The sequence below is a fragment of the Pinus tabuliformis genome, chromosome 1_2, assembly GCF_031772625.1.
Source record: "Pinus tabuliformis cultivar Carrire ecotype Pingquan chromosome 1_2, CPIR1, whole genome shotgun sequence".
Classification (NCBI taxonomy): domain Eukaryota; kingdom Viridiplantae; phylum Streptophyta; class Pinopsida; order Pinales; family Pinaceae; genus Pinus; species Pinus tabuliformis.
Window position 1 is genome coordinate 221,772,154 of NC_142298.1, and position 72,089 is coordinate 221,844,242.

Consider the following 72,089-nt stretch of genomic DNA (forward strand, 5'->3'; position numbering starts at 1 on the left):
AGCAGTTTGAACAAATTCTAAACATGGAGCAAGAATCTAGGTGACCAAAACAACCTGCTTCTAAAAAGAAGGAAACTGATTCATTACATTAATTTCTTGCTAATATGTGAATGAATCATCTAGAAGAAGGTAAATAAGTGCCATGTTACCTTACACACATCAAATTACATCATGTTGGGTCAAAAATCACATCAAGAAGTGAAACTCGTGAAAACTGGCTGAATTCCTAAGCTAGAGGATGAAAACTGGACCAAAAACCTCTATGCGTAGCGCCCTGATTCCAATGCATAGCGCACCTTTCAGCCTGTTTTTAGGGCACTTCCTGACATCAAAATCAAGCTCCCAATAGCTGGTTGGAAAGATCTGGATGTCTACTATCCAGCCCAAGTGGAATTTCCCAATTTGGAGCTCATTTGCCCCCTCAAAATTGCATTCTCGCAGAAGTACTTCCTGTTGTTTCAAAAGGTGGCAGCAAGGTGGTTTTCATGGTGTTTTTAGGCCTTTTGATCATCCAGAACTTGATGAAATGCTTCCGCAATAACTGAGCATGCATAACTTACCATGACAAACCCAAAAATACAAAGTTTTCCTCCAGCAAGTGTCCCAATCAAAAGCGAGCGCGCCGACGCGCTACTCATAAAGCGGAAAAAACTGTTTTTGGGACCAAAAATTTCAAAATGACAAAAATTTCTCCGTATTTGCTCAAATTCGGAGCTCCATCATGTTTCATGCTCAGCCAGCGAAGCCTCGGCCAAAACTCGAAGTGGATCTAGCCTCTTTCGCCGTTTTAGTGCTTTGCTCAACCTCCTTTTCAAAATCTTCATTTTTGCTTTGCCGACATGCATGCGAGCCCAATAATGATTTTTCATGTGACGAAGCATGTCTTTGTCTCTATTTGCCTTTGCCAATAACTCCTCCAAATGTCGATTGACTTTCTCAAGCCAAAATTTCCGCTCAACAGGTGTCAAATCACCAGGTATTTTATGGGCCAACCTTCGGTCTTCACGGATTTGTCGCAGCTCAATAAGTGTATGCTCATCCTCTAGCTGTTTATTGCGCTGCTCCAAGTATTTGATCAGACATTCTGCCTTCAGTAGCTTCTCATTCAAGCTGTCAATCTCGACCTTCTGTTCTTGGATGATCTCTTTCAGCTTCGAGCTAGGAGAGCTCCTATCCTCATCACTCAATGCAACATCAACATCATGACCACCTGAATGGCCCTCCTCATAAATTGACCTCTTGCCTCTGTCCTGAACCTATACCTGTGCTGAAGAAGAAGGCGAGACCCCTTCCACACCATGTGGAGATAGTACTCATCGTCTAGCTGCAAATAAGGCCCTGTGGCCTCGCTGATATGTCACATATGCTGGAGCATTGACATGCTCGATCTCAGGAATGTCAAACTGATGTGAAGGCTCTCCCTCATCATGAACTATCTCTGGAGGTGGCTGTGGCGCTATGAAAAAGTCACGAGAAATAAAATCCTCCCAAGTAATGCCCTGTTGTGCCAACTGATGAACCACTACGATCTTGATCAACGCGTAATGATAAATACTTCTATGCTGTTGTGCTGGGGTCTTCTTTTGTACTAAGACAACCATCCTCTCTATGTTGCGAAACATGAAGTATGGAATGTTCATCAAACGTACCCTTGTGAAATGCATCAACAAACGGCCATGGTACGCATAAAGACGCGACAATCTGCCCTCACAACTGAAATATCGAATGATGAGTTTCATCAAAGGTGAAAAGTGATCACTCAGGTATTGGAAAGGAAATACGTTGCTCAAATCCCTCATATACCCAGGTTTGATGTATGGCTCATAGTAGGATTTCTCTAACTGCTGACGCTTATTACACTGCTCTCCAATATTTTGTATCCCAGTGGCCTCTGCAATAGTCTCTGGTGACAAAATGAAATCAACTCCGGCAAGATTCACATGGCCATCATGTAAATGTAGAACAAACAAGCGAGCTAGTTCACGATGATGTTGGATTTGTGAAATTAGCCCACAATAGTGATAGCATGACTAATAGCGAAAACAATCCATTGCAAGCGGGCAAGCCTGCAATTGAACCAAAGAAGTGGGCTCTTCCCTGAGATGCTTACCACCTTTGCCACATCTGCGAGGCCTCCGTGGCACATTACCCTCTGTCGTGGAATCACTGTCATTCTCCTGCTCATAAACTGAATCTGTGTCTGACATGGCTCTGAAAACACAATTTCTGCAATATGTACGTTGATATAGGGGTGGTGAAATCAGAATTTCAATGCATACCCAAAACCCACATATGTTTACCACAGCATCATAAGAACCAAGCCATAATGGCAATAACTCTGTTTTCAGTGTATTGGCATAAAACAGTCACTGTTTTGATCACAAGGACAGTTTTGACAAATGAACAAAAATGTGAAGTGCACCCTTTATGATGTTGGCTGAAACTTGACAAATGAGTTATTTCACCAATGGAGAATGGGAAAATCTTCACAAAGCCACTCACATGTCTTTTTTAAAAACCTTAAGGAATGATTTTGGTATGAGCATAGGGTTTCATTTTTCTACACCCAATACATCAAATTTCCCACCTCAAACATACTACGAAAAATTTAAAATTGACTGAGCAGCCATGAAACACCTACTTTCAAGTTTTGGAGTCGATTTGGCTGGACGCATTAACAAAAAAAATTTGGTGCTGTGACTGAGTGCGTAGCGCCCAAAACCAACGCGTAGCGCACACCTGTGTGCGTAGCGCCTGTGTATTTTTACACTGGCCAGTGAGGCCCAGTGCGTAGCGCACAGATCCAACGCGTAGCACACACCTCCAAATGATGTCCACAAGTATGCAAACACGATTTCGGCCTTCACAAATTCAAACACGATTTTTCCTTGGGAATTTTTGAACAAATGGACTTGTTTCCCCTTTTATATGTGAACAAAATATCTTACCAAATCAGATTTGATTTAAATTGATTCAATAACCCACTTTATAATGTTTGGCACTTTGACATCTTTGGTCTTTTAATACAATGCTGCTTTTTGACATTCTCTTGCTTTTTCTAAGGTTTGGACTGATAATATTTTGTTTATTTTTGCAAGGATCCGGCATTTTGGCTTTGGAGAAGATCAGAGGCTTGCTCTGAAGCTTTTTGAAATGAAACAAGTACAATTATTTACAATAACAATTTTTAGTTCCAAAACAGAGTTTGGACTAAAAATGTTTTAAATGCTTTCTGAGAAAAATATTAAATGAGTTGAAACCAACCTCATGGCCTGCGGGCTTTTATTATGTGTATGCAAAGGACTGACAACCCTAGACTCTAGGACTAAAGACTTTTTAACGAAACTAATCTTTTATGACAATGAATGCAATGATCATGTACTTCAGTGATTTTTGAGAAATTTTTTACTAACCCTATAGGGACAAGCATGAGGAAACACAAGAAAACCAGACCCCCTCGTCAGTCAATGGCATGCCCCTAGCGAAATGCAACGAAGTGGAACGAGCGAGACACCTAAAAATGATATGCAAAAGTGAAAAGATCTCTGACGGAGGGCTGTAAGGACCGACTCTAACATTGGCTCCAATGGGGATGGTGGCTCCTTGGAGATGCCAAGAACGACAGATCTCTGGGAGAGCCAGACAGTGCCTTCATCCATTGGGCTATGGAGTCATGATTTCGACAAACAATCCAATATGTTGACCCAATTTATTTGACTGAAAATTAACTTGAAAATGACTCAAGAATATGACTAACTAACCGACTCGACAAACTGAACTCAAACTAAAATCTTTCCCCAGAATTATAGCCTTCACTTCGGGCCCCAGACTGAAGAAATGATCACAGCACACACTTGCATTGAAACTGAAATGAAATGGTATTTACAATGCTAATAGGACAGCATAAAAACTCAGAAAATGTACCGCTTGAGTAGCCGACCATTGACCGACCCTCCTTGACAATCATCCCCGTTCATTTCCTTAAGAAGAAAAGTGTTCTGACCTCGAAATGTTGCAATCTTAAAAGGACCTTTCCATAGATTTTCAAATTTGCCGTGTTTGCCCTTTTCTTCATTTCTTGCATCCCACCTTAACACCACATCATCCAACTGAAATGTATCCTCCTTTGCTTTTCTGTCAAAAATCCTTTTAATACGCTCCTGCAACTTACAGGTGTTCTGAAAAACATCTTCCCGTGTCTGTTGCAAGTGGATCATTTGATTTAGCCTTCGTTACATTGGATCCTCTTCACTACCAGCCTCTTGAAGAAGTTTCACTACCGGAGCTGCAAGAGAAGTAGGGAACACTATATCGATTCCATAAACTAATTCAAAGGGGGACATGCCAATGGATTTCTTTTGACTCACCCGATCCGCCTAGAGTGCAAGGACCAACTTCTTATGCCAACTTTTCTTGTTCATTTCCAGCATTTTCTTAATGATGTTAACCAAAGATTTATTTGAAGATTCAGCTAATCCATTTCCTTACGGATGATAGGCAGTTGAGTGTCCCAAAGTAATATGATATTTATTACAAAACTCGACCATCTTTTTTGACTTAAAAGCTGCTGCATTATCAGTGATTAACTTACTCGGGCAACCAAAAAGAGACAAAATATTATTCTCAAGAAATGAAATTATTACCGCATCCGTAGCTTTCCTGGTGGGAATTGCTTTGATCCATTTTGTGAAGTAATCCGTACCTGTGAGGATCCATCTATGTTGACCTGAAGAAGAAGGATGAATTTCACCAATAAAATCTAGCCCCCACTGCTGAAAAGGAGCACTCACCTCAATGGGCTTAAGCGGAAACGGTTGTAGTCTTTGTTTCCCCTCAAAAATCTGGAAATTATGGCAGCTCTTGATAGCCCTAAACACATCAGCAAATAATGTCGGCCAATAGTATCCAGCCCTCAAAATTTTATTTGCCGTTGTTTTCCAAAAAAGGTGACCGCCACAATCGCCTTTATGGAAATCTTCTATGACTTGTTTTGCTTCTTCTTCCACCAAACAATTTAACAAAACGTCACCAGGATCCTTCCAATAAAGTGCAGAATCTAAAACACAAAACTTAGCAGCCTTAAACTTAAGAGTTCTTGCTTTGTTTCTAGCCATCCCAGGCGGTGCAGACAAATTTTGAAGAACATATATGATATCTGAATACCATGGAGAAAGAACAAACATTTCTGATACCTGAAGTGAAGAGCTTTCATCATTTTCATCGGACAAGGCAGCGATCAAATTGATGTCTAAGAGACGCAGATTTGATTCAGCCATCAATTTTTCCAATCTCTGACCTTTAATCAGCTTAGTAGGCCTTATCTCCACATCATACTCCAACAAGGCTTCTATCCATTTTCCACGTCTTCCTTCCGGGTCGGTCTGAACCAAAACATCTTTGACAGCAGCATTAGGAACATAAGCTAAAATATGAGAATGCAGAATATACACACGGAAATCTTTGAGTGCTTTAACAAGGGCAAGGGCTTGTTTCTCGATAATGTTGTATTTCAAAGCAGCATCTCTTATGGTTCGGCTGAAGAAAGCAATGGGTCTTTCATGCTCTTCTTTTTTCTGCATTAACACAGCTGCCATAGTATGCTCCGAAGCAAAAGAAAACAATATAAAATCCTGAGTATAATCTGGGCTGATTAGAACTAGTGTTGAAGAAAGAATCAATTTAACTAAATTGAATGATTTCACCGCCTCTTCCATCCATGACACTTGGCTGTCCTTCTTGAGCATGTTTGTAATTTCTCTAAGGTGCTCTGCAAGATTAGGAACAAAATGACGCAAAAAATTCATCTTACCATTGAACGATTGGATCTCCTTTTTATTCCTGAGCAAGTCAATTTGCTGAATTGCTTCCACACGTGCTGGATCAATACGAATTCCACCCTTTGAGATGATGTGCCCAAGGAGTTTACCTTCATCCATTGCAAATAAACTCTTCTTGGGATTCAGCGACACACCATATTTTCTGCACTTTTCAAAGACAATTTTCAAATGATGCAAGTGTTCATCATCTGATTTGTAAAACACGGTCATATCATCAAGGTACACCACTAAGAATACATCTTTCTCATTAGCGAAACCCAAGTCCATTGCCCGCTGAAAAGTAGCACCTGCATTCTTCAAACCCAAAGGCATTTTCCCATAATGAAAGGTTCCCCACGGAGTGGTGAAGGTTGTTTTGTCTTTGTCATCTTCATGAACTAAAATTTGGTTATATCTGGAATAACCATTGAGTAGGGACATGCGGGATGCGCCAACTACTCGTTGTAGTATATGATCCATTTTGGGCAGCGGATAATTATCCTTTAAGGAAACTTTGTTGAGGTTTCGGAAGTCAACGCACAAATGAATCTCACCGGTTTTCTTACGCACCGGCACCAAATTTGATATCCAATCAGAAAAGCGGATGGGAACAATAATTCCTTATTTGTACAACCTATTTATCTCTTTTTCAATTGATGGTAGCAATTTTGGATTAAGCCTTCTTAACTTCTGTCTGAAAGTTTTTTGATTAGGCTTAATAGGAATGGTATGCTGAATTATATTTGTATCATACGTCTTCAAATCAGAATATTCCCAAGCAAACACATTGACAAAAGATGACAACAAGTTGATATATTTGGCTTTTACCTCTAGTGGCAATGTTTTAGAGATCTTTACCATCTTTGGATGCTCAGCTGTTCCAAGATTCACATCTTCAACTCCCTTTTCTATTGGCTGCAATGTTGGTTTGTGGGCTACATCATCATGATCAAAGAGCTCCTCTAAAGGTATCAAGCCTTTAGGAATTACATTATCCTTGAGCTGCAACACTTCCATTTGATTTATTCGTACATCAGTGCTACCATCATCATATTCTACATCCACTGAAGTATCCTTGAACTTACCTTTGCTTTGTAGAAAATCATTGATCTCCTCGTCATCTTGGAAAACTTGCCAATGTCTTTGATTGTCTGGAACAGTCGGACGATGCTTAACATGAATTTCAAATTTATTGCTGGAATTCATAGGGATCTTCAAATTGCTAGCTGCCTTAGCAAGTGCATCTGCAATGCTATTTTGAATACGAGGCACACATGTCAATGTATAATCTGAAAACACTTTCAAGATATCCAAAACAGCATTCCGGTAGGCCCGCATCCGTGGGTGTTTCGTTTGATATTCTCCCTTAACTTGCTTGATCACTAATTCAGAATCACCATATACTGCAATCCTCTTAGCATTTAGCTTTCTTAAAATTTTCAGACCGGCAATCAAAGCTTCATATTCAGCTTCATTATTCGAACAATCAAAAGCAAGCTTGTAAGAACATACCCGCACATTACTAGGCACTTTGTCTGAAGCAAAAAAAGGACTACGTACCCAAATACCAATCCCAACACCATCATTGCCCACTGCTCCATCAAAATCCATGGTCCACAAACCATCTTCCTCTTCTACCAAGTGCTGAAAAGTTTTTTGCTGTGAATTTTCTGCTTGTTATCCATTACCTCCAGCTGATTGCTCAATGACGTTTTGTTGTTCTTGTCGTTCTTTCTTCAAAACTTCTCTAAAATTCTCTTCTATCTCTAGAATATCATCTACTACAACTAATTGACTATCAATATCATTGAAACTATTTGAATACAAAACAAAAGACTCTAGATCTGTATGTACATAACTGATGGGATGATTAATTGGTTTCTCCTTGCTAGTGATCATGTATTTCATTTTCTGTTCCCGGTACAACTTTCTCATTTGGCCAAACACAGGAATCGTTGCATAGGAGAAATCAAGCTGTATTGTTCCTTGTAATTTTGCGCCCCAAGATCTGGAAAGGAGCATGCCAAAGCGGGGAGGAATGTCAGCCACGACAACATCCATCAAGACATTCTTTGCAGGGATCTAATCCAAACTTACAACCAAGTCTTTAATTACCCCAATACATCTCACCCTGCTAGAATCAAAAGAGTAAAGATCATGATATTTCCTGGTGATGTCCAAACCCAACTTCTCCATGATAGCCTTCGGCATAAGATTGTGGGAGGCGCCAGTATCAAACATAGCATTGTGCAACACAAACTCATGCACTCTCAAATTGATATAAAAAGGAGGTACTTCAGACTCACCACTCAGCGCTGGTCCAAATATTAATTCCGATTGATCATCTTCTACACTCACCATATCAGACATTGGGTCAAAATTCAGAATTTTGGAGACTTGACCTCTATAGTTGTTGTTCTTCATGATCTCAGTCAAAGGAATAGATACTTTCAATTTAGAAATTTCATTTTCTAAACTAAAAGTAGAAGCCTTGTCCACTTCTTTGGCCGAAACATCTTTCTTTTCAGATTTATCCTTTGATACAGTGAGTTGATTTACCTTTTCATTTGCTGGTGAAGGCTTGCAAGTCATAGGGTCAACACTCTCCTTTCCTTTCTTTGATGCAGCCGATGTTTCATCTTTATATGCTGGAACTTCTTTTCTTTTCTGAACTGGATTGATGGGAAAATTTCTGCCTCTAAGTGAATACTGACGCTGTTGGGCGGACAAAGCATGCATGTAACCTCTTTGATACTCATCCGACTCTTCCTCCAAAACTATATCATTTGCCAAGATAAAATCTGCATCATATTGTACTGTTGAACTTGTTGCCTTTTCATCATCTTCAGTGGTAAATGTGGGCATATCATCGGGAGTAAAGAAGTGGTTTTCTTCTCCAACTACATTATCTTCATCATCTGACTCGGGACCAACAAAATTCTGCTGAAGTGGTGTCTTTACCTGCTGCTGTTGTGATGCCGTGTCTTGTGCTCGCTGCTCACGCTGTTTGATCCTAAATTGTGGTTGTTGTTGACCATGGAAATTGGGATTTCGAATCTGCGGTTCAGGCTTATCAAGTGCTAGCCTTTCAATCATCTTTTCTACCTTGCGGAGAACTTGATCTAATGTAGAGGCTTCTTCTTTTATTGAGACTTTCTTCTCGGCTTTCATTCTTGCTTGCTTATCATTCAAGTTTGCCTCAACACTAACAGCAATTTTCTGCAAGTCTTCTAAGGTAGCCGGATCTCTCTCCCTTAGTTAATAAGCCATGTCCGGATCAAAACCATCCGGGAACTTGAGCAACGCTGATTTTCTAGTTGGTCTTAAATCATCTGGAATTGCATTATATACTGCATTGAATCTAATGCAATAGCCTTGAACGGACTCTCCAGCATTTCGTTTGATCTTAATATATTCAGATTTGATTTGCAGCGGATCTTTCTTTACTTCCCAACGTTCTAAAAACTGCCTCTTCAGATCTTCTAATGTAGGAACACTTCTGGCCAACAAAGCTCTAAACCATTTCCTTAACTCTCCACCAAAAGTTTGCACGAATAGCCTCATGGTCACATTTTCTTCATCAATCTCATGGAGATCAAAGAAATCCGCCATTTTGTCGACATGCTATTGAGCTGTGATATTCTGAGATGTACCATCGAACAAAGGAATTTTACTTTGATAATCTACAGGCATGTCCTTTAAAACTTGAGGAAGAGCGAGAGGTGCGAACCGAGCAGCCATTGCTCTTGGAGGATTTGGTCTGGGAGTTGTTGGAGGAGTGGATGCAGCTGAAGTATGAGGAGTGTGAGGAGGTGTATGCGGAGGAGAAGCCACGTGAGATGAAGAAGGATAATTTGCTGTAGACTTTGGATAAGTGATTATAGGTTGTTGGGGAGTAGTGTGAATGAAAGGGGGTTCGGTAGGAACTTTTGAGGTGGAAGCCGTGATAGAAGATCCAATGTTTGCAGATGCAGCTTCGAGGAAATCAGCAAGGCTTGAAAACTGAATGTCTCTCTGAAGGCGCCGCAAGATAAAATTTTCAATCAACTTATTGTTTCTTTCAACTTCAAGGGCCGCAGCAAAATCAGAATTTGGAACTAGGGAATCAAGTGAACTTTCAGATTTGGTTTTAAACAGCGACAATTCAAACCTTTCGTCAAAATCAAGTTCTTCAAGATATTTAAAAATTGTAGGACATGAGTGGGATTTAAACACGGGAGTCACACAACTCTCTTGACGTAGAAGTCTTGGAATCAAATTGGGATTCTCGTAAACAGGAGGAGGATTAGGATCCGGATTAGCTCTGGTATATCTCTTTGAAGCCAGCGTGTTATTTTCACGAAATCAAAGGAACATAAACAACTTTTTCAGCCTATCAAACCCTAAACTTATCATCCAGGAGCTTAGAGTTTGCAGATGTACTGGGGTGTTTCAAGTGTCATAATTACAAGCTAGACCGGAGATTGACTGAAGTAGCGTTTATCTACTTGCGCTAATGCAAAGCAAAAGCGTTTCGAAGGCTACCTGGCTAATCTTCAGGCTCCGTCTGTAGCTTATAAAACAAATGACATTAATAAACAAACCATTTGTTCCCCAGTATGGTTGCCACTATGTTAGAGCCTAGATTTGTCTCAGGCTGAAAAGACAAGGTTCTAGGTCCACATCACACCACGCTCAGCCTCGTAGCTAGCCCTACGAGGACAAGAGAGGGCTCTCTCCGGGTCAATCTCGGCAAAAGGTGATCAATGAGGCTCGATATGACTAAATTGGCAATTCATCTTAGGCTAGGTATGAAGTACAAGGAGTTTGAAGTTGATTTTTGAGGTTTTTGTTGAATCAAAGGAAAAGGCAATTTTGGGTGCGGGGATGAGACACAGTTTTTGCAGAGGTCTACTTGGGGCGAGGTAGGCGATTGTCTTGATGCTTTAAAGATAATGAATGGCTAGATCTGACTGGTGAGAAGCTAAGGAGAGCAAAAAACTTTCAAGGATTCTCCTTAAACAGATGAAAACATGGAAAATCAAACAAACTTAAAGGCAGAGCATAACAATCTATGGATTCTACCTTAACACTTCATTTGTTCAATTGCAGAAGATGAAAGAAGGAAAATGATACACATTAAAAACTTACAAATACAGAAAGAAGCACACCATCAAAACACAAAGCCACAAGGATCCCAAACAGTGTTGCAAAACCCTGGTCTTTCCTTTGCCAAAAATGCAGAAGTGAATGTACAATAGAGTGTTAAGCTTTTCCCAAGAGTCCAACCTGTGCTACTGACTGAAAAATTACATATATAGATCAAGTCAACTCATTCCCTAACCTCTAGGGGTCGAGCTCCTCCTTCTAGGAGCAGTTTGAACAAATTCTAAACATGGAGCAAGAATCTAGGTGACCAAAACAACCTGCTTCTAAAAAGAAGGAAACTGATTCATTACATTAATTTCTTGCTAATATGTGAATGAATCATCTAGAAGAAGGTAAATAAGTGCCATGTTACCTTACACACATCAAATTATATCATGTTGGGTCAAAAATCACATCAAGAAGTGAAACTGGTGAAAACTGGCCGAATTCCTGAGCTGGAGGATGAAAACTGGACCAAAAACCTCTATGCGTAGCGCACCTTTCAGCCTGTTTTTGGGGCACTTCCTGACACCAAAATCAAGCTCACAATAGCGGGTTGGAAAGCTCTGGATGCCTACTATCCATCCCAAGTGGAATTTCCCAATTTGGAGCTCATTTTCCCCCTCAAAATTGCATTCTCCCAGAAGTACTTCCTGCTGTTGCAAAAGGTGGCAGCAAGGTGGTTTTCATGGTGTTTTTAGGCCTTTTGATCATCTAGAACTTGATGAAATGCTTCAGCAATAACTGAGCATGCATAACTTACCATGAAAAACCCAAAAATACAAAGTTTTCCTCCAGCAAGTGTCCCAATCAAAAGCGAGCGTGCCGACGCGCTACTCATAGAGCGGAAAAAACTGTTTTTGGGACCAAAAATTTCAAAATGACAAAAATTTCTCCGAATTTTCTCAAATTCGGAGCGAAGACCCTCCATCATGTGTCATGCTCAGCCAGCTAATCCTCGCCCAAAACTCGAAGTGGATCTAGCCTCTTTCGCCGTTTTAGTGCTTTGCTCAACCTCCTTTTCAAAATCTTCATTTTTGCTTTGCCGACATGCATGCGAGCCCAATAATAATTTTTCATGTGACAAAGCATGTCTTTGTCTCTATTGGCCTTTGCCAACAACTCCTCCAGATGTCGATTGACTTTCTCAAGCCAAAATTTCCGCTCAACAGGTGTCAAATCACCAGGTATTTTACGGGCCAACCTTCGGTCTTCACGGATTTGTCGCAGCTCAATAAGTGTATGCTCATCCTCTAGCTGTTTATTGCGCTGCTCCAAGTATTTGATCAAACATTCTACCTTCAATAGCTTCTCATTCAAGCTGTCAATCGCGACCTTCTGTTCTTAGATGATCTCTTTCAGCTTCGAGCTAGGAGAGCTCCTATCCTCATCACTCAATGCAACATCAACATCATGACCACCTGAATGGCCCTCCTCATAAATTGACCTCTTGCCTCTGTCCTGAACCTGTACATGTACTAAAGAAGAAGGCGAGACCCCTTACACACCATGTGGAGATAGTACTCGTCGTCTAGCTGCAAATAAGGCCTCGTGGCCTCGCTGATATGTCACATATGCTGGAGCATTGACATGCTTGGTCTCAGGAATGTCAAACTGATGTGAAGGCTCTCCCTCATCATGAACTATCTCTGGAGGTGGCTGTGGTGCTGTGAAAAAGTCACGAAGAAATAAAATCCTCCCAAGTAATGCCCTACTGTGCCAACTGATGAACCACTACGATCTTGATCAGCGCTTAATGATAAATACTTCTATGCTGCTGTGCTGGGGTCTTCTTTTGTACTAAGACAACCATCCTCTCTATGTTGCGAAACATGAAGTATGGAATGTTCGTCAAACGTACCCTTGTGAAATGCATCAACAAATGGACATGGTACGCATAAAGACGCGAGAATCTGCCCGCACAACTGAAATACCGAATGATGAGTTTCATCAAAGGTGCAAAGTGATCACTCAGGTATTGGAAAGGAAATACCCTGCTCAAATGCCTCATATACCCGGGTTTGATGTATGGCTCATAGTAGGATTTCTCTAACTGCTGACGCTTATTCCACTGCTCTCGAATAGTTGGTATCCCAGTGACCTCTGCAATAGTCTCTGGTGACAAAATGAAATCAACTCCAGCAAGATTTACATGGCCATCATGTAAATGTAGAACAAACAAGCGAGCTAGTTCACGATGATGCTGGATTTGTGAAATTATCTCACAATAGTGATAACATGACTGATAGCGAAAACAATCCATTGCAAGCGGGCAAGCCTGCAATTGAACCAAAGAAGTGGGCTCTTCCCTGAGATGCTTACCACCTTTTCCACCTCCGCGAGGCCTCCGTGGCACATTACCCTCTGTTGTGGAATCACTCTCATTCTCCTGCTCATAAACTGAATCTGTGTCTGACATGGCTCTGAAAACACAATGTCTGCAATATGTATGTTGATATAGGGGTGGTGAAATCAGAATTTCAATGCATACCCAAAACCCACATATGTTTACCACATCATCATAAGAACCAAGCCATAACGGTAATAACTTTGTTTTCAGTGTATTGGCATAAAACAGTCACTATTTTGATCACAAGGACAGTTTTGACAAATGAACAAAAATGTGAATTGCACCCTTTGTGATGTTGGCTAAAACTTGACAAATGAGCTATTTCACCAATGGAGAATTGGAAAATCTTCACAAAGCCACTCACATGTATTTTTTAAAAACCCTAAGGAATGATTTTGGTATGAGCATGGGGTTTCATTTTTCTACACCCAATACATCAAATTTCCCACCTCAAACATACTACGGACAATTTAAAATTGACTGAGCAGCCATGAAACACCTACTTGCAAGTTTTGGAGTCGATTTGGCAAGATCTGGACGCATTAACAAAAAAAAATTGGTGCTGTGACTGAGTGCGTAGCGCCCAAACCCAACGCGTAGCGCACACCTGTGTGTGTAGCGCCTGTGTATTTTTACACTGGCCAGTGAGGCCCAGTGCGTAGCACACGCCTGTGTGCGTAGCGCACAGATCCAACGCATAGCGCACACCTCCAAACGCTGTCCACAAGTATGCAAACACGGTTTCGGCCTTCACAAATTCAAACACGATTTTGCCTTGGGAATTTTTGAACAAATGGACTTGTTTCCCCTTTTATATGTGAACAAAATATCTTACCAAATCAGATTTGATTTAAATTGATTCAATAACCCACTTTATAATGTTTGGCACTTTGACATCTTTGGTATTTTAATACAATGCTGCTTTTTGACTTTCTCTTGCTTTTTCTGAGGTTTGGACTGATAATATTTTGTTGATTTTTGCAGGGATCCGGCATTTTGGCTTTGGAGAAGATCAGAGGCTTTCTTTGAAGCTTTTTGAAATGAAACAAGTACAATTATTTACAATAACAATTTTTAGTTCCAAAACAGAGTTTGGACTAAAAATGTTTTAAATGCTTTCTGAGAAAAATATTAAATGAGTTGAAACCAACCTCATGGCCTGCGGGCTTTTATTATGTGTATGCAAAGGACTGACAACCCTAGACTCTAGGACTAAAGACTTTTTAACGAAACTAATCTTTTATGACAATGAATGCAATGATCATGTACTTAGGTGATTTTTGAGAAATTTTTGACTAACCCTGTAGGGACAAGCATGAGGAAACACAAGACAACTAGACCCCCTCGTCAGTCAATGGCATGCCCCTAGCGAAATGCAACGAAATGGAATGAGCGAGACACCTAAAAATGATATGCAAAAGCGAAAATATCTCTGACGAAGGGCTATAAGGACCGACTCTAACAATAACCACATGCAGGAAGGATTGTGGGTGTGGTTGGAACCTTCCAACGCATGCACAGTGTGTCAATAGTGTGGTTGAGAGGTAAGACTTGTAAAAATAATTTCTAGTTCAGGGATTTATCACCAAGGGTGTTTTTCAGACTCCTGAGTAATCCAGTGTCATTGATGGGTGGCAATAAGAGTTCCAGTTAGTAGGCCCCACTTCCATAAGTGTAACTTGGAGGTCGGGTCATGTCATAGTAACTCTCATCTCATGTTTACCTTGGAGAGCTTAAAAGAAGCTAAATGTAGGAGGAACTATTACAATCTTATATCACTGAAAATATCTTGACGAGTTGATCACAATGGTAGTATCATAATTAATTTATGCATACTTTCAAAATCAATTTTTTTCTAACCCCATATTCATAACAAACCTTGGATATTGGATAAAAGTAAACAAATAACACCCCCCACATCCAAGGATAGCTCAACGGGGTGTGGGGAGGAATGTTACACTAAGCCCTCCTCCGCTTCAATTCTTTGTCTTTTCTGCGACCTCTACTCTCCATCTTCTATTCCTTAGATTTAACATGACTATTGAGTTTCTCAAATCCTCTCTTAAGCTCCTTCTTCTTTGGTTGTGATGTGTCGAGAATGATTGGTTGTGAAGTCTGGCCTGTTTGTTGGTTGATCTATGCAGGTCTAAACTAGATCCTTCTCCTAAACATCTATGTTTGCAAACTGATCAATTTTGGTTTGGGAATGTGTTTATACTAGGGATGATCCCTACTTTATCCTCCTCTCAAATATGATCTTATGAGGATCATATTTCCATAATTATTCTTGCGGAAATTTCATTTTTTAAAACATCTTATAATGCTTCGCTTATATTAAGTAAGAATGATATAACCTCTTTCTTAAGTTTAAACATGGTTGGAAACCTTTTAGACATAAATTGAATTTGATCTAAATTGAGGCCCTGTATGACATTCTAATGCAAATATGCTCATAGGCAAGAAAATGGGAATCCTATAAGGAGGTATTCACAACCATAAATTCTTATATGCATAAATCATTTACACAAATACCTTTCCCCTACTCTAGTATCTCAATTGACTTGTAGAATCTTTTTGATTTTGGGATATATTCTAGGAGGAAAGCTCATCATATAACAAATTTTATGCAATTCACAAGAATTGATTGACAATGTCTGAAAATCCAAAATCCTAGAAATGCTTTCTCACCACTAGTGTCCAATGAATTAAAGATATGACATTGTCACTATAATCTTGAGTATGCAAATAAATACATGAAAAATTTTTCACCTGAAAATACATAAAAATATATACAAGGAATAAATGGTACCTAAAAGACTTAGTGAGATTATAATGGGACAATTGAAAATTGATAACATCACCCCAGTACTAGTTGAAGTGAAACCTAATAAGAGGTATTTTGGTTGATGAAAGGGAAGTTAAGAACCCTAAAATAGTATTACCTACAATTTGGTCATCATCATATCTTAATAGAAAACAAACAATTGATATAATTTCCCTTAACATTTCAGGGAATATACTTAAGGGATAACAAGAAGCATTTTCTGGTAACTAAGAATGCATAGGCAACAAAGACTCTAGAACTATGGCTTTATCTTTAGGGGTTAACTCAATATAAGACTAAATTAAGAAATCTTCATTCAGAGGCTAGGTTTGATTTGGCATCACTATCTTAAGCATTTATTGAATGTCTATAGGATTTGTTAGATCCAGTCTTGTTTTCCTATCACCGGTGATCAAATATGCTTTTACCAAGTCTGTCAGGAGTCTCAAGGTCAAATTTTACCATATCACTAGGTTTATAGAGTAAAATTTGGTCACTTGTTAGTTGGTCTAGGAATGATTTATCCTTTTGGGAAAATCACACATGCTAGTCACCTACCACATTCAGATGAAGGTGTCATAATAAAAAGAAGGTTTTCATTATATCAATCATCATCATCATTCTATTCAATTTCAGGTCTTCAGTAAGTCATTAGGGTTTCCAGGTCCATCATCAACGAGTGTAAATCCAACATTAATAAATCATGACAAGCAGGTCTTTGACATTAACTTGATGAATTTCCATAGGTTCTTCATGATTTTAGTTTCAAATGTTCGAGGAGAAGAAGTTTTAGTGTTCAAAAAGTAAAAATGCAGCTCAGGTTTCAGCTCTCCAAGGTAACTCGGCCTTAAAGGTGAAAAATCAAGTTTTTAAAAGGTTTGTGGAGCCCATTTCTTTTTAAAAGGGAAACTAACTTGCCTATATAAACCCAAAAAACCCCAAAGTCACTTCATTTGCCTTTTATTCCCCTTTGTGCATCAAGCTCTCTCTTCCATTGGAAAGAAAAACTCGGGTTTTTAGGCAAATTTAGCAAAAAATTGAAGGTGTTGCGCTTCCTGAGACTCTGTTGTGCTTCTGAGGCCGGCACTGTGCTTCTAGACACTGTGTTGTGCTTCCAGACACTGCACTGCGCTTGTGCTAGAGCAGCCCAAAACCATCCAAAAATCACCCAAATTGAAAATTGAAGCTTGCAATTTGTTTTTATGCTAAACTAGACTTCTCTACAAGTAAGTATATCACTTCACTTACCTTTTTCTTTAGCAAGATGGATTCAAGTTTAAGATTTCTTCATCTAGGGTTTTTAGTGAAATTATCATGAAATGAGCTATGGTTGATGATGGCTAGTATAGTTTTCATATGATAAACATGTAAATATTTCATCCTACACCTCCACACATGTTTAAAATACATTTTGATCCACTGAACCAACTACAAATCATCATATTAATTCACCAAAAACTAAAACCTAGCTCATTCCTAAGAAGTTTGGACAGTTTTCCTAGAAACTCCGTTTTCCATTTTTCACAAACACTCCTTTCCTTCAATTAAGGAATTTAGACTTCTGTGATCCATAACATTGTCTGGATATCTTTGGCAAAATCACATAATCATTTCACCTCATTTTAGTTTTATGAGTTGCTCACAATCCATATCTACCTCCCAGAATTTCCCTTGCCATTTTTTCCACTCCACCTATCCATCATTTCATTTTTCACTCATCCCTCACTATTTTTTCTCATTTTCCTATTGCTAGGGGTTTTTTCATCATGGAAGAAGATTCTTCACCAGAAAGGAAGAAACATCATAAAGGAGGAAAAATTATCAGATATGAACCTGCCAACTGTAATGAAATTAATACATCACCCTTCATCAAGCAGTGTTTTGAAGATGTGAATTGTCTAGCTTTTTACAAAAGGGTGTGTGAAGTAGGTTTTCATGAACAATTGATAGATTGGGTTGCTACTCATTTGAAAGGAGAAAGTTCCATTATTGCTAGGGTTGAATTCACATTTTCAGTGGCTTCTATTTCACTTGCTACAGGGATACCAGATCATGGAGAATATTAGTTTAAGGGCATGAACTTAGATCTTGTGCATTATAGGTCCTTCTTGAAAACACCATACAGGGAAACCCATACACATATCATACCTTTTAGGTACTTGTTGGAGAAGTATGCTCCATTGATGAAAGTTGTCATGAAAATTTTCACACGTGAAGGAAGATTTTCTAGATTATATGACTATCAAATCCGGCTTCTAATGCACTTTACAGCTCATAAACCTCTCAACGTGTGCAACTATCTATGTAGAAGCCTTGCCAAGATGTCTGGGAAGGTACAAGTGAAGGAAAAAGAACACTATCCTATTCTCTTTCATCATAGACTGATCAAGGCTGTAGTGCTCCATCAACTTGCAAAGAAGAACATGACATGGGATTCTTTCTTGGAGACAACTTTGAAATGGCATGAATCCAATGTTTCAGTTCAGCATTCAAGCATGCCAACACAACAAATGGAGATTGGGTCCTCAAGAAAATCAATGGAGATTCCTAAAGTACCTAGACCTGAGGTGACTAGGATGTACAAAAGAGGAAAAAGGCTTGTGTTTACTTCTCATGGTGAGAAAGGGGTCAAGCCTTCTACATCAGCAAAAAAGGGGTCTCCAGTATAGAATAAATATTTAATTGAGCATGAGTTTGAGTTGGTAGACTTGGAAGTATAGAATGAGCCCTCAAGCATGCAATAGATTATCAAAGACAAAGACTCTTAGATCAAAGAACTCATGTAAAACATGGCAAGGGTAAGGTTTGTCATTTCATTCCTAGAACAAGAAAACAATTAGCTAAAGGCAAAACAACTTATCATGGAATAGGAGAAAGCTAAACTATCATAGAAAGCAGGCAAGGGAAAAGCAGTCTTGGAGATCAATGAGCATGAAGGAACTAAAGGACAAGGTAAGAAAAATAGGCCAAGAACTAAAGGGCTTAAGAAGGCATTGAAAGAGGAGAAAAAACACATCTTGTTGGATGAAGAACTAGAGTTAGAGGACAAAATCGCCTTAGAGGTTAATGAAGATAGGGAGTATTGGCTAGACAAGGTCAATGACCACTTGGAGAAGCTTCTAGACAAGGCCAATAGATACAACTAGCTACTAAGGCACATGGAACATCACTACCAGGCCAAGAATATGATTTGCAATGTCAAGGTCAGACAACTGGAAAACAAGCTCAAAGAAACCATAAAGGACCAAAATGAGAAGGGTAACTTAGAGATGCTTGCTAAAGCATCCATGAGGGCTTAACATATCTCATTTTACAGTTCATGACTAAATTTGGAGGAATTCTAAACATTTTTGGTTTTTTGGCTATTTTGATGCCTTATTCAGAAATTTGGCCAGTGCTGCACTTTTTCCTCAGGCACTCAAATCACAAATGGATTTCAGTTTTGGAAAGCCCTTTACATCATCTCAAAATCCATTTCTTCGGATTTTCCATATAGGGCTTAAATTTTGGGAAAAAGAGGAAAAAGTGGTCAAAAATCAACTTTTTGGACCTCTTTTTGACAGGCGCTGCGCTTGTGGAGCGACCTTGGGAGATTGGATTTTGGAAGGCCTTCCGAAGGGTCATTTTCAAAATTTAAATGTGTTCTGGAAACTAGACTTGAAAATATAGTTCACTTTTCTTTGAGATATTAATTTGGACCTCACGAAGGCACCTTAAAGTGGGCTCAAAGTCGGCGTTGCTCTTCTACAAATTTATGTGTTTTTCATTTAAATTTCACTATGTAAATTTCCTAGTTTTCAATTTGACTTGGTCAAAGTCAAAACTCTTGATGTAATTGAAGTTAGTTCGAGGTTATATGATGTAATAATAAATAAATGGACATGATAAGTTGTTTTTTCTGTTCAATTGGCCTCATTAAGGAAGCAAAATCCAAAACAAAGTCTACAAGAAGTGTTTGTGTTTGACCTTCTCACTCTCACCTGTTGGTTGAGAGAATCTTGGAATCAGTTCCACCACCTAGGAATTTGACTCCTGAAGGTGGGGAAGTGGTCTAATTTAGTCTATATGTATCATTTCTCTTTCAGGTTGAGAGGTTGGACTTTTGTGTAGAAGGCTTGTATGTTTATGTTCTCTTCAGCTAATACAGGAGCAGTTGCAACTATATTTCAAGAACTCTAGTTCAGTGAGTCTATGGTGTTTGTTTTCTCTTTCTATCAATTTCTAATGGATAAATCATCACTCTTTACATGCTTTATGTTCTTCCTATGAGTTTCTTTGCAGTTATATAAAAAGGAATCTTGAAATTAAGCTTTGTTTATGTGAAATTCATAGTTGTGTTTCCCTTCTTCTAAAGCTAATGAATTCATGTCTTTACATGCTCATTAGTCTCTTTTAAACTCACAAATCTATGCTACATTGACAAACACTCCAATTGCACCATAACACACTGATATCTATCTCCTATTATACTTGTTTCTGCATACTTGAAGCCTAGACCTAATTACTTATTCTAAATTCTAGTCCAGCAAACCTAAAAAACATAAATTTATAAGAACTCAAAACAAACTTATATATCTAGCCTAAAACATGTCTCTTTGCATATATTCATTGACAAATCCTTTGAGATATCCCTATCTAACTCAGTAGGGCTAGCTACAGAGCTGAAAGTGGTTCGAGGTTACCTCTTTCGATCTCCTCCTCAACCTAGGAAATTGTAGAGGATAACAGGATTAATATAAAATAGGATAACTCCATTCTTTGAAATGTTAGCTTGTTTACTAGGAAGGTAATTTTCAGCACACTAGGAAATGAATTCTAGGAAAGGAAGTGTTTGAGGGATGATAAATTGTGCCAAATAAGTCTCCCAGGTCAAGTTAATGTCTTGTTGATTCTTTAAATGCTAGAAAGACCACTCCATAAGCTCATAAAGGTCGAATACATAGTAGGTTTCATGTGAATCCACTTCCCTATTTATTAATGGAAAATCCTCAAACTAACAAGGCAGGAAGGATTTGAAGTTCGGGCTTCATGGCTTTAACCTTCATCTTGATTGAATAAGAAATAAGATGAGCTTGAAAAATTACCCAATAACTAGTTGTAATTGCCTATGTGAGCTTTGTAGATCATCGACAATATTTTCAGCGAACAGATGGCTTAGTCCCCCCCTTTCCTCTCCTTACCCTTCGCCAACTTCCATTGCCCATCGGGCCCCCCTTCCCCCCCTCCCCAAACACCATTTATCCTGCTTTTTTCGTATCCCTTCCTCACATTCTCTAAACTTACCCCTATTTATAACCAAATATAATATGAAAAAAAATTGGTTCAAATTTTACAATATTTTACCTATTTTTAATTAAAACTAACTCTAATTATAATTGTTGCTATAATACTCTAATCTAATAGTTTATTGCTAGCATATTCTAATTTTGCATCCCTTGAATTACGGTTTAATACCTATTACCCTTTATTCAACCTTAACCACAGCGCCGCCCCCCCCCCCCGCCCCCTTTATTCAACCTTAACCACAGCGCCCCCCCCCCCCCCCCCCCCCCCCCGACTTTTTGTATTAAGATCCTCTAATTTCATTAACTTGATCTACCATCCTAATCATATCTATCCCCTTTAACCCACCCCCCACTCTCCCCACCCCTTTTTTAAGCTTTCTCAATTACTTTTAGTCTCTCTTAATTTTCCTCTAATTAAAGGTTATTTTGTTCCATATAATAGTTCGTCAATTCCTCATTTCATCTTGTTTTATTACGCTGTATGGCATTCCCTCTAAAATCAAGTGTTAGACGATTAAGAATTGTTCAGTTGTTTGATCAGGTTTTGGTAGTTAGGCATTAGTGGTAGTTATGCATTGGTAGTTACACATTAATGGTAGAGTGTACTACTTAATATAGGGAAAAAGCTCCTGCTCAACCTCAACCATTCAACCGTGTGAATGAGGGAGCTAAACGTCACGATTGTTACAACTTCATTCTCAGAGGTTGCCATTATTTGATAATACCCTAGACATTGTTCATTACATGCTAAAATGGAAAAAATTCTTTCTCAGAGGCTGCCATTATTTGATAATACCCTGGACATTATTCATTCCATGCTAAAATGGAAAAATGAATGAAGCTCTGTTTTCTGAGTTTTGTTCTCATAGTAATATTTAATGCAAATACGATATCTTTTTAAGTTTTAGGGGCGTGATGTCCGAAGAGGGTTTGTGAACCATCTATATAATGCTCTGACCAGTGCAGGCCTCCGTGATTTCCTTGACACGCACTACCTGCACAAAGGGGAAGACATCACTTCAAGCCTACATTAGCCTATTGAGGTGAGTCATGTGTCGATGCCTATTTTTTCGAGTAACTACGCACAGTCGCCCTAGCGCATGAGAGAAGCCTCGCTAATTGCATGACGAGTAGTGCTGCAGACAGTCACTATGATACCTCTGTTTTACGATGTCAACCCCTGGCAAAATCTATCGTCTCTCAGGATGGTCGCTTCGAGAGGATTTCAACGAGTGGGTAACTTAGTCTTCCCTACTCTTATTTATTGATCGGTTTCTGCCTCTATTTTAGATTTTTAGTTTTTATAAATATGTTATATTGGTGGGTAACTCAGTCTTCACTGCTCTTATTTTTTGTTAGTTTCTGCCTCTCCTCATTTTAGGTATGAAGCAAATATGGTGAAGCACGTGGTCTAAGAAGTGGCTTGATGTTGTAGGAAAGGGCAGGGTGTTGAATTTATATTTCTTTCATATTGAAGAAAATTACTGTGACTATATATTCTGAGTTTCCATTTCTTTTATAATATTTGTGTTCTGAGTTTGGATTTCATTGGTAGCATTTCATACTTTGGAAAATGAGAATAATTTGGAGGACAGGGCAGGGCATTGAATTTATATTTCTTTCATATTGAAGAAAATTGCTGTGACTATATATTCTAAGTTTCCATTTCTTTTATAATATTTGTGTTCTAAGTTTGAATTTCATTGGTAGTGTTTCATACTTTGGAAAATGAGAATAATTTGGATTTTCTGTTTCCATTTCTTTCATAAGATTTAATTCTTGTGTTAAATGGTTTTTTTCCTAGGGGTGAATATATATATATATATATATATATAAAAGAGAACTTCAGCATGTGTTTTATTTATTGTTTTCTAGAACAAAATGGATTAAAAGAAATCAGCTCGTTTGCCAAAAATGAATACAGAAGATGCTCTGTATGTGAAAGTGTCTTTTTGGATACAGGTTCAAATGCAGTTGCAAGTTATTATCCCTGACTAGTGAGCAGGCAATTTATGAATAAGGAAAAATCACCACATATTTTTGCTTCATCTTTTGGTTATTGATTAAATTGAATTTATATTTATTTATATCTTTTAAAATTAAAATAGTAATCAAATATATATATTTTTTTCTTAATTTTAATAAATATGACTCAACATTACCATAAACTTTTTCATATATTTATTTAATAACCGTTAATCATACAATCTTGTAGCCCATTGAACAAAATAAACTAATAAATTTAAAGATAAAGATAATGATAATAAATTTAAACGTTATTCGATCTTGCAGCCCATTGAACAAAATAAACTAATAAATTTAAAGATAATCATAATAAATTTAAATGTTATTTAGTAGACACAGGCTTGGTGGTTTTCTTACACACGATTGAGGCTCTATTAGTGGGTGGATGTGTGGACCCGGGTGGATGTGTGGACCCATTTAATTGATTTAGGCAGTGACCATTTACGTACACGGTCATGCCTTTTTGTTGTTTAAAAAAATTAATTTACCCATAATTTAATGCATAACCATATTTTAGAAAATAATTTAACCACAATTTTATCATTATGTTGTTATATCATTATTATAACTTCATTGTAATATAATATAAATTTTTGGTACACCATTCTTATTATATATTAAATATCATATAACGTTATTAAGATTTAATGATTATTTAACTAATACTATTTTTTTTTATATAAAATATTATTGGTCTCTTTATAAGAGAGAGGACCAAACTCTATAGGTAACGTGTCATATGAGTGAAGTCCGTTAAAGAAATTTTTCTATATATAGGTTACGTTTTCTATATATAAATTAAGACTTGCACAAGTTAAACTTTTTCCCTCTTCATTTTTTGAGTAAGTATTTAATATTAGTATTTTTAAAGTAAGGTTTATTATAAAATAAATATCAAATTAATGTAATTGTTATTAATATTTAGTAATTATTTAGCTTATGCTAAATATTTTTATAAACATTTTTATTTTATTGTAGGTTTTATGTTTTGCATTGTTATATAATTGTTATATTCCAATTATATAGTATGCATCTTATTCTAGAGAGAAGAGTGAAAAGGGAGAGAAGGGGAGGTAGAAGGAGGGAGGGAAGGACATAGAATTTGGGAGGTTGAGAGGGAGAGAGAGAGGGAAATAGAAATAGAGGGAGAGGGAAAGAGTGATAGAGGAAGAGAATGAGTGAGAGAAAGAGAGAGGGGAAGAGGGAAATATGGATAGAAGAGGGAGAGGGAGAAGTAGAGAGGGGAGAGAAAGAGAGGAGAGAGTGGAGAGAGTGGAGAGAGAGGAAGGGGGAGTGGAATGTTCATTTTTAGGGCTAATTTATTCTTTGTTGTAGATAATTACATTTTTAAACTTGTTCAACATTTCCATATTACATTCTCCCCATAACATCATATCATCATTAGAAATAATGTAGAGAAAACAATAAAATCTATAATGCTGCGGAACATAAAGGAACAAGAGAAGAAAAACATACACAATAGAGATGCCAGAGTTTTTGGTTAAAGACGAGGGAAAAGCCTCACAAGGGGGAAACCCATAAATCAATACTTCTTCTTCTATTAGATATTCATCAATGTTTAGCTAAGATACAAAAGAAAATTTGTTGTCACTAAGAATAACAACTACCTTCTATATGTTATGTTCTTTTTAGGTTTATGCAGCTTTTGGGGAAAACGCACCTAGAAACCTATTGACAGAATTTGGATTTTACGAGCCTTACTGGCTTATTGAATTTTCCAATCATGAATTGTGGTTCACCTAGTGGGAGCATACCAAGTAAGAAAGAATTTTCTCATCCTTTCTTTTAGTCCTGCTAGATTGAAACTCTAATGTCTCTGTTACCCATAGAAACTTCATTGTAAATCATTTCATGTCACTGTTGCAGGTATATTGTCAGCCAATGTTGCTTGCATTGAAGGATGGTTTTCTCATACTTGCCAGGATACTCTCAATTCAACATCCCTAGAGAACTTGCCTATGAAAAAGCAATTTTTTTGTCACTAACCATAACAATTATTCTATATGCTATGTGATTTTCTGGGTTATGCATATTTTGGGGAAAATGCACCTGGAAACCTATTGACAGGATTTGAATTCTACGAGCCTTACTGCCTTACTAAATTTTCCAATGCATGCATTATGGTTCATCTGGTGGGAGCATACCATGTAAGAAATAAATTTTCCATCCCTTCTTTTAGTTCTAATAGATTGAAACTCTAACGTCTCTACCACCCATAGAAACTTCATTGTAATTCATTTCATGCCACTGTTGTAGGTATATTGTCAACCAATGTTTGCTTGCATTGAAGCATGGTTTTCTCATACTTGACATTAAAATAAATTTTTCAATGAGGGAATTGAAGCTCTAAATAGGTCATCAAGCTTATCATGGGCATGTTCTAGATTGAGCTTTCCTTGAGGTAGGTTGAGTTATGTGTTGTTTTAGGGTTCTTTGAGATCAATGATAGGTAGAACATGTTTATACCTCTTTCAGGTATATGGTTACATTCCTATATAAATTATAATCACTTGCAAAATTTCATTAAATAGATATTATTTTTTTAGGTACCCAATTCTATATTAACTATTAGCTAATCCCAATTATTTATGGTCGAAGGGTTTAACACCATTTTGAGAATAGGCATCTATGCAGGCCATTTAATTGAATTCCTGAAGAGACATGCATAGATAATGGTGCAGCGGAAATAATGGTTTAATAAAAACTCACAGTTGGATCTATACAACCCAACAATCACCCCGCTTAACCCCCTTTTCCACAATACATAGGCCTTTTTCCTAGCGGGAACCAAAGCCTTTGATAAAACTTAAAAACAATTCCTTTTTCCTTTTCGGGATCAAAATACCCTCGGAAATGCTAAAACGCGCTTTTTCCCACTCTTTAACAAATATGTGGATTATTCCTCAGCTCCAGATCTGGCCGATCAGATAGCTCAGATGGAGTCGCAGTATTGGCGATCGGAGGTTCCAATGGTCACCACTATTGGTGCTATCCCTTGGCGGAGGTCTGATGTGATATCGCTAATCGCTATCGGCAATTGCAATGGCTGCTTAACACATTATAACTCTTGCTCCTGAACGCTGATGCGACATGTCAGCAATCGCATATAGCAAAGGTTTGGGAACAAGCCTTTGGTGTGCGCCAATCCGACTGCGTGATGCGATCTATTGTCAGACCCGATAAGGCCCAAAACTCCCATGCATAAGTTTTCAGATCCGCTTTCCCGAATCCGCTAAGTGTTTAGCATGATTTCTCTTTGTAATGGCTTTCAGCAATATAACAAGTAAATACATAAGGGTGATGCGATTTGGGTTCTACGAACCCGATAGTATTCAAAACCTCTCTTTAAAGGATTTGAAGTTTGGATTTTCAATCTGAATGTGGTTTATGCCCAATACTTAGTGTATTTGGGTTTTCTGCCTTTGAAATCATAATAATGGAATGCACTCGCCAAATGACCCTTTAACACAATATCACAATTAAAAGATATGAAAAACATAGGGACAACATTAATATCCTCTGAATCAAAGAAAATTAAGCATTGGAAGGCCTCCACAGGCTGTTTAGATCATTATGCACACAACACTGGTTTATTCACCATAAACAATAACAGGGTCTCGGCCTTAGGCTAGATTACATAGATAGAGGCCTCTGTCTCCAAAAGAATACAATCCACTCACTCTCCCTATGATCTCGCTCCACTCCTCCCTCACTCATTACATTTTCCTTCCTTTTATGCATCGATAAACACTCTAACCATATCTAATAGCAAATCTCTATGTTTAATAGATCTAATAACAAATCTCTAACTCCTAGCTCTATGCTAACAATCTCTATCTTTGAATCTAAAATAAGACAATCTCTAACTGATTACAATAATGAATTATAACTAATTTCTTGAGAGATCCAACCCTCTCAGTAAAATTGGCCTTTTTACCAATCATGTCAATGAATTTCAACCACTTTTAGCCACAACATGTGAACAAGTTTTCACATTGATGGCTAAGTCCAAATGCTCCTGCATCAGACTTCCAGAGAAGAAAAGAATTGTCCTTCAAACTTTCAGGACTTACTCCATACTTCTGCAATTCTGTTGTAGTTAACCAACTGGAATCTTCCACTAGTTGTCCCTTCCACTTGACTAGATATTGGAAATAAGTCTTCCCTTTGGTTTTATTGGATACTCTTTGATCCAAGATAGCTTCAAATTCTTTCTTGACTGCTTTTGGTACTTGTGCCTCCCAGTTCACGGTTTGAACTTCATCCCCTATAGCTTCATCCTGCAACTCTGTCTCTGCCTCTCTGTATGGATATAAATAAGCAACATTAAAAATGGAAGATATTCCAATCCCTTCGAGCAACTCAATCTCATATGCATTGGCTGAAAATTTTCTTACAATTTTGCAAGGTCCTATATTTTTCATTTTCAGTTTGTTGTAAGTTTTAGTAGGAAATCTCTCTTTCCTCAAATGCACCATCACTAAGTCTCCCACTTGGAATTATTGCTCTCTTCTTTTCAGATCTACCCTCTATTTGTATTTGTTGCTACTTTCCTGCAATTTGCCTTTGACTTCTTCATGTAATCTCTGCATATGTTCTGCAAATTCTTCAGCACTTGCACTCTTGGTTCCATGTTTTCCCAAATCCCTGAACTCATACACACCTTTTGGATGCATTCCAAAGACAATCTAAAATGGACTCATTCCAATGCTTCGGTTTGGTGTATCATTGTAAGCAAATTCAGCTTGAGCTAGTGCCAAATCCCACTATTTGAGATTCTGATATACTAAACTCCTTAATATATTCCCCAAGCTCCTGTTCACTACTTCAATTTGTCCATTTGTTTGAGGATGGTATGCTGAACTAAAACTGAGGTTAGCTCCCAGTTTCTTCCAAAGAGTCCTCCAGAAATGCCCTACAAACTTGGTATCTCGATCAGATACAATACTTACAGGTAACCCATGCAATCTTACACTCTCTAAAAAGAATAAATTAGCTATGTGTGTTGCATCACCAGTTTTCCTACAAGCAATGAAATGTGCCATTTTAGAAAATCTATCTACTACAACATAAATGGAATCATTCCCTCTCTGAGTTTTTGGTAATCCCAGAACAAAATCCATGCTAATTGCATCCCACGGTTGATCTGGTATTGGCAATGGCTAATACAGTCCTATATTTTGACTCCTTCCTTTGGCATGCTGACATATCCTACATTTCTCAACAAACTTTTTGACATCAGTTTGCATTTTTGGCCAATAATAAAAAGCATTCACCTGAGCAAAGGTTTTATCTTGTCCAAAATGACCAGATAATCCTCCACTATGTTTCTCCTTTATGATGTTTTCCCTCATGGAACATTTGGGAATACACAACTTGTTGCTTTTAAATAATAGGCCTCCTTGAATGAGGTAGTCCAACCACTGACTTCTGTTATGGCTCATTGGATTATGAATTGTTGTGTAGATATCTCTAAAATCTTCATCATCCTTGTACATTTCAATCATTTCCTCAAATCCTACAACATCCACTTTGAATTCTTGCAAAATAAAACTTACCCTGCTCAATGCATCTGCTACTTTATTTGACTTACCACACTTATGCTTTATTACAAAGTAAAAATTTGCAGAAATTCCACCCACTTGGTGTTGTTGGGAAAAGTATCCAATACGGAATGACCCTATCCCACTCTAAGGGTGATAGTACCTCAGCAACAACCGAATGCAAAGCTATTCAAGATTACTTCTTTATGAGATGTAAGAGAGAGGAGAAGGAAATCCACTAACCGTTATCTTCCGCTAATGGTTGATCCAATCTTCCCTCTTTGCTGCTTGTTCCCAGCTCCTTGCTCTTTCACCGGCCCAGCTACACAAAGATCCTGCAAAAGCACAAGAAAGGGAAACTACAAGAAGAATACATCCATAATTGATTCAAGGATTAGAATAAATCAAATATACAAGCATCAATACGCCACAGAGACACATGCATATAGAAGAACCTCAAATGCTTTATTAATGGAAGAAGTAAAGTTCTGAGAGTGTTACAACCATAAGAGGCCCAATCCAGCAACACCTCCCAGCAGAAAGAAATCTCCTCTTCACCTCCTTCAAGCAAATCACCCAATAGTTCTATGCACAAACCAACAGCACTTCCTTGCATTCACAAGATTCCAACCCCCTTAGACCTCATGAGAGAGCTCTATATATAGGAGTTTTGGAGAAAAGATGAGTCAGCTTGAGCTTGGCATGAAGCTGACTAGTGTCCTCTCCCACTTCAGTTATACTTCAGTTCTTGAGTCCACTTGGAGTTTCTTGCTTCCACTTGGAGATCTAGATCCTCTTACTCATCACAAGGCGAATTCCGTGATCCAAGTGTCATTTTGGAAGCTTCCTGGGCATTTGACACCTTGCAGAATGACTATGCCACTTGGCCAATCTCGCCCAGCGCAGGTAGCCTTCATTAGATTTGACATTCAGCGCAGGTACAGAGTGGAGCAGTTGACATTCAGCGCAGATGCTCAGTGGAGCAGTTGACATGATCCAGAATTAGCTTGTTTTTGAGTGCTTTCAGGTGGAGAATTGATTTTTAGTGTTGTGGTTTGCTGACCTTGTTCCTCTAGGGGTAGGAACAACACGTTTAGGGACTTTGGATCCCTCAGATTATTGACATTTCATGCTTCATGCTGTTAGGCACAAAAATGTCTATAACAGTTGCCCCCTAAAGTATGAGGTCGTTTATCGGGTGAAATGCTTTATCAGGAGGATCCGAAGTTCATTCAATCGCTGAGAGGTGCCCTGTAACAAAATACAATACAATACATTATTTTTCATTCTGCTTTCATGATCTAGCTGAGGCGGGCATTCCCATGCTCAGCTTTATAAATTCATTTTGGTACATAGAACAGACGATCGTCTGATGGTAGACTGATAATTCTCTGCTGAAATTATCATCCTTTGAGTAGGATGATCATCTGCTTCAATGATGTACATATCAAATGTCTTTATATTTCCTGAATATATATCGCAGCCCGGATGGATGAAACTAGATCCGGGGTCTTCAAACTCGTTCAATCTTCACTCTAAGTACAAGTCGATCCATGTGAGAATTGCGCTGAAGTCGAACATGGAAAGACATCACTTGATTACCGGTCAATAATGTAAACCATTAATAAGCGCGAGAGGAATCACCAATAATGACAATGACCCTCAAGGTACTGCAGTACAATTCACGTGGTGTGAATAAAGGACTTGGCGTCGAACACCACGCAAAATCTTCTGGTCGAAGGTCATTAATATATACCTGTCGCTGGAAGTGAGAAACTTGCCATTGAGGCATGCAAGCTTCAAAGTACTGGGGGGTTTGTTCCTAGATCAACTTCTTGGATAATGAGCTGAAGTCGACAAGAAGCGATCCGTCAAAGGAGGGCCTTAATGAATCCCACATCAGTGACACGGAACGGAGCTAATGATTTTAGTGGAGGTGAAAACAATCCGTGAAATATGATTCAGGGTGGCGATCATGGGTGGATGAAGGATAATGTATGGCAGTGGATGGGACACGGTTGACTCTTTCTGAACACATCTCTTGAACATATAACGACACTGATGTGATGGATCGGTAGCATTACCCCAAATGTGGATGGTTTGGCGAGGACCATGGTGATGAGACCGGTGAATGAAACAACCCAACCCGATGTGATACAGAGGACAAAGTGTCATGTTCAAGAGCGACTTGCTACCATTAAAGCTTCGAGGTTCTCCCAATTTTTCCCCAGTCATTTCTGACCAGTACCTCTTTATTTTTGTCAAGCTTGAGGAGGATAACATATGCTTGTTCTATAACCTGCCCTTCGAGCAAGCCCATCGCTATGTTTTAACGAGCTTAGCGATAGGGAAACTCGTTCTCGTCTAAAGACAAGTTTGTCGCTATTTAATCATTTTAACGAGTCTAACGACAAAGAAAACTCGGTCCTTTTCATTTTTAGAGAGTCTGAAAAGGTACAAAAAGTCAACTCCAAAATTCCTTTTTCGTCATCTAATCCCTTAAGTCCGAAAAAGTATAAAACAATACAGAAGGGATGAGTTTTCGATTACTTTAACGAGCCGAATAAAACAAGCGCTCGACCTTTTTGTGTAATAATCCTTCAGGTCCAAAAAGATTAAAATCTAGAGGAGGGATAGCTCTTCCGGTCATTTTAACGAGCTGGAAGGCCAAAACTCGGCAAACTTTTCATATTTTACGAGTCAGATGAAAAGAGCTCAAAGAAGACTCGTCTTTTGAGGAACGAGTGATAAACAGGGATAGCAGCAGATTCCAGGTACAGGTTGGAATTTTCCAATCACGACAGTGTCACAAGGATGGCTAGGTGAAATCACTCTTCGCAGCTGTTCCTCGAAATAGGTAAACAATCATATGGAGGTGAACGATTGGCCAAATGGAATGGAGGTGGCGGGTGCAAACACGACCAAGGCTTTTATGGCTAATAAATTTACGATCACAATGGTTATTTACCAGCACTGGGTTCATTTTTTAAAGAGCTTGAATGCGCCAAAACACTGCTCAATCTTATGTTTATTTTTTAACGAGCATGAACTATGTGCTAAAACTGCTCGGATCTCGCTTTTCTATTTTTTAACGAGCATAAATTCCGCGGTAAAACTGCTCGAGTCTTGCGTTTATTTTTTTAACGAGCATGAACTATGTGCTAAAATTGCTCGATATACCAGTCATAAGATAAGAATGTCTCCTATGAGATAGCTATCTTTTATGGAGCTTTATCTCACGAAGCTATGCTCCTAATTTGGCAAATTTTGACCTTTGCCCCACATCCTTTCTTTATGCAAGTTAGGAAACGACTAATCCAAAAAACAGATAAATAATCGCTCTTTGCCTGCACTCCAAAAGGTTTGCATGCCCCCAGGTATAAAATACAATTTCAAGGCTGCCCCTACTTATCCGATAAAACATTTGTTTTAAAGGGTGAGGCTTGCCCCTTCCTGGTTACCCAAAGATTGTTTTGTTAACACCATCAAACGAAAACACTTCCTCGGCACTGTCTACCGAAGTAGACAATGGTGAATGACCTTTTTCAAACAAGTAACCTTATCAAAAGAATCTTGTTCTAGAACAACCCCTCTTCCTTCCACGGACGGGGTACGAACTAGTCATATTCTTTCGCGGAAATTCTACCCTATACCCAAGGTTTCCTCTGCCCGAAGCAGACCAGGATGAATGCCCCCTGGGTTCCAGTCCCATCTTTCCGAATCACTCGCACTCATCGGGAAGGAGGACTGGGGGTGGAGACATTTCTTGGGTGAATAGACCATTGAGGGTTGGTATGTGACTATTTGCGATGCGTGATCCCGGAAATGAAAGTTGGTCTACGAGCTTGACCATTCTTCCTTCGTGTGGAAAACACATTACTCTAAAGAGTGAGGAGACTATAGCTCCCATGCAATATATATAGTCTCGTCCAAGGAGTAGGTTATAATCCAAGGGTCCTTGAACGACCATCACGTTCATTTGAACGGTCTTATCTTGAATTGAATGGTTGCTCTCATGGATCATGGGAATGCTTCCTGTAACTTGCGAACCATTAGGGAGGAAATTCTGTTGGTCGACAATCGTAATCCCTCCTTCAAACGGGAATGCGATCTTCCTAAAATAAGTCGACACGACAGCTGCCATGGCATAAATCCATGGTCTACCCAGTAGGATGTTATAGTCGAGATTTCCATCAATGACTTCTACATCAATTTCTACTGTTTTTCCTCCTAGTTCAACTTTCAAGTTATTAAGGATATCGTAAGGGGTATAATTCCTTCCGTCGAAAGCTTTTAATGTCGTCGAAGATCGTGACAAGGTTGGAGATCCTAAAGTTTTCCAGCAACTCATTGACATAATACATGTCGAGGCTCCCTCATCAATTATTATTCTGTGAACAGTTTTGTTGAGTGCTTTCACTTGAATAAGGAAAGCTAGCTGAGCTGGTAACTGAGGATCATATCCCTTGTGATCAAAGGATACAAGATTGGAATCCTTAGGATCAACCCCACCAATTGCCGATAACAACGCCTGCCTTTGGGTTGGACAATTTTGTAGCACTTCAAGAGTCGACATAGCGGATGGCGATTGAGCCAAATCTTCCACTATGTTATAATGTTGCGCCGCTCTGGCGCGAGGATTAAATGTCGACTTATGTACTACACCCTTTGGCGGTTTTATTGTTAATTCAGGGATGGTGGGTGTTACAACTTCTGTCGAAGTTGTTGTTGTCGAACTACTTGGTTGATCTTTACCTTTTTCGTTCGACAGCTGAGGATTTCCATAATCTTTGTTCCTTGTCGAAATCAAAGCATCATTCTGCTGTTTTGAAACCGACAACATAAGGACTTGCGACGGGGAAGCATTTCCACTATCAACCAGATTTTGACCTGGGTTGGGAAATGGCTCAGTTAACACAGCTAAGGTTTGGGAACTTTTAAAGAACCTCTTTAACTCAGCTTTGAATGGGCAACTCTTTGTGGTATGATCCTTATCATCACATATTAGACATGGATAATTTTTTTTCCCTTTGCCAGGAGGGTTTGAAGAATTTTTTCCAGGGGATGACTCACTCTGTTTCTTCTTCTTCCCTTTGTTTTGTTTCTTCTTGCTTCCTGGTTGATTGGTTTCTTTGCCTTTATCTTCTGATACGGCATTTACTTCCGAAGCAAGAATTTCTTCTTTTGCATTTTGATCCGAATTCTTACGGGCTTTCTTTGACGAAGCCTTTATCGATTTTGCGTTTGCCGTGCCAATCACGCCATCACCGGCATGAGAGTCACTATTTGATTTAGGAGGGGGAGGAATTGAAAATTTCGGTCTAGGGGCGTCAGGTATTTTGTCATAGAGCGTGCCTGACTGAGTATAAACTAAGTCCAAATACTGCGCACGAGCAATAACTTGCTCCTCTGTTACGACTACCCCCTTGGCCACATCTTCCGTAATAGCCGGAAGTAACGACTTTATAAACCATTCAGCTAATAGCTGATCGGGAACATATGTTTTCACCATCCTACGACGACGACGCCACTCATGTATATGATCAGATATATGGGTAGCAGTTGTCTATTTGAAGTTGGTTAATATTTCTGTTCCCGTTTCATACCTTATCGGTAATTGAAAGTGGGTTAAGAAAGTCATGGCTAGGGAACTAAAGTTGTCGAAAGAGGCTCTTGGAAATTCAATATACCATTTAGCCGCTGGACCTGTCAATGTCCTCTGAAAAAGGCGAAGTCTTATCGAATCGTCGTTAAGGGTGTTCGACGAACACCAAAGATGAAAAGTCATCACGTGATTCGATGGGTCTTCACCTGGATTTCCATTGAATTTAGGAATGTCAGATGGAATTTTATGAGGAATCGCTGGCCACCAAGGGGCATAAGCAATCGGATCGTTGGTTAAACGGTGTAAATCGGGTAACTCTAAAGTTGCCACGAATGGTAACTGTTGATTCAGGTTAGGCGAAGCGTAACCAGGGTACGATGGAATCGCTTGAGCAGTGGGTCTTTGCATACTAGCATAATGTAATTGATGCTGGTATGACTGATACGGTTGGTGGACTTGACCACTGTAAAGTGGTTGGTTTTGACCGTTTTGGATATACGGTTGTCCACTATTCGCAAAGATCTGCTGCTCAGAACCTTGGTACACCTGCTGGAATTGCGGTTGTTGGTATTGTACAAGCCATGGTTGTGACGCCATGTTCTGTTGCGCCATGCTAACCATTGGACCAAGGTGTGGGGTAATTGTACCCGTTTGTACTTGTGTCGTCCCACCAGTTGGCGATTGTGGCTGTGACCTATGGTCAAGCGACTGTTGCATTACAACCTGAGAAATCTGAGGTTGACATGTAACAGGTCTCGCTTGAACTTGTGTCACAGTTACAATAGCCGGTGTGGTTGGGATGTTCGTCACAGGTACACACTGTTGCATAGAATATACAATCCTTGGTTGTTGAGGTAGCATAGGTACCCAACTACTTGATGCAATTTCAGTATAACCTGAATATTGTTGAGAACTGCCATATGGATACCCTCCCGGAGGAGGTAATGAAAGGGCATACTGCCCCCCATATGGTAGCAATCCGGAACTCAGAGGGATTGTTAGTCCTTGAGGACTAGATGGCCCAAATTGACCTCTATGAGGATCAATTGTCGAGTTTCAACATAAGAATTACCGGGTATTACTCCGGATGAACAAACTGGAACAGACCATACTGTCTAAATAGTCCCTTGGTAGACTCCTTCTAGCTGTTGAGAGCTAGTTGGGATAGCTGGTATGCCGGCAAACATCGTCGGAGTGACGGCAGGGACTTCTGCTGTCGCTGTGTCATTTGACATAGTCCTAGATGATGACGGTTGTTCAGACATTTTAAGTCTATCCAATAGATTGCCTAGCGATTCTACAGGGACTTCCACTTGTGGTGGATTAACCTCTGATGAAGGAAAGTGAGTGACCCCTAATCCAAAATGAGTTGGAGTACTTGCTTGCGGATCCTCTGCAATTTCCTCTATCGCAATCAAACCCGGTGGAAGAGGAAGACCGTCAGGTCCGTAAAATATTTCTGGTGCCGAAGAAGTGGTTGCTTCGACAGCGACAGTTGTTTGAGGAACAAAACTTTCTGGACCGGTTACAGATGGAACTGGTTCAGTTACACAAGTATTTGCCCCCAGACTAGGATCAGTATTACTGTCCTTCTGTGGCTGTTGAACTTCTTCTATAGAGGCAGGGTTTCCAGAAATGTTAGGAGTAACCGGAACCTCAGATGCAGTTGGAACACTTGTTCTAACTTTCAAAGGAGATTTTGAACCGGTTAAACGAGTTCGCTTTGCCCGTACTGTTTTCGATTTCGGAGACAAAGACGGTTGACTCGTAAGCCTCTGCGAACGACGGGGTTTCAATTGACTTTCTTCCACGATTGCGGATTACTCGATCAACTAAAATATTAAAAGGGAAAATTTGTGTTTCCGAATTGAATGAATTTTATTAGACGCTTTTAGACACAACTTGCTTTTTCACTTTTTAAGAGTCGAGAAAAAGCTAAAGATGACTCTAGTCTCCTTCGATGTTTTAACGAGCCCGAAGTGACAAATGCTCGGTTGGACTTTTTCAGTTATAGAGTTTGAAAAAGGCCAAAAGAAACTGCTCTGGAGATCTAGGCAGAGGGTGTGCCAAACTTTTCGCAAAACCACAGAATACGTTTTACGGTACGGGTGGTCGATCTTTGTGAATGCTGTGTTCACTGCATTGCGATCAGTAGGGCAGCCGACACGGCTTCCTAAGGATAAAAGATATATGCCTATAGGGGTCTCCCAATATATACGCGACGGTACGTGGGAGCACAAGTCCGTATTAGTGCCACCGACTCTCAGGAGGAATCACCCACCTTCGTCGAGATCGACAGTCACTACGTTTAACGACGCCGGAACACGTCTCTAGCTTAGAACTCTAGATGTTTGCGTTATGTTTCAAAGCGTTGTTAGGTTCATTCAATATATTTTAAGTTGATCTTTTTAAAGTTTGCCTTTCAAGGTTCACCACGAGATGTATTGATACAAATTCCTAAATGCAGTCTAAGATGAGAAGCAAGCTTTTTCAATCTTTTCGACTTATGAAAATCTTAACTACTGAGGGAAAAGAGAGACAAAATCTTTTCACACAGATCAAAGAGCACTCGCTAATGCACTTTTTCCCTAAATCAACATACAAACTTATATGCAAAATGCAAAAATGCAGGTATTTCTTTTCTCTTTCTTAATGTTTGTGCGACACAAAAAGAAAGCTGTTGTATAATTTCGAATTCAATTTCAAGTGAAAGCAAACAAGCTTGTCCAAAATCAAAAGACACCTTAAGATTTACTTGTTTCGACACTAGAAATATATAAATTCAAACCATATGACGAAAGCAAAAGCTCAATCAGCTATGAACAACAAACAAACTAACTCTTAAGATCAAAACGACCCTTTATCACAGGTCTAGATCTAAGAGGTCACAGCAAGACTAGTTCACTTTCGTTATGGGAAACTGTAAATGATACAAGAAATACACAAAGAACAAACACAGTTTCTTTACACAACCGAGGCGGAATAGTGACAAGGAAAGTTGGTTTCAGATAGGCACATTGACTGGTAACAGGCAGCAAAAACAAGAGTGAAAACAGGGCAAGAAACAGCAGGAAACCCCAGTAGCACAAGGTAAGACTGGTCCAGCGCAGGTGGGACACAGTCTGTTTGACCTTCAACGCAGGTAGCCCCTTCGGGAACTGCGCTGAAATGCAGACAGCCTTCACAGCAGTTGCACTGAAGAACGAAACTTTCGTTTCTCTTGGTTTCCGGGTCACAGATTGCTCAAAAATTCACAGTTTTTGGCCAAATCAGAAGCTATCAGTCAAGGACACACTAAGGGATGACAAGGAGGATGAAAAGCTATCACTAAGAGCTTATTAGAGTCCTTGTGGATCAGCTCTTCAAATCATAAACTTGCCCAGAAACTGAGCTAGAGTAGCTGCCCTCTACTTTGCATTTGAAAGATCCAAATGCAGTTCGATTCGGTACTCCCTTTGTTTATGAAATGAATAGCAAAAAACACAAACAACCAACAAGATACGATCCCCAGTGGAGTCGCCAATTTGTTGTTGGGAAAAGTATCCAATACAGAATGACCCTATCCCACTCTAAGGGTGATAGTACCTCAGCAACAACCGAATGCAAAGCTATTCAAGATTACTTCTTTATGAGATGTAAGAGAGAGGAGAAGGAAATCCACTAACCGTTATCTTCCGCTAATGGTTGATCCAATCTTCCCTCTTTGCTGCTTGTTCCCAGCTCCTTGCTCTTTCACCGGCCCAGCTACACAAAGATCCTGCAAAAGCACAAGAAAGGGAAACTACAAGAAGCATACATCCATAATTGATTCAAGGATTAGAATAAATCAAATATACAAGCATCAATACGCCATAGAGACACATGCATATAGAAGAACCTCAAATGCTTTATTAATGGAAGAAGTAAAGTTCTGAGAGTGTTACAACCATAAGAGGCCCAATCCAGCAACACCTCCCAGCAGAAAGAAATCTCCTCTTCACCTCCTTCAAGAAAATCACCCAATAGTTCTATGCACAAACCAACAGCACTTCCTTGCATTCACAAGATTCCAACCCCCTTAGACCTCATGAGAGAGCTCTATATATAGGAGTTTTGGAGAAAAGATGAGTCAGCTTGAGCTTGGCATGAAGCTGACTAGTGTCCTCTCCCACTTCAGTTATACTTCAGTTCTTGAGTCCACTTGGAGTTTCTTGCTTCCACTTGGAGATCTAGATCCTCTTACTCATCACAAGGCGAATTCCGTGATCCAAGTGTCATTTTGGAAGCTTCCTGGGCATTTGACACCTTGCAGAATGACTGTGCCACTTGGCCAATCTCGCCCAGCGCAGGTAGCCTTCATTAGATTTTACATTCAGCGCAGGTACAGAGTGGAGCAATTGACATTCAGCGCAGATGCTCAGTGGAGCAGTTGACATGATCCAGAATTAGCTTGTTTTTGAGTGCTTTCAGGTGGAGAACTGATTTTTAGTGCTGTGGTTTGCTGACCTTGTTCCTCTAGGGGTAGGAACAACACGTTTAGGGACTTTGGATCCCTCAGATTATTGACATTTCATGCTTCATGCTGTTAGGCACAAAAATGTCTATAACACTTGGCATGTTTCTGATTCAGCTTCGGCTGGTTATTGATAAACTATAAGATATGATTGTCTGAATATAATATGAATTCTTTTGGCAACAAATAATGTCTCCACTTTTTCAAAGCATGTACAATAGCATAAAACTCCTTATCATAAGAAGAATATTGCTTCTTTGCATCATTCAGTTTCTCACTGAAATATGCTATTGGTATTTGCTTCTGACTTAGAATTGCGCCAACTGCAACTCCACTAGCATCTATTCTACTTGAAATACTTTCTCAAAATCTGGCAAGCTAAAATCGAATTCTCTGTGATTTTCTTCTTCAGCAGTTAAAACTTCTATTTGCTGCTTTTGTCCATTGAAATGGTTAATTGATCTCCTTGATTGTCTCAAGGATTGGTGCACAAATTTGACTAAAACCTTTTATAAACTTTCTGTAAAAACTTGCAAGTCCATGGAAGCTTCTTACCTCAAATATGCTTCTGGGAGTAGGCCAGTTCCAAATTGCTTGAACCTTCTCTGGATCCATCTTCAAGCCTTCTTTGGAAACTACAAATCCCAAGTAAACCAGCTCCTCCTTCATGAAACTACACTTCTTTAAATTTATTAGTAGTTTCTCTTTCTGCAGAGTTCTTAGGACCAACTTAAGATGCTCTAAATGCTCCTCTTTACTTTTACTAAAAACCAGAATATCATCAAGGTACACAATAACAAATTTACCTACATACTCCTTCAAGACTTCATTCATTAACTTCATGAACATGATGGGTGCATTAGTGAGCCCAAAACGCATCACTAACCACTCATACAATCCACTATTTGTTTTGAATGCAGTTTTCCATTCATCACCTTCTCGGATTATTATTTGATGATATCCACTTTTCAAATCTATTTTAGTAAAGTATTTTGATCCACTCAAACAGTCCATTAAATCATCCATTCATGGCAAAGGAAATATGTACCTGATTGTGATTTTTTTTATAGCTCTAGAATCTGTGCACATGCACCATTCTCCTCCTTTCTTTGGATTGAGGATTGTTGGTATAGCACATGGGCTAAGACTTTCTCTGATCAACCCCTTATCCATCAACTCCTACACTTGCCTTCCAACTTCTGCATTTTCTTGAGGAGTTAATCTATATGCTGCTTTATTTTCCAAGCTTGCTCCTAGTATTAAGTCAATGTGATGACTAAGACTCCTAATCAGTGGTAATGCATTCGACAACTCATCCTCAATAATATCAGAAAAATCATCTAACAGTATTCGAACTTCTTCAGGAAAATCACTTAAGTTTGTGGAAGTCAAAATTACCTTTGGTCTTCCCACAACAACAAAATGAAACTCCTCATTCTTCACTACTTCTTGCAGCAGCTCCTTTCCACTTATTAGCATAATACTACTTCCAGATGTCCCTTTGTCAGCATCGTCCTTCAATGGTAGCAATGTGTGTTTAGTTCCATCTTTCTCCAAAGTATAAATGTTTCTCCTTCCATCATGAATAGCTTTCCGATCAAATTGACACAGTCTTCCCAGCAATACATGCCATACATCCATGGGCATTACATCACATAAGATCACATGTTTATACGTACCAATTTGTATCTCCACCTTGCACTGTTCAGTCACAATGATCTGATGTCCCTTCTACAACCATGACACTTTATAAGGAGTAGGGTGCATGGTCTTTGTTAGCCCAAGCTTGTCCACCATCTCTGTAGAAACAAGTTTGTCAGTGCTTCCACTATCAATTATCACTTTGAAACACTTACCTTTTGACTTACAGGTAGTTCTAAACAAATTCTTCCTCTATGCAGGTTCTCCAGTCTCCTTCTCTGCTCTAAGAAAAGTTCTCCTCAATAAAAATGATTCACTTTCTTCAGGGGGTTCTTCCTTTTCCACAAGTCGAGGTGGTTCTGGCTTTGCCTTAGCCACATTCGCATTCCTCTGACTTGCTGGTTTATTATGAGGACAATCCCATGACATATGTCCCCATTCTCCACATGTATAGCACCGAACATCTCTTCCTCAGCCTCTTCCTCTGGGCACAAATCATCCTCTGTTAGATTCTCCCCTCTGCGATGGTCTGCTACTTGAGCTCCCTGATTCATGCTGATGCAGTTGTCCCCTTGATCTGGTAGCTCCTCTACCTCTTGCTAAGCCTTTTCCTCTATTCCTCTGATTCTGTTTCCTCAAGATCTTTTCTTCTGCCTTCAAACTTGCTTGATAGGCTTCCTCAACAGTTTTCAGACTTAACAAGCTAATCTCATCTTGTATGTCATACCTTAAGCCATTTATATATCTAGCTACCTTTTCCACATCATCCTCTACATGCCCTGCTCTAATATTCAATCTATAAAATTCTTCTGTATATTCTTTAACAGACATTCCTTTTTGCCTTAAATTTTGCAATTGCTTAAAAAGATTCAAATGATAGTCTTTAGGCAAAAACTTGGCTTTCATTTTACTTACCATTTTATCCCATAGCTTGATCTTGGACTTCCCTTTCCTCGTTCTTGATGTTTGTACCTCATCCCACCAGATGGCTGCATGACCCTTCAATCTGGTAACTGCAAACTTCACTCTTTTCCCCTCATCAATCTCTTCATAGTCAAAGTACTAGTCTAAGGATCTGATCCGATCTGTTAATTCTTTTGCGTTTAGACTCCCTTCATACATAGGGATTTCCACCTTAGGTTTTTCTCCTACTTTTGCCAACATCTTAAGGACCTTGGCAGTTTCATCGTTTTCGTCTACTATGTCCTCTACAGGAGATTCTTCTGAAGAAATTTCATCTCCTTCATCAGGGGCTTTTCTCTCGGCAGTCTCAATTGACTCCATCCGCATATGCAGACTCTGTACCTCTTCTAGTAGAATTGCATTTGGATCAGGTCTTCCTCGACCAATGCTTCTCCTTGGTGGCATTTTTGCTGCAAACAACCCTTTCTTCTACTATGATACCAAAAATGGTGCAGCGGAAATAATGGTTTAATAAAAACTCATAGTTGGATCTGTACAACCCAACAATCACCCCGCTTAACCCCCGTTTCCACAATATACATGCCTTTTGCCTATCGGGACCCAAGGCCTTTGATAAAACTTAAAAACAATGCCTTTTTCCCTTTCGGGATCAAAATACCCTCGGAAATGCTAAAATGTGCTTTTTCCCACTTTTTGTCAAATATATGGATTATGTCGCAGATCCAGATCTGGCTAATTGGATGGCTCAGATGGAGTCACAGTATCGGCGATCGAAGGTTCCAATGGTCACCACTATCAACGCTATCCCTTGGCGGAGGTTCGATGTGATATCACTAATCGCTATCAGTGATTGCAATGGCCGCTTAACACTTTATAACTCCCACTCCCGAACGCTGATGCGACATGTCGGCGATCGCATATCGCAAAGGTTTGGGGACAAGCCTTTAGCGTGCACCGATTCGACTGCGCGATGCGATCTATTGTCGGACCCGATAAGGCCCAAAACTCTCGTGCATAAGTTTTCAGATCTGCTTTCCCGAATCCGCTAAGTGTTTAGTGTGATTTCTCTTTGTAATGGCTTTGGCGATATAACAATTAAATACATAGGGGCGATGTGATTTGGGTTCTATGGACCCGATAGTATTCAAAACCTCCATCTAAAGGATTTGAAGTCCGGATTTTCAATTCGAATGTGGTTTACGCCCGATACTTAGTGTATTTTGGTTTTTTGGCTTCAAAATCAGAACAATGGAATGCACTCGCCAAATGACCCTTTAACACAATATCTCCATTAAAAAGTATGAAAAACATAGGGACAACATCAATATCCTCCGAATCAAAGAAAAACAAGCATTGGAAGGCCTCCACGGGCTGTTTAGATCATTATGCACGCAACACTGGTTTATTCACCATAAACAATAACAAAGTCTCAGCCTTACGCTAGATTACATAGATAGAGACCTCTGTCTCCAAAAGAATACAATCCGCTCACTCTCTCTATGCTCTCGCTCCACCCCTCCCTGGATCATTACATTTTCCTTCCTTTTATGCATTGATAAACACTCTAACCATATCTAATAGCAAATCTCTATTTTTAATAGATCTAACAACAAATCTCTATTTTTAATAGATCTAACGACAAATCTCTAACTCCTAGCTCTATGTTAACAATATCTATCTCTGAATCTAAAATAAGATAGTCTCTAACTGATTACAATAAGGAATTATAACTAATTTCTTGAGAGATCCAACCCTCTCAGTAAAACTGGTTTTTTTACCAAGCAGGTCAATGAATTTCAACCTCTTTTAGCCACAACATCTGAACAAGTTTTCACATTGTTGGCTAAGTCCGGATGCTCTTGCATCAGATAATGTATCACTCATTAAATTAATCTAATTGGATGTTTCCTTCTTTATGAATGTTAGAAAAAATGCTTGAGAAATTCAAAAAATGCATGAAACAAGTTTCAAAAGAGTTTGAGAACTTCGATTGTCAGAATGAGTTGCCAGAGGATATGAAATGAAAAAGGTGATAATAATATTTCAAGAATATCTCCTGATTTGCAAATTTCTTCAAGGGCTAAGTTTGTTCAATGCTAAGAGATGAAACAAACAATCAAACAAGATTCTTTGCAACAAGCTTTGCAGGTGGGGAGCGAGGGTGATCAAAATGAAATCCAGATGGGAAAACATCCCATTGCTTCATTTCCTTTTGTCAGTTATGAGAAACAAAAGCCAGAGCTTGAGGAATAATGCCAAATGGTAAAAGTGGGGTGTTGTTACAACCCCCACTAGGTAAGGAATTTGGTTCCATAGTCCTGATTTCAATTATTGAAACTCATGCATTCAAAGCTCTAGGAAATGGCACAGAATGGAGAGATTAAAGAAATTTGGTTTGAATTAGCACTAGCATCTCTCTCATTACTTCACTTTCAACACATGATAAAAAAGAAACGCCCGTAAAGAAACATAATTGCATAACATTTTTACTATTGACTTACGACGTTTCCTTTGCAAGTTGTGGTGTAATTGCTAGTTTCACTTTTTCTCTTTTTTCTAAATATTTACCCTTCTTAACCTAACATTGTAATCTATTAAGTTAATCATTTAAAATCTTTCTTCTTAATAGTTTAATTTAAACAATGAATACCCTCAGTTTTCCTAATTATTTCAATTTATTATTTTACTTTATCCTCAATAGTTTATTCTTTTATCTTTTTTAAACAATGTTATTAATCCTAATTTAATTAATTTCGTTAATTCAATTTTTTAGTTAATCCTTTTTAATTAATTTCATTTATTTATTTAATTAATTAAACTTAAACTTACTTTTCCCCTGTGTGGTTTCTTAGTTTATAGTTATTGCTATTTAATTATTACCTTTTAATATATAATGACCTTAACATTCTCATTTTGAAAGATCATTTCTTTCCAAATTAAAAATTATTATTATTATAATATTTTAAATATTCAATGATCTCAGTCTCATTTCTTTCGTAATGATCATTTCCTCTCTCTATTTATACATGGTCTAGCACTCTTCATATCATCATTTGAAGCTTTTTGTCCTTGAAGATGGGTCAAGTGTTCACCCGAAATGTCAAACACCTTAATAATCTTGCATAGTGTTCTCGAAATTGTCATCATTAAATTGCTTAGTGCGTCAAATATAATGAGGACAAGAAACCCTTTTTCCCTTTTAACGATGTTCCTACCCGTTGATACACACGAAAATTTTTTATGGGACATAAATCTTCATTATTTTGAAAAACATAACGAACTCCCACTGCTTTATTGTGTTAATGTCATTCCCACGCTCTTGACACATGGACTAGTGCCTTTGTTCCACTCAGATGCCATTTGTAAGTCACTTATATGCATATCGGGCACTAAGCCTATGCCATTGCTTGACATGATGCTTTGTTGTCCTGTTAGGGTCCCACTAGTCACATCCAATAACCAATATCGAGGGTGGGGGTGTATACTTCTCTATATGATGTGTGCCTCGATAGTAAACTACTCGGGCATGATTTTGGGGCCCTCCCTCTCCATTAAACATTAGACCCTTGGGGGTCCTCGACATAAATTTTCTACTGCCGATCTAATCAAGGTTCAAAAGGTGCTCCCAAAGCTACATGAGAGTCAAAATTGGGTGGCAAGGTGAAACATATACTTGTTTAAACAAAAAAAATATCTGTTTAACCAAATAAATAAGTCCAAATATTGAAAACTGGTTTCTGTTACAACACAACCACTGCCCCATTAGTGTATCATTTAGAATTAGAATTAGAATAATCCTAAGCAACTTCGAGCCTGACAACTTCAAACCTTAGTTAGCTTGCTCGAACTCTCAAACAAAGGATAAAGTATTTTTGCTTTGCATTTTAAGTCTATCATTTGTGGCTTTAAAATAACTATAATTTTTGAAAGTGACTCACATGGAGTGGTTATATGGAAAGGATGATGTGTAAAAGATTTTGGCTAGTAGTAGCTTTCACAAAGCAATAACCCTACCTCTTTAATATACAAAAGGTAATCCAATTACAAAACACATAGTAAGTAAATAGAGTTCCATAAATTCAACATGGAATAGTGAGGATGAACTTGCACCCGATAAGACAAGATTACTTATACTCTTTGATAACAAAAACAAATAAGTCAAAGTAACCCTTCACACAAATGCTCTTTAGCATCATTATTGCATGCTTTGGACCTTCTTTCAAACTTGTGAACAAAGTCTTATTTAATTATTCAACCACTTAAACAATAAAGCAATAACAAAAATTTCCAAAAATAAGAATTTGTTACTTGACAACTTACCTTATTATATTATATGTCTTATTATTTTATGTCACTCACTGGTTCACCTTACTTAAATAACATGAAACTGACTTAAAAAAATAAACATTAAAACATCTAATTAAACTTTTAATAACTTATTTTCTAATTTATAATACACTTTATAATACAATCTAAATGTAAAATTATATATATTCCATGTGAATTAATTTTCTTTACAATAAAATAAAATAAAATAAAATAATAATATATATATATATATATATATGAAATTAATTAATTGAATACCTAATAAGAAAAGCGTTTAAATGTACAAATTACATGCAACCTTGGAATGGTGATTTAGGGAAGAACTTTTCTCCGCCATAACACATTCAAATGGATTGAGCATTATTCTACATATATGTAGGTTGGAATGGAGATAGAATATTAAATTCATGGTTGCCCATCTTCAAAGTGACTGTCATCAATGTATCTTAAATGCACATTGAATGGTGATGTTGTCTCTATACAAACTACATAGTCTAACGAGGCGGAGGAGTTGTCCGGAAAGTTATAGAAATTCTGGTCATATTTAAAGAAACCTCTACAAGATTTTTAAATTTTTTTTACCCGAATTCCAACTACTTTTAACCACAATTCCTCCGCCTCATTAGACGACTTCTATGCAAACCATATGTGTATTCTGGTTCTTATCCCTACTATGATAAGACGTGTGTGATCTCCTTCTTATCTTTAACCTAACATGACATGGCATCATCTTGCTCCTATCCCTCACCCTTTCTCACGTGTCAGTGTTGTGTTTTATGCTTATCATACCCTACCTCTACTTGTTCTTATCCCTACTATGATAAGGTGTGTGTTATCTCCTTCCTATCTTTAACCTAACATGACATGGCATCATCTTGCTCCTATCCCTCACCCTTTCTCAAGTGTTGTGTTTTATGCTTATCATACCCTACCCTACGCTTCTAGTGTTTTGCTTTAGCCCCAAAGTGATGATACCTGACAACCCACCCTTCCTTTAAATATAGAGTGCAGTGGACATAAAATTAAAACAAAAAAACAGTTGGATACGGTTAACAATAGAAATGGTGGACAAACTTGCTTAGCCCCTAAGGCACTTCATCCTCATCCAAGTTCACGTTTGTTTTACAGAAAACAAAGGGAATGAAGATTTCTCTCCAATCCAATCCACTCCACTCCTTGGGATGAAAAGTTTGTCGAAAGCGGGTTGGAAAAGAATTCTCTATTACTTGTGATGCAAGGAAAAAACCCCAAGTAACGCACGCACGAGACGAAGTAAACGCCCGCCCAAATCCACATCGTTTAACGCGTGTGGAGGTGGAGATGAATGGAATGATCGCAGAGTCTGCATAAAATGGCGGCTAACGGTTCCACGCTTTCTTTGGGCGCAAGAAAGAAAGCGACACTCCTCTGAGAAAATTGACATATAATATACATTCATTGGTCGGTTGGGTGAAACAGCCAAACACTAACACCTACACCGCGGCCGCCCACCGTCTTCTCCTCCCTTCCAGTGTCGGCGTGTCCACCGCTAAGCAAAATGTGTTGGGCGCTCCTGATTTATATCGCTTCTCTTCCCTCTGCAATTCAAATTGATATCGATTCTCTTCTCTCTGCTATTCAAATTGAATAACAGCACCTTCTGCTCCATTCTCATGTTATAAGGAATTTTACCGACCAGTTGTTGATTTGTATGATTTAATGGATGCGAAAAGATCATTCGTCGATAGAGCCCAATTGAGGCGAAGGCCATGTATGTATACCAGACAATCTACCCCCGCAAAGCGAGTCAAATGTGCCCAGCCTCTCTCCTGCTGTTCTGCAATGGTGGTTGTGGAAAACTACAATAATTTTAGAAAAAGCGGTATTCCAGCCCGATTTATGTACTTATGCAAGGGGGAGTGGGTTGATTTCCCTTGCGAAACCGTCTGCTTTTTGAAACAAGGTTTCCAAAATGGCAAAACTGCAATAGAGATTGCCATGCGCGGTTCCTCTTCTTCTTATCTGGTTGACTTCCTTCGCATGTCACGGATTGATTTGAGCGATGGGTTTCACACATGGATAGCTTGGATTGATATCCACGGGAAGTGCTTTTTTCCAAGGGTTTTCTGCCAGGGGAATCCCTCTTTTGACATCAAAATTTGCCTTGGGAAACCCTTGCAAACTGGAGAATGTGAAGGAATTACAAGTAATAAGAATGAAAAACCCACACTTGTTAAGTCTGAGTCGGAGGGTACACTGGAACAGGGTTATATGTCTGAGTCGGAGAGTACTCTGGAACAGGGTTCCGGCGATAGCGTTCCGGGGGAAGATAATTTTCAACTATGTGATGAAGTTCAATTTCCAGAATGCGGTACTTTTGGCGTTTCCTACTCCGGAGCTTCTAGCAGCGCTTCCCTGGAATTGGAGTCGGGTTCATTTTTTGGCAGTAAGAAGAGCAACAATTTGATGATTAAATTGGAGGATGGTGACAAAGAGTTTGTTGCAGTACGAGACCGGTTCCTAGGTGGGCTTCGGACGCTTGCGGCATTAACGACTATTGTGGGCATCTATAGGACCGCGTCAGGACAGGCTCGATCGCAGACATTTCAAAGGCATGCGGAAGATGTTGCAAGAAAGTCCGCCTGTGGTAATGCCAACATGAGGTATGCTTGGCATGGCACCTCTAACAAGGCCATTTCCGGCATTATACTCTACGGCTTCGGCCATCCCAAAACGCCAAAACATGGCGCAGCGTATGGGATTGGTGTCTATCTTGCACCTGAAAATTGTGCCTATATTAGGTATGAGCACATCTACTTGAGCGTTCAATTGTATCTTGTTCAATTTTAGTATAGTTTGTTTTTGGGATTTTCTGCATCGAGTATAAACACATCTACTTGAGCGTTCAATTGTATCTTGTTCAATTTTAGTATAATTTGTTTTTGGGATTTTCTGCATTGACATTGCAACATTCTGAAGAATGATCTTTTATTCACCATCCTGCAGTGCAGCGTACTCGGATGTTGACGAAATTGGAGAACAACACATGGTGTTGTGCCGTGTGATAATGGGGAATATAGAGCAGGTCAAGCATGGTTCACAACAGTTTCATCCCAGCAGTGAACAATTCGATACCGGTGTAGATGATCTTAAAAATCCGAAGCGCTACATTGTTTGGAGTACCCACATGAACACGCATATATTGCCAGAATACGTTGTCAGCTTTAGAGTTCCTCCGCCATTACGTGGTAATCATCTCATCTCCATTCTACAGAGTGAACTAGTGTTCAAGCGTTATATGTTTTCTGGTTGTTTTTTTGTGGCTGACATAAGACGCATCGGCTATTTATTGCTTGTATATTTGCAGAATATTGGTCTAAATTGAAGGCAAATCAAGGCATAACTAGTGTCCCCAGAAGCCCTAAATGTTCCTTGTGTAATGGTCAGGCATACTCTGGAGCAGCATGCGAGATTGTAAGATTTCTTTCTTTGCAGTGTAGTTATGAAATGCAGAGTGGTCAATATGCACTCATATCTTGTGGAGCTCTCAATAGTGGGCATGCAGTTATATATTGTAGAAGAAAAATGAATTTGGTCTCCGACAGAATCAAAATATTGTACATTTTCCTCAGCTATACGCTTGAGTTACATAATCAACTAATTCTCCAATTGAAATCTGTCTCGCTGGCTTTTAATTTTACCCGATCTCAGAATTTCTAGAAAAGGCTAAGTAACTAGCTATTGCTTACATGTTCCATCTCTCCCGTGGGCTCGAAAGGGAGACTGATGCCCACTTGTGAAATTTTAGGGGACAAGGGACAGGTGCCTTCTCCATATTAGTAATGCCTCTTTTGTTTTGTTTTGTTTCCTGTCTGATACCTGCTCGTGAACTTGGGGGACTTGGGATAGATGTCTCCCTCTAAAGAAATTTTAATTTCTGTTTGGTTTGTATGAGTTATCCAAACCTTAACTTGCGGCCTTGACAGAGTAATCTCTGAATTTGATCTTGCTATTCTGTCATTTAACCTCTTCTGTGATTGTCTTGCACTCACCGTTACTGTCCTCTGTGTTTCATTTTTCTCCTTTAGAGGTGACCCAAGCCTTAACTTTGCCCCGAAAAGAGTAGTATCTGAATTGAATTCTGCTCTGCTATCCCATAATTGAACCTCTTCTAGGGTATAAATTTGATGGGCACTCCTACCCGCCATTTAAATTTAAATATTATGTATTATATGTGATTTTATTTATTTTGTTATGAACACAGTAACCGTGATTAATATGCCTCCATTAATCGAGCCACTAGAACTGGAGTAATAGCTATTTGAGGGTATTCGAGGAGGTGCTATTATGTTGATTCAGTCATACTGCAGTAAGTAACATGATAGCGGCAGCCAAGTTTCGATATTACTTGGTGCCAAGTTTTGATATTGCTCAGTGGCTCACCATCAAAGGGTCGTATTTCTACTGACCTGTCCCTCTTAGTTCTCATGCCCTTCTATCTCATTCTCCTAACTTCTGAGTCCTTGATGATATATATCATCTCCCAGAGATATTTCCCATCTTTTCAAAAATTTCCTCTCCCAAAAATGGACTGGCAGCTTTGGGAGTTTTGTCCACACTCTGGTGGTTGTGATAGTCATTGTTGGGTTAGTCCAAGAACCATGGCTTCACAAGTGGCCTACTCTTCCCCGGAACCAGGTTTGGTTTTCTACATTAGCATCTCTAATTTTCAGGTTATTAAAAGAAGTTGGGAAAAGACCTAAATTGATGCAACAACCTTAAGTCCAGTTTACCATCTGCTAGTGTTGTTACCCTCTTCAGCTTAAGCCAGATTCACATGAAACCAGATCAGTGCCAGGGACTTTTTCGGCCCTGGAGGTTACCTTTGATCCCCTTAATGCGATGTGGTGTCACAATATTCTCCGAATTTAATGTTTGTGCATGTTAAGAAGATGGTGATGGAAGATAGACTATTCTCCTTTAGCGTTCCAAGCTCTTTGCTGACATTTTTCATTAGTTTAGATGGTAGTTTGTTTATTTGTGCTACGCTGAGTACCGTTCAACACTTCGCTCTGTGTTTGTTAGCTTAGACTGTAAGTTGTTTATGTATATCGTTTGCTCTTTAACTCTTGCATCTTTTCCTTGCGAATAAAACACTTACTCGGCTTATTTTCCACAGGATGGTGACCAGCAGCTTTGTCCTCCTTTGATCAAGGAAGCAACCCTAAAAATGCAGGGGAATGCACGAGTGCCTAGTTCTGCTTGGATGTCATTTCCAAAGCTTTTTTCTATTATTGAAAAATTCCTATCTTCTTCAAGTGTTAGTTTAATGAAACGTCAATACGCCAGTTACAAGGTAAATTTCCCCCTTCCATATTTCTATTAGAATGGAGCCTTTTTTATTTCAGAAGACGAGGTCATAAGCAAACTTATACTATGGTTTTCCAGGAAGGTAAAATTAGTCGAGAAGATCTCATAAGAAAGGTAAGAGCGATTACTGGAGATAAATTGCTTATTTCGGTCATTAAAATGTTTCGAGGCCAGGTGGTATCTTCTATGAAGGAAAAGATATGCCCTGTCCGTAGAAATTGAGCTCAGATGCCTTCGACATACCATTTAACTTGCAGAAATCCATGATTCTTCACATTTGCAAAAACTGTTCCAGGATGGATTTGATGGGATTCAGAACTTAATCTCTGTTTAGGTCATGAGGGGTGTGACGTTATATCTAACTTCATCTTTTCCACGGAAAATTGGAAAACGATTTTGTATCAATTTCGGGGATTCTAGAATTTTACTCCCCGTTCCAGAGGCATATCTTGACAGTGGGCATTATCAAGAGGTACAAAAGTGCGTTATGTAACTTGCTTGTGATAGATAGGGAAGCCATTTAGTGGGGCAGTCTTGAATTGCATGACTGACGTTTTTGGAAGGACTGCTCCATTTATTTCTTGGATTTTGAATCCAAATTATTGTGTTATAAGATTTGAGGAATACAGTGTAATTGGTTCATTTTCAATCCCTTGCATCTTTTCTTTGATCAGTGGTTAAATTTTTCATTGCTGGCCTGCATTGAACTGTCTACTAAACTGCTCCGTAAGTTGGTTATATCAATGTTATAATTATCTCAAAATATGCTGTATGCGGTCTACAAGGAGTCGACTTGTCTACCTCCAACATTCTTAACCACTGCTATCGTCATATCTGACGTAGGGGGAGGGTGTATGCCTGATTGAATGCAAAAAGGTTTTTCGCTGTATCCGGTGATGGCTTTTATCTTTGAACGAGGTATTAAGTTTTAAATATTTGTCCTGTCTATATAACATAAAGCTTGATCTTATGCTTGTACTCGTTACAATGTTCAAAGAAATTCTTTCTGGTGCAGTGACACATAAGCCCCTGCAATAATATCAAACTTAACGTAGCCAAATGACCATAACACCGCGTTCATACAATTTTTGCAATTGATATCGTCATTGGAATCAATGGCTACTGCATTCATACATGTGTTTCATTCATTTTGATTACCATAACACCACGTTCATACAATTTTGCAATTGATATCGTCATTGGAATCAATGGCTACTGCATTCATACATGTGTTTCATTCAATTCAGAATCAAACAGCAACCTGAAAATATGCAATATTCCAAACATAAATGCAACATAGACTTCAACAACTCAAGCCTGGAAACAGTTGGATGCAATCAAAACCATCTTCACCGAAATTCTGCTACACCTTTATGGGGCAACGGCCAACACTACGGGGTAACATTTACAAGAACCATGGCGGCACATCTTTAATCAAAATTTCAACCCTCCATAGAGCCAACGGTCCCCCCTCCACTTGTGCAAAATGTTGATTTATACAAGAAGCACATGGGTCGAACTGCTTCAACCCCAAACAAACTCTACAGTTAAAACGTAACCATCCTTAACAAACCTGTCTTGTTTTGACGCGGAGGACCACGTTACAATGTTATAATTATACTCCGCAAAGCCTTGGTATTGAATTCCACCCTTGTTCCCCAGGTAACGCTCGGCGATTAACTAAACACGTTTGCTTACAAACCTTCGGTTTTTAATCATGGTCATTCTTATTCAAATATTATCCAATTTTGGTTTCATTCTTTAATTTGAATGGATATGGTCGAGTGATTGAGTATGGGTTTGCTTATTTCTACATTATTTTGAGTTATTCCTAAATTCGATGGCAATTAGGAGATTTGGTCTTTTTTTGGTTGGAGTACCAGGAGAATTGGAAGATTTTGTCGTAAAAAAAAATCGCTGGCTTTATATTGATATATATGGTCAAGTACGCTGGTTTTATATTGATATATAAAGTCAAGTACATGTTTCAAAATATAGCAAGATATCCACGACAAAAATCGGGGAGAGAAAACAGAGTCCCCATCCACAGAAAAAACAATCGGGGAGAGAAAACAGAGACCCCATCCACAGAAAAAACATGTCCCCCAAAACTATAACAGCCACATAATAAAGACATTTAGCTATATTTCCAAGACAGTTTGATATGTAAACACAATGAAAACTAAAATCTCAGTTAGTCGAGTGGCAGCACGCCCTCCTCCCGTATTGTATCTTCCTCAATAAAGCTATATCGACCATCCGCCTCGTTGTTCGATTCCCAGAAGATGTGCCGTAGACCCTCTTTAGATAGACCATCCGCCTCCCTGTTCGATTCCCAGAAGATGTGCCTGTTGGGTATTTTTCAATGGAGAAATACCAAAACCAACAAAATAACCACCATAGAGACAATGCTCTGTTTCCTCTGTTCCAGGATCTTTTGCAGAGAACCTCTTTAAAAAAAAACTAACTCAGAACACAGTCCATTACACAGTCACAACACATTTCTATTAATTTAAAAAAAACTGAAACTCTGTTACATATTTCTTCCTCTGTACAAAGAGGGAATAAAAAAAACTCTGCTGCTCTCACAGATTTTCCACTGCTGTGGATTTTACAAAACAACTCTCTGTTCTTCAAAAATTCTTTTCGCACTGCTGTGCGTTCAATACATTTCCATGAACAAAGAAAAACGTGCACAGGGTCAACACCATTACAATGCACCTCTGTTTTACAATGGCCACCAAAACCATTACATCACTGTTTTGTTTTATCGCACTGCTGTGCATTTACCAAAATCGCACTACTGTGCGCAGCCACTACATAACACCATTACTTAAAAAAAATTGTGCGCAGGCACAATACCCATCACCAAAAATGCGCACACACTATACGCTGCTGCCGCAGCCACAATACACCACAAAAAAATAACATTACTTATTTTTTTTGCACGCAGGCACACCTCCATAAAAACTACAGCACGCACATTCTTTTTTTCGTTCACACGAGATGTGCATCACCCTTAGTTTTTTTCGCTGCTCCAACATCTCTCGAATGGTCAACACACCACATATGAAGAGTGCAGCGCGCACTTTCTAAAAACTCCACACCGTATACTTTTATGACAACGTGCATATATAAAAATATATATATAAAACATATAAAAACATAAGTACGTATGAGCCCATAACCTTATTAAAAGCCTTTACCAAAAAAAAACTACGACCAACCATTAAGAGCATTAACGCTTCCATCCTCGGCGGTCAGCGGAAAAGTCAAACACTCCACGCAAACCTTGAATTGACGTTGGTCGTATGCAGGTGTGCAGCTTCATTGATGAACGACGGAGGACGCGCGAGGAGATCGGACGGCTGGAGTGGATATCGGAAGGCAGTTTGTCACCGAGCTTTAGCTTCCGATGGGTTTCGTTTGCTGATGTCATGCGGGTGACACGCGTCGCCTCCAAATCGCATCGGAGCTCAACATACGGAAACAACTTTTCATGGGAAGGCGATGCGATGAGCTCTGGGCGGTTTTGTGGTTTTCAATCTGGCGGTTTTGGAGAGCGCAGTACGGCTGCGTTGAAATTACATTTTCAACACTCCCCTTTAATTTCAACTGCTGGGCATTCAATCTTACCCAAGCACTTCCTCACATGGAGGGATTCACTAACTGTTGTTACAAGAATATCTTCCTCACATAGAGGGGTTCACCAATCTTCCTCGCATAGAGGGATTCACCAACTGCTTCTGCTGCAGTTCATAAACAAACAAAGTTGTCTTCCTCTTAATAGAGGGATTCACCTGAAACTGTGCTTAAGAGCACCTTCCTCATGACAGAGGGATTCACCATTACAATGTGCTGAAGAGCACCTTCCTCATGACAGAGGGATTCACCATTACAATGTGCTGAAGAGCACCTTCCTCATGACAGAGGGATTTACCAAACTATGCTAAAGAGCATCTTCCTCTCACGGAGGGATTCACCAATGACTATGCTGAAAAGCATCATCCTCTTGATAGAGGGATTGACCAAATGACTGCTTCAAATGCAGTTCCAAAACAAACAATCATTGCACTGCTGTGTGTGCAAACTCATTACAATGTTCTCTTATGCTGATGCATATTCTCTGCTGCACTGTTGTGCCATCTTCTTTACTGTGTCTACTCCACACTGCTGTGTCTACACTTGCTGTTTGTGTTGCTGCACTTCACTTACATTTCTTTGCAAACTCTGCATTACTATGCCTTCCCTTTCTCACATTCACACTGTTGTGTGAGAATTCTTTACTTGCGCACTTATGCGTGCTTCCCTTCTTCACAATGGGAAAACTTTTCTTCACGCTGCTGCGTGCTCCCCTTTACTCATTACAATCATACTTCTGCTGTGTCTCACTTGCATTTCAGATGCAACCAACACACTCACTGCTGTTGCATTTCAATTCAATGAACAACAAATTCATTACATTTACCTTTACTGCTGTAAGGAAAATTTCTTTTGCATGTGCTGCTGTTCAAAACTTCTTGCTGCTGCATTTTTTTTATTTGCATTGCTGTGTGCTTCTCCTTCTTGCCATCATGCTGCTGTCCATAACTTCTTGCTGCTGCATTTTTCATATTCACTGCTGTCCATACCCATAACCATGGACTGTCATCCCTGGGTTTTTATTTGCTGCTGCGTTGCTTCTGCAATTTGCACTGTCGCTGCCTTTTGTTTCATCATACTGCTGTGTGCCCATACTCTTGGCACTTCATTCTCCACACAAAAAAAATAACACAGGCTGCTGCCTTTCCTTATGCACCCTTGCTTCACACAATCTTCAGTTTCATTTTTTTAATTACACAACGCACTGCTGTGCAATCCCTTTCAATTTTCTGCTGCCTCACACATTCTCATTCATTCCATGTGCATTAAAAATCTGTTGTCCCTGTTTTTCTTTATGCATTTCTTTGCATGCTACATTGCATAAAAAAAATTACATTTTTTTTACTGCTGTGTGAAAGAATTTCATTGCATTCTCAGCCACTGGGCATTTACGTTCTGCTGCGTTTTGCCTTCTTCTCATTTTCTTCTCACTGCTTTGCATTTTCATTCCCAATAGAAAACATTTCAATCTGCTGTGTATTATACTCACTCTGCTGTGAGTATGTTCTCTCACATTACATAGAAGGAAACTACCTTCCATTGCTATGCATTTCAATGCATGTGCTCCATAACAAAAAAAATTCAAACTGTTGTTTTATGTTTTGTCCTCCCACTGCTGTGAGGGTCTCCATGCTTTGCATACTTTTCTTCTTATCTTGCTGCTGCTCTTTACATTTCAGCGCTGCCATCTTTTCTTCTTTATGCATTTCTGTGCATATTGCATAAGCACAAAGCAAAAACATTGCTGATTTCATCACTGCTGCATATTACCTTTCAGAGGGATTAACAAAGATTTCATTTGCAACTGCTGCGCTGCAATACATCCTCCATCAACAAATGACTGTTAATACAGTTCAGCAAACACAAAAAAATAATTCAAGCTCCCCTTTAGTGTATGCTTGTCTTCTTTTGGCAGACTCTTCTCAAAACAAACTTAGATCAGCTAGGGAGTTCAAGGGGCTTTCAGGCTGTATTTCTTTTCTTCTCCATACTTGTGTAACTTTCTTCTTTTGCATGGGTCTAGCTTGTGTAAGAGCCCATGTCAAGTTACAGTCACGTGCCATATGTCCAATGTTATGACACTTGAAGCATTCAACTTTATTCATGAATAAGAATTCATGATTTCTTCTTGTGAAATTATTTCTTGGAGATTGTCGGGGACCACAACATCTATCTCCATGAAATGCTCTACAGTCTTTTGCCATATGACCAAAGTTTGAGCAAGCATAACAATAACCATAAAATGGACTTTGGTACCTGGGAGATGGAGGTTTCCTTGATGTACTTCTGAAGCCTTGCTGCCTTGAGATCCTTTGTTGATGATCATTGCATCTTGCCTCTTTGACATCAGCTACATTTCTTCTTGGAGCTGGTTTTCTACTTGGAGCAGGATCTCTTCTATTGCTGCCTTCATTTTTCTCCTTGCCTTTGCTGGAACTAGGAGCATCACCATCTCTTTCTGGGTTCTTCACATCTCCTTTGCTTAGAGCATCCCCATCCTTGTTTGAGGATTCACCTACATACCCAAGTCCTGATTTATCAAATGGAGATCTATGATAACTGAGCATGTCATCCAAAGCTTGAGAGCTCTTCATCATTTTGTTCATTCCTTCAACCTTCTTCCTGAGGAGGACAATCTCTTCTTCTAGCTTTTCACATTCATTATTTTTCTTTGCTAGTTGTCCCTCAGTTTCTTCCTTGCTACGAGTAGCTTCAGCTGCTACTACTTTGAAGGAGATAATATCAGTCTTCATTTTGGAGATTTCTGCTTGACTGCTCTCCATTTTCTTTTCAGCTCCTTGTGCCTGCTTCTTGTAGTTCAGACTTAAGGGAGGAGACCTCTACCTTGTACTGTCCAATCTCTTCCACAAGCTTATTCACTCTCATGTGCCTTTGTTCAAGTTGACTTGTCAAGGCATCTTCCTGCTTCATTGCTTCATTCAGCTGATTTGTCATGGATACGACTTCTTCATGATGTTTCCTCTTGCATTGATCAAGCTCCTTCTTGAGCTTGGCAAGCTCTTCATCCCTTTCTCTTACTTGAAGCTTGATGAGGTCAAGCTTCTCATTCTCAGCTTCTATGATGGGTTCATAACTTTCTTCTTGACTCATTGTCATGGTCAGTGCTCCCTTTGCATGAAGGTCATGCAGTCTATCCCATATCTCCTTTGCTGATGAATATTTCCCTAGATTCTTCTTCACTGAATCAGGGAGACCATCCAATATAGTCTTTGCTGCTTGTGCATCATACTCCATGGATTCTTTATCCTTCTGGCTGTCATCAATCACTGACTCCCAGACTTCAATCCCCTCAGACATTAGGAAAGCCCTCATCATTATTTCCCATACATCAAAGTTTCCATCAAACTTTGGAGTTTCAAATAGAATGTATTCTAATGGATTGCCTTCTAGTTTAGTAGAGGAGGGAGACACATTTTTAGCAGGCTTGGAGGCTTTCTTCTTTGACCTTGCCATTCTTATCTAGGCTTTAAATACTTGACTGTGTTCTCTCTTAAATCACTGACTGTTCCTTCAACAATAACTCAAAAACTTGAAAAATACCTGAATCACTTTGGCTGAGTCTTCACACTGCTGGAGAGGTTTGACTGCTGCAACCACACCTTCCTTCAGCTTCTTTGACACTTTTCAAGAGCCTGAACCAGCTCTGTCACCATCAAAGAGCCTGGACTTGCTCTGATACCACTGTTGGGTATTTTTCAATGGAGAAATACCAAAACCAACAAAATAACCACCATAGAGACAATGCTCTGTTTCCTCTGTTCCAGGATCTTTTGCAGAGAACCTTTTAAAAAAAAAACTAACTCAGAACACAGTCCATTACACAGTCACAACACATTTCTATTAATTTAAAAAAAACTGAAACTCTGTTACATATTTCTTCCTTTGTACAAAGAGGGAATAAAAAAAACTCTGCTGCTCTCACAGATTTTCCACTGCTGTGGATTTTACAAAACAACCCTCTGTTCTTCAAAAATTCTTTTCGCACTGCTGTGCGTTCAATACATTTCCATGAACAAAGAAAAACGTGCACAGGGTCAACACCATTACAATGCACCTCTGTTTTACAATGGCCACCAAAACCATTACATCCCTGTTTTGTTTTATCACACTGCTGTGCATTTACCAAAATCGCACTACTGTGCGCAGCCACCACATAACACCATTACTTAAAAAAAATTGTGCGCAGGCACAATACCCATCACCAAAAATGCGCACACACTATACGCTGCTGCCGCAGCCACAATACACCACAAAAAAATAACATTACTTATTTTTTTTGCACGCAGGCACACCTCCATAAAAACTACAGCACGCACATTCTTTTTTTCGTTCACACGAGATGTGCATCACCCTTAGTTTTTTTCGCTGCTCCAACATCTCTCGAATGGTCAACACACCACATATGAAGAGTGCAGCACGCACTTTCTAAAAACTCCACACCGTATACTTTTATGACAACGTGCATATATAAAAATATATATATAAAACATATAAAAACATAAGTACGTATGAGCCCATAACCTTATTAAAAGCCTTTACCAAAAAAAAACTACGACCAACCATTAAGAGCATTAACGCTTCCATCCTCGGCGGTCAGCGGAAAAGTCAAACACTCCACGCAAACCTTGAATTGACGTTGGTCGTATGCAGGTGTGCAGCTTCATTGATGAACGGCGGAGGACGCGCGAGGAGATCGGACGGCTGGAGTGGATATCGGAAGGCAGTTTGTCACCGAGCTTTAGCTTCCGATGGGTTTCGTTTGCTGATGTCATGCGGGTGACACGCGTCGCCTCCAAATCGCATCGGAGCTCAACATACGGAAACAACTTTTCATGGGAAGGCGGTGCGATGAGCTCTGGGCGGTTTTGTGGTTTTCAATCTGGCGGTTTTGGAGAGCGCAGTACGGCTGCGTTGAAATTACATTTTCAACAGTGCCATAGACCCTCTTTAGATAGACCATCCGCCTCCGTGTTCGACTCCCAGAAGATGTGCCGGAAAGAAATGGACTGGAATGTCTGTTTAAGTTGCGAAATACGACCCCCAACAGTTGAGATTGGGGTGCGCAAAAATGGTCTGGCCCAGGATGTCATTGATGGGAGCCTTCAAGTCTCCATAGATATAAATTTGATCCAGGATGTCATTGATGGGAGCCTTCAAGTCTCCATAGATATAAATTTGATCCAGTGGTATCTTCTTTGCTAACCATAGTAAGCCCCAGAACGTCAGGGATTTCTGTTCTGGTGTTAGATCTGGTACCTACATTTCAGTATAGTTTGTATTGTGAACGAGAGCAAATCCATTTCAGTATAGTTTGTATTGTGAACGAGAGCAAATCCTGAGCTATGCCCCGGAGCCACAATGCTGTCCTGTGCACAGCCCCATCAAACATTCCAATGCAGGGAGTCCACCAATAAAGTGCCGAAACTTGCATACCAGATAAACCTACCATAAATGCGAAATGTAAAACTCATATTGATATAACCATTAACAACTGGTCCCTGGGGTTGAAGCTTCACCATAATTGAGGGGCTTGTAATCATATACACAATCATTGCTGCGGGGTCTATCTTAACATATAATCATTCATGAGGCCTCTATCTTAACATATAAAATCGCTGGGTGGCAAGGTGTTTATCATAAGGGAAGAGAGGGATTAAATTTATTTTATAGTATAAAATTTGAGAAAATGTTTGCACTTCAAGAATAGCTTTGATCTCTTGATCCTTGATAGATCCAAGTTTTATGCTATGTTTCAATTCTTTGGGAAACATTAATGAATTTTATATTTCTTTTATTTTGAGCAACAAACATAATCCTACAACACTCTCTATGTTTTTATGAACTCTGTAAAATTCATGCCAAATTTTCAAAGTCTTATAAAGATTGAGCTTATTAGAGATAACTTCATAACAGTTGCAATTTGTGATCAGCGCAGAGCAACAAGGACCCTCGGTCACGTGCGCAAACCATCGGAGAATGGTAACGCGCGTTGTCACGAATTAGCAGAATGGGAGGTCATTTCAAGAAACGGAGGCAGTTTTTGATGTGACAAACCCCTCAAAGAAGGAAAAGCCCTGGGACCTGAAAAATAATAAAATGTAATGGATATCGTGTTGATTCCGTCAGAGGTGTGGTCCCACAAAAACCAACAGAATATCGGAAGGGCTTCGAGCGGTAAGCGGTTTCAACCGAGTCCCGCCCGATGCCACACAATGGGTGCCACGCATTTGGCGGAGGAGAGAGAAAACTGCTCACATTGGACGAGTAAACGTCATGTTACTTACCCGTCTAATATGAATGATGACCGTAGGATATGGAGGTTCTAGATCGATGGCGAAGACGCAATCCGATGGATAACCGGATTTGACGAGGTAAACAGACAATTGTATAGGATTTGAAGTCCGACGTGGACGATTTGTTTCGCAGGCATTCTTGGAGTTAACGGAATAAATGGTCGTTTTGAAAACGTCCAAGAGAACTGACACTCAGTTCGTTATGAAACAGGTGGCCACCTCCCTGTGAGGCGTTTTACAGTGGTGATTACGCAAAACAGAGAGATTCAAGCGGACAGAGGCAGGGGAATCAGAAAGTTGGGAAGCAGAAATGAACAGTCAAAAGGCAGATTGGCTATAAAGCCACGAACTGACAGAAAAAGAGGCAAGTAAGTTAGAGGCGGAAAGTTGAGAGCAAAGAACAGAGAGAAGAAATCGTGCTGACCTGCAGAAGAAAAAGGCAGCATCGAGACAGAGACAGAGAGAGTCGGAGAGCTTGTGTACTCCAGAGAAGGCTTGAGAGGTTCAAGCGAACTCCTCTGTAAATGCTTGTTATGTATTGAGTCTCAGATTGGACTCATACCGTTGTGACCCACATGCAGTTGAGAATCAGTAAAGAGAGTCTCTGTACTCTAGGGACTTGGGGAATCCAAGTATAGTCTTGCTTATTTCTATCTGTTGAGTGAGACTCAAATTGAGCTCACTGTTGTAAAAACTTTGCTTTGAAAACATAATAGAGAGACCACCACTGAAGGCTGGACCAGGGGACGTAGCCCAGGAGTATTGGGTGAACTCTTTATTAAACTTCTTGTGTTTATATGTTTTGCCTATTGTGCTTTCTGTAATTGCTTCAATGTCTGTGTATTTCGCATTCTTATCGATCCGTTGCGTAAAGTAACATAGGCACATCTATGCACGAGTCTGTAAACCTTATTATTTGTCTTTGATCAATTTCGGATCAAGTGGTATTAGAGCTCTAGGTTGTTAAGGTTAGACAAGCTTGTGCTGGATTTTGTTGTTGAACGCTAACTAGGACAAAGCTCAAACTAGGAGAAGGATAATTGGTTGAAGCTAACCCAGAAATAGGAAGAGTCTACCCTAAGAGGAAAATGGCCGAAGAAAGTCCCTTGGAATCAGAGTCCCAGTGCATGGATAGTTTCATGACCATGAGAGCCATGGTGGAGGAAATGTATAGAGAATTTAAGAAAGGTAGAGATGAAGATTCATCAAACTCCAAACAAGATAAAGGAGTAGAAGAATCTCTCTTCCATGACCATTATAAAGGAAAAGGGAAAGAAGAGAAGTTACCCACACCTCCTAATAGCCCTGAAAATAAAAAGAAAACATCTTTGATTAAATTAGATGTCAAATTTGATCTACCGATATATGATGGAGAGTTGAATGTAGAGAAGCTGGATAATTGGGTTAGACAAATTGATGTGTATTGCAAGGTGCAAAGCATTGATTCAGACAAAAGTAAGATTAAGTTGGCCAGCCTATGCCTTAGAGGCACTGCCTTGGTATGGTGGGAAGGCAGGACACACGCTGACATGAAGAAGCTTGGTAAAATTCTTTTTGTTTGGAGTGAATTTGTTTCTGCAATTAAAAAGCAATTTTATCCACTAGCTTATATGTAGCAAGCCACGATGAGTTGGAAAACTCTTCGCCAATTAAAAGGGCAAAGTGTACAAGGCTACACTCAAGAATTTAGAAAAATAGTTTTGATTCTAGGAATTTCTTTAGACTCACCTGAAACTCTGCTAAATTATATAGGTGGTCCACACAGCTATTTAAAACACACCATTCTCATGTTTAATCCCACTAGCATAAATGAGATGTCTGTTCAGGGTATACATCTAGAGGCTAGAGGCAAGAATGTGAATCCAGAAGTTGGGGGATCATCAAAACCCACTACAAGCAAAAGCAAGGAAAAGAAAATGCAGAAATGGAAAAAGAGGAAGACAAATGTTGTACAAAAGACCAAGCCTTCGTGCACTCACTGCAAGAAGGATGGACATGATGATGAGCACTGCTGGATTCTACATTCGAAGCTGAGACCCAAGAAGTTCGATGGCAAAAAGAAGACTGCTGCAGCGATTCAAAAGGATTGGGGGTCAGACTCAGGAGATGAAACAACAATCGCAGCCACATGTATCACTGGTAAAAATTCTGAAGCATATACTAGTAATTCTGCACAATCTACTGATAATGAAGAAAATGAGAGGAAAAGACATGAACTTTTTCATATTCGAGTTATTTCCAAGCATCAAAAGATTGATACTTTGTTTGATAGTGGCTCACAAGTAAATTTAATTTCTGAAGCAATTGTAAAGAAGCTGAGATTACTAACCACACCTCATAAGAAGCCATATCCATTAGATTGGTTATGTGATAAAGCAAAGCTACAAGTGATTAGACAACATAAACTTAAGTTTTCTTTTGGGCCAGCATTTGTAGATTAGGTTGAGTTAGATATAGTTCCTTTGGATATATGTGGAATTGTTTTAGGAAGTCTTTACTTATATGATAGGAAAACTATTTTCTATGGCGCTGAAAACAAGTATCAACTCTTAAAGATGGAATCAAAAATATTGTAAGAGCTCATAAACTCAAGAATAGTTATACTCTCATAAACTTAGGGCAAGTGAAAAGAATTGTAAATTCATGCAAACAATTTTACTGATGGTTGTAAAGGAAAAGAAACGTGATAAAACCAGTATATTTGAGGGCTATAATGCTAAACAACAAGCTGATTTAGAAAAAGTTGTTTCAGAATATGATATACTATTTCAAGAACATGATATTAATTTGCAGCAAGATGCTCCATTGCCTAACATTGGAATGTACAGGTTGTCCGCTTTAGAGAATGCAGAAATCAAGAAGCAGGGACAGGAGTTGCTCGAGAAAGGGTTCATAAGACCTAACACATCACCGTGTGGGTATCCAATTGTCTTGGTGAGAAAGAAAGATGGCTCATGGGGAATGTGCATTAATTACCGAGCACTGAATGATCGTTATCCCCTTCCTCGCATAGATGATCTATTAGATCAGTTAAAAGAAACTGTTTACTTTTCCAAGTTAGACTTGCATAGTGGCTACCATTAGGTTTGAGTTGCAGAGTAAGATGCATGGAAGATTGCTTTCAAAACAAAGCAAGGATTGTATGAGTGGTTAGTTATGCCTTTTGATTTAACTAATGCCCCTGTTACTTTCATGAGAGTAATGAATGATGTACTCAGGATTTTTATTGATGATTTTGTCATTGTATATTTAGATGACATTCTTATATTTAGTAAAACATGGGAATAACATTTGAAGCATGTCAAGCAAGCTCTAGATGTTTTGAAAAGAGAAAATCACTATGTTAAGCTCTCAAAATGTGAATTTGACAAAATATCTTTGAATTATTTGGGTCATATTGTAGGGGGTGGTGAATTGAAGATATATCCCTCTAAGGTTGTAGTCATTGTAAACTAGCTTAAACCCAAATCTGCTACAGAAGTTAGAAGCTTCTTAGGAGCAACATGGTATTGGAGAAAGTTTATTGTTAACTTTTCCTTGATTACAGCTCTCTTACATGCTTTAATCGGATTGAACAAGGTGTTTCAGTGGGGAGGCAAATAATAGAAAGCTTTCGACACTTTAAAAGAAAAGATTAGTACAGCACTAGTACTAGCATTGCCCGATCTTCAAAGACCATTTGAGATCGAAACAGATGCCAATGACTATGCCATGGGAGCAGTGTTGATGCAACACAGTAAACCCATATGTTATCATTCTGAGACATTTAATTCTGCAGTAGCTAATTATCCCACATATGATAAGGAATTGTTTGCATTAGTATAGAGTGTGAAAAAATGGAAACATTATTTAATGGGCAAAAAGACAGTTATACATACTGATCATCAACCACTTCAATATTTACACTCCCAAACTAAGTTGCAACAATCAAGACACTATAAGTGGGTGGGTTTTCTACAATAGTTTCATCTTGTCATCATATATAAGAAGGGCATACACAATAAAGTTGCAAATATGTGTCTAGACCAATCATAAATGCATTTACTATACTTAAGCATAATTCAGTATCGCATGAAAGCTACATTGCACAATATGCTCAAGATATAGATTTTAAAGATGTATATGCAACTTTAAGTCGCGACAAACGAATAGAAGAATTGGATTATCATGTTAAGGACCAACTCTTGTATCATTGTGGAAAGTTATGCATTCCACAAACTGAAAGAGTAAAGATAATTCGAGAAGCATACACTTATCTAATATCAGGTCACTTTGGTGCAAGTAAAACAGTTGCACCGCTGCAAATATTTTGTTATTGGCAAAAAATGAATGAGGTAGTTTCTAGATATGTAAGAGGGTGTACTATGTGTGCTAAAAGCAATCCCAACAATAGAAAACTAGGCTTGTACACTCCACTATCAGTTCCTTCTCATCCTTGGGGAAGTGTTTCCATGGACTTTGTTGGGGGACTGCCTAAATCTAGAAAAGGTTATGACTATTTATTTGTTATTGTGGATAGATTCAACAAAATGTGTATTTTAATACCTTGTAACAAATAGATTATAGCTAAACAAACAACAAAGTTGTTTTTTCAGCATGTATGATTTCTTTTTGGATTACCCACTTCCATTGTATCTGAGCGAGATTCTCGATTTGTTGGAAAGTTTTGGTCGAGTTTGTGGGAATTGATGGACACCAGACTGAAGAAGAGCACAACCTTTCCTCCACGAACAGATGGCCAAACAGAAGTGGTCAACAGGACAATGATCCGGTTGCTCAGAGGCTATTGCAACAAGCATCCCAAGCTTTGGGATGAACATTTATGTTATGTGCATCATGCTTACAATCGTGCTAAACATTCTTACAACCGTGCTAAACATTCTTCTACACAGAGATCTCCTTTCGAGACCTGTTTTGGTTTTACACCAAGGTCTCCTTTGGATTTTGTCTTTGGTAAAGACATAGTGGTTGATGGACACAGTGATGTGGACAAGGAAACCAAGTTCATTGAACAAATCCAAGAGATTCACCAGGCAGTACAGGAACAACTGGAAAAGAACCAAGCCAAGCACAAGGCAAGGCATGACAAGCATCGAATTGAGTATAGCTTCCAAGTTGGTGATCAAGTCTGGTTGTATATTAACAAGAACAAAATGCAAGGTGAAGGTAAGAAGTTGAAGCCAATAAGGTATGGATCTTTCAAGATACTTGAGAAAATTGGTGAGAATGCTTTTCGCCTTGATTTGCCAACTTACATGCACATCTATTTGGTAGTTAATGCAAAAAGCTTGAGACTATTTGAACCTTCATTGATTGAAGATCCCGAAGAGCAGAGTCAGTTGCCTTCTACTGATGGTATGTTACCTGAATATTTCAATGAATTGCAGGAAGATACAGTTCTGGACAGGAAGGTGAGAACTACGCGTAGAGGGGATGTTGAGTACCTCAGGATTAGACTCAAAGGTTCAAAACCAAGCAGTGAGAAATGGATAGAAATTGGGCAAGCGATGAATTTGTACCCTCACTTGATTGATGCTTAAAAAAAACCAACTTTTGGTGGTCCAAAAGCTTTTTCAGTGGGAAGGCCATGATCTGAATTGGATCCTAGAACACACTCTAAGTATTCAGGAACTCTGTAAAATTCATGCCAAAGTTTCAAAGTCTTATAAAGATCGAGCTTATCAGAGATATCCTCGTAACAGTTGCAATTTGTGATCAACGCGCAACAACGAGGACCCTTGGTCAAGCGTGCAGACCGTCGGCCCATGGTAACGCACACTGTCACGAATTAGCAGAACGGGAGGTCATTTCAAGAAACGGGGGCAGTTTCTGATATGTGATTAGCGACAAGTCGTTAATCACATATCGCCGGGAAAATCCCTCAAAGAAGGAAAAGCCCCAAGCGCTGGGACCCGAAAAGTTATAAAACGTAACGGATATTGCACTGATTCTGTTAGAGCCGGGGTCCCACAAAAACCGGCAGAATATCGGAAGGGCTTCGAGCGGTAAGCGGTTTCAACCGAGTCCCACCTGATGCCACACAATGGGTGCCATGCGTCCGGCGGAAGAGAGAGAAAACCGCTTACATCGGATGGGAAAGGTCATGTTACTTACTCGCCCGATACGAACGATGACTGTAGGATTTGGAGGTTCCAGATCGACGGCGGAGACGCAATCCGATGGATGACCAGATTCAAAGGGGTAAACAGGTAGAGTTGTATAAGATTTGAAGTCCGACGTGGACGATGCGTTTCGTGGGCATTCTTGGAGTTAACAGAATAAACGGTCGTTTTGAAAACGTCCAAGAGAACTGACACTCAGTTCGTTATGAAACAGGTGGCCACCTCCCTGTGAGGTGTTATACAGTGGTGATTACGCAAAACAGAGGGATTCAAGCGGACAGAGGCAGAGGAACCAGAAAGCCGGGAAGCGCAAACGAACAGTCAGAAAGCAGATTGGCTTTAAAGCCACGAAATGACAAAGAAAGAGGCAAGTAAGTTAGAGGCGGAAAGCTGAGAGTAGAGAACAGAGAGAAGAAATCGAGCTGACCTGCAGAAGAAAAAGGCAGCATCGAGACAGAGACAGAGAGAGTCGGAGAGTCTGTGTACTCCAGAGAAGGCTTGAGAGGTTCAAGCGAACTTCTTTGTAAATGCCTATCATTTATTGAGTCTTAGATTGGACTCATACCATTGTGACCCATAGGAGGTTGAGAATCAGTAAAGAGAGTTTGTGTACTCTAGGGACTTGGGGAATCCAAGTACAGTCTTGCTGATTTCTATCTGTTGAGTGAGACTCAAATTGAGCTCACTATTGTAAAAACTCTACTTTGAAAACATAATAGAGAGGCCACCACTAAACGCTGGATCGGGAGACGTAGCCTAGGAGTATTGGGTGAACTCTTTATTAAACTTCTTGTGTTTATATGTTTTGCCTATTGTGTTTTCTCTAATTGCTTCAATCTCTGTGTATTTCACAATCTTATTGATCCATTGCATAAAGTAACATAGGCACATCCATGCACATGAGTCTGTAATACCTTATTGTTTGTCTTCGATCATATTTTATACAAAGTATATATTAAAATATGAATAAATTACACAAGTAGGTCATATTCTAAAAGTAAATGTATAATTTTTATTTATTTTTATATTCAATTTTTCTCTCTTTATATAAAGTTGTTAATACGGAAATTGAATGTAATATCTCTCTCTCTTATATATATATATATATATACTTTTATAGTAATATTTAAACTTCCATATTAAGTAATATAATTTTAGAACAACTTTACATAAAGAGAGAAAAATTGAATGAAAAAAAAATCTTATACATTTCCTTTTGTACAATGACCTAGCTATGTAATTCATCCATATTTCAATATATACTTCAGATCAAATAATTGAACATTTCAATGTATACCTTGGATAAAATATTTGGACATCCTCTTAAGGAATATTTCAATATCAATTTCATACTTACATTATATATATGGAGAGTAAAAGAAAATAATTTAATGCTTACAACAAAAAAAATTATTGAGATTTCCACCTAAATAATTTTACATCAATTTGATGAGGGAAAGCATTTTAATGTTTAAAATAATTAAAATATTGCAATTCCCACCTTTTGTGAAATAATTTATAACAATTTGGTGAAGGAAAAAATAATATATAAAGAGATTTTATTGATAAGTGGTTTCCTATTCAATGTACTAAAGAAGTGTAATTTCTTCACTGCCTTAACATGGGTTTCACATGTAGTATTTTATAATAATATTAATAAACAAAATAATTCAATGTGTGTATCTAGAGAGAGAGAGTTTATACTCCATAGATAAATTTCTTTTTAATCCCTAATATGTTAAAATATTGTAAAGATACTTCAACGTAGACCATGTATATATCATATAAAGTAATTAAAAAAAAAACCTTATTGCTAAAATATTTTATTGGTGTGTTGCTCAAAATTAAAAAGAGAGAATTTTTTAACGCTAAGCGAGGACTTGACACGTGACATACATGAACCAACATGGATCCATCTTAAGCTCGGATCTATCAAGGGTCGAGAGCGATCAAAGCTCTCGAGGTGCAAACATTTTCTCAAGTTTTGCACTTTAAAAGAGGTTTGCACCTTAAGAGCTTTGATCCTCTTGACACTTGGAATATCCAAGCTTAAGATGGATCTATGCCGGTAGACATCTTTTTAAATTATAATAAAATTGAGTGTATCTATCCCATTTTATACTAAATTAACATTTACATTCTCAACAATCCATTGGGCTAGTAGGATGAATGGTGGATGTCCCTCATCGGAAGGCATTTTCCGATCAATATAAGGGCCCCACCAAGGTTAAAAACTTGGTTTACCTATCTAGTGAGACTTATGTATGGTTGCGCTAAGCTCAAAAGTATATTGGCAGTCCAACTATCCTAGATTGCCTCGGTGATAGGCGACTAATTTACCAATTCTCTTGATTGAAAAAATAGATAACAAAAACAAACATTTACATTCCCAATGAGTAAACTTGGATTGATGTTTTTTTTTTTTTTTGGCTAAACTCCATTGATTGTTTTTAGAGTTTTCAAGTATTTGTTAAACATTTTATCTCTCTTTTTAAAAGTTTTGATATTTGTTGAAGAAATTTTATTCAGAAGATAGGTTCAAAATAAAATTAATGTGATGGGTCATGGGTACAACCCCTCCCATATTACAATAACTATATACAAATTCAATTTCAATATTAAATATTGAATAGGTAATCACCATATAATTTTTCCACAATAACTATATACAAATTCATTTTCCACAATAACTATATACAAATTCATTTTCAATGTTAAATATTGAATAGATAATCACCATATAATTTTTTCACAATAGTTATAGCAAATTCAAGTTTAATATTAAATATACAATCAAAATAGTTTATAATTTAATTGAAAACAAGTATTTATATTACATTACTTAAGTACAACCATTTTCCCACAATAATTATAAATAAATCCAATTTTAATATTAAATATGGAATAAATCATGACCATATAATTTTTTCACAATTGTTATAATAAATTCAATTTCAATATTAAATAAACAATAATAATATTTTATAATTTAATTGAAAACAAGTATGAATACATAATACTAATAAAAAAGACGACATAATTTTTTTTATTAATATTTATGGACAATAAGTTTGGGGGTTTTGATGGGAACATTTTCAACCACTCGCAAGGACACAACTTTGTAATTCCAAATCATGATAATTTTATATGATACCATAATATATTATTTTCATTACGGTTCAACATCAATTAGATTACCATTTAATTATTTTGTAGCCTAGCTCGATGACCATACTAATTTCGATTCTATGTTTATGGCACTTTTGTTACCTTAACTATGCTCTATCATACACGTCTAGTGCGTACTAACATGCAATGCAACGTTTTCTGATTCATAGCCACATGATTAATATGAAGAAACACTTAAATTGTTAATAGCATGTGAACATAGGAAATATACACAACAAAAGCATAATATACTTAAATTGGAACATTTGTTTTTTAAATAAAACACCAAGTAGCTACAAATTTCAAATGGTTCACTTTTTCATGGACTACACTGCTTCAATTCTCTTAGCAGTGGGTCACGCTTGAGCTGGGGCTATAACTCCACTAGGGAAAAAGAGTACCTAAAGCCAACTAAGGTTCGCAAATATCACCTTCAAGGTTAGGCCAAGGTATTATAGTCTAGTAGCCTCGAACCTACAGTCTCTTGTCCCCCATCAATGTGCACAACTCAAGGTAGTGTACCCCTTATTTGAACTTGCAATCCATCAAGTGTGCCACTACCCTTCCAAGGCTTCCACCATAGGTCAATTAGGGAGTCTTAGATCCTTATGGTTTTTAGGGGTTCCAACTATCCTCAAGAGTTTCTAGGTACCCACTCAACCCCACACCAAGGAAACCTATTCTCATACTGTTATAGACATTTTTGTACCTTACAGCATTAAGCATGAAATGTCCATAATCTAAGGGATCCAAAGTCCCTAAACATGTTGTTCCTACCCCTAGAGGAACAAGGCTAACAAACCACAACAATTCACAGAAGTTCTCCACCAAAAAACTGCTCAAAACAAGTCAATTCAGGATCATTTCAGTGGCTACACTAGCTGTTTGCGCTGAATGTCAAAGCCAACACTGGCTACCTGCGTTGAATGTCAACTGGAACAAAGGCTACCTGCGCTGAACGAGAGTGGACAAGTGGCAGGCTCATTTCTCAAGGTGTCAAAACCCAGGAAGCTTCCAAAATGACACTTGCCTCAGGGAATTCGACTGGTGATGAGTAAGAGGTTCCAAATCTCCAAGTGGAAGCAAGAACCTCCAAGTGGACTCAAGAACTGACAGAGGGAGAGGACACTAGTCAGATCTCAAGCTGACTCATCCTCTCTCCAAACATCTATATATGGATCTCTCCTCCATGAGATCTAGAGGCTGGAATTTGGTTATTGCAAAGAATTGCTGTTGGTTTGAGACTGGAATCATTGGGTGCTTAATGCTTTGAAGGGGCTGAAGATAGGAATTCCATTTGCTGGGAAGGAGATGCTGGATTGGAGCCCTCTGGGTCGTATCTCTTCTTGAACCTTGTTATTCATCAATAAAGTTATCTTGGTTTCTCCTATATGCTGATGTATTTTGATGTATGAATGTATTAGTGTATTTGGTTTATTTCTAATCCTAAACTAGTTATGAATGTGAACATCTATCTTTGTGTAGTGTTCTTCTCTTGTCGCAAGTAGCTGT

General features: G+C 38.8%; 1 protein-coding gene across 1 annotated transcript; it reads left to right on the forward strand.

Moving 5' to 3' along the window:
• The first annotated feature begins 47,036 nt into the window (after positions 1 to 47,036).
• On the forward strand, positions 47,037 to 51,980 carry LOC149205214 (inactive poly [ADP-ribose] polymerase RCD1-like). The gene is made up of 5 exons (XM_089394953.1): positions 47,037 to 48,762; positions 48,968 to 49,209; positions 49,329 to 49,435; positions 51,141 to 51,317; positions 51,410 to 51,980. The coding sequence occupies exons 1-5, from the start codon at positions 47,681 to 47,683 to the stop codon at positions 51,551 to 51,553; spliced, it is 1,752 nt and encodes a 583-aa protein (XP_089251079.1). The 5' UTR covers positions 47,037 to 47,680; the 3' UTR covers positions 51,554 to 51,980.
• The last annotated feature ends 20,109 nt before the right edge of the window (positions 51,981 to 72,089 follow it).

Bases quoted from the DNA above. Each gene is read 5' to 3' on its own strand.
- LOC149205214 (XM_089394953.1), top strand. From the start codon at position 47,681: ATGGATGCGAAAAGATCATTCGTCGATAGAGCCCAATTGAGGCGAAGG. The intron at 49,436-51,140 runs GTAAGATTTCTT...TATTTTCCACAG, and splicing joins CTGGAGCAGCATGCGAGATT to GATGGTGACCAGCAGCTTTG. The intron at 51,318-51,409 runs GTAAATTTCCCC...ATGGTTTTCCAG, and splicing joins GTCAATACGCCAGTTACAAG to GAAGGTAAAATTAGTCGAGA.